The sequence below is a fragment of the Theobroma cacao genome, chromosome 2 (genome assembly GCF_053813885.1).
Source record: "Theobroma cacao isolate CCN51 chromosome 2, ASM5381388v1, whole genome shotgun sequence".
Classification (NCBI taxonomy): Eukaryota; Viridiplantae; Streptophyta; class Magnoliopsida; order Malvales; family Malvaceae; genus Theobroma; species Theobroma cacao.
In genome coordinates this window covers 33,453,145-33,525,233 of record NC_142640.1, presented here as the reverse complement: position 1 = coordinate 33,525,233, position 72,089 = coordinate 33,453,145, and the positions used below count along the sequence as shown (strand labels likewise).

Genomic DNA, 72,089 nt, shown 5'->3' with positions numbered 1-72,089 from the left:
AGAAATTTCTCAAGGGCTAAGCTAATGTTATTTATGTTTTTAAATCAATGAAAGGATAATTTAAGCTTAAAAGGGTATACTAAGAATAAGACAAAACTTTTACCACTTTAAAGGTTTTCCACCAATATGGTTGGAGTTGCCATGGTAAGGGATGGATGCATGAACTTGAGAGTACCACTTGTTATCCAACCTTAAAATCATGATCATTGAAAGGTGGTGAATTATACTCATTATAACACTACTTAGTTTTGAGATGTGGTGGTGGTGGCTCTCACTTAAAAGTTGGTGTTGGCTTACTTGTAGGTGGTAGAGTAGAATCACTTTTACCATTATCAACTAAGTCCACTCTCTAGCAATGAGTTGTGGAGGAAGGATATTTAGTTAAAGTCAAAATAGTAGATTCAACTACTATCTCACAAATTCTGAAAGTCATTCTGCCTTCCTTTACATTGAAGAGTGCGCTTGCAATAGCCAATAATGGATGTCCCAATATAATCAAAAACCTTTTGATCTTCCACCATCTCAAGTACAAGGAAGTCCACCGGAATGTATAATTTTCCCACTTTAATCAAGACATCCTCTATAATTCCAAAAGGTTGCCTTATTGTCTTGTCTATGAGTTACAATTTGACTGTAATGGGTCGAATCTCCTTCAATCCAAGTCTCATAGCAACAGACAAAGGAATAATTGAGACACCAACGCCCAAATCATACAAAGCTTTCAGAAAATTAACATTATTAATTGAAGAAAGAGTCAAGATACAAAGTCAAAAGTCAATTTTAAAGAAGCTTAAGTTGATCCAAAGGAAGAAAGAGTGAAAAAATTGAGGTATACAAAGCCATAGTCGACCCTAAAGTGGTTATAGTTGACCTTGATCCAAAAGCTCAAAAATTACGAAAAAAACACAAACATAGTCAACCCTAGCTATTTTGATGTATGAAAAAAGGAGAAATCAAGAGACATAGTCGACCTTGGCAAAGGCTTAGTCAACTGTAGCAACTCAAACTTACAAAAATTACACTCTCGAGAATTAGATCCGGTAGAGGAAGGTTATACTCGACTATGGAGCCCTAATTTGAGAATTTGATAAACATGGTCAACCCTAGGAGCATTATAATCGACCCTCAGCCTTCAGCAACAGTGAGATTTAATTCAAAGTTGTGTCTAATGGCTCCAAACTTCACATTAGTTATAAAAAATCGCTTTGAGTCATTTGGAAGCAAGAAAAGACTTGAGATAAAGTTTCAAACCCTAGAAAGACCACTAAAAGTTTATCCTCACTCCCTAGCTTCATTTTAGTCTTCCACCAAGCTTTGAAAAGTTCTACACTTGCTTCATTCAAGCTAAAATTTCTCTTCTCACAACACTCAAGCTTAAAATTCTAGCACCTAACCTTTGTATAGGTATTTTCTTGTTAAACTTTGTAATCCATTGTAAGGCTTCTAACTTAACCTTGAAAAACTATTTGTAGGTTTATGGTTAAGCCTGTGAAAAACCATAGTTGAAAGGTTTCACTTGATCTCATGAAAAAGCATTGTAAGGATTTCGCTTGATCTCATAAAAAGCATTGTAAGGATTTCATTTGATACCATGAAAAAGCTATTGTGAGTGTTTCGCTTGATCCCATAAAAAGCATATTTCTCTTAATGGATTAAAATTCCTTGGTGTTTCAAGGGAGTAAATAAAAGTACTAGAGAAAGTCGAACCACTATAAAAATCTTGTATCTTACTTTTAATTTTTCAGCTTTGTGTTTTATTGCTTGCTTTTGCCTTTTAGAAATATTTTAACTTGATTTGTTGCTTATGCTTTGCTTGCATTTAACTTAGGAAAAGATTTTACCTTGATTTGTTGTTCATGTTTTGCTTGCATTTAGCTTAGGAAAATATTTTACCTTGATTTATTCTTTATTGAAAATTTGCTTAGGAAAATCTCACACTTCGCTTTTAATACAAGAAGAAAATTTTTTTGGTTTTGCAATTGCAAACTCATGATTTTTAAATACCAATTCACCCCCTCCTTGGTATATTGCTTATTAAGACTTCTACACTAACTGTATAAGTACATTTAAGAGATTTTACAAAAAGCCAACATGGCTGGTGGAAAGAAATCCTCAACTTCTTTGTCCATTACAGTTTCTCTCAAACTTAATGATAGCTCAGTCTCAACCAATGCAAAGGAATTTAGGAAGTTAGTTGGATCATTTTAGTATCTTTTTCTAACTAGGCCAGACATTAACAATAAACTCTTCTAATTTATGCACAAGCCAACAACTTTGTAGTTTCAAGGTGTCAAAAGAGTTCTATGATACCTTAAAGGTACACTTTTCCATGGCTTATTCATTCATAATAAGTCTAACATGTGTCTTCATGCTTTTCCGAACACCCATTGTGAAATGCTCCATACTTTGATATGGTGATAAATAAAGTTGGTCGGATGTGAATTGAGGCATAATAAGGAACTTTGGAAACCAAAGAGACAAGATAAAATTTTTAGAATAAAATAATATTTTATTAATGAAATAATATTAAAATATTAATATTTAGCCGGATGTCAAAATTAGTCACGAAGAAGGATCATATGATTGATCCAAGTAAGGGAGAAGATGTCAAGCCTGACTCTATAAAATACTTGTCATGACATACATGTGATGGATAGCATGTTTGCATGCTAAGAGAGTCACGAAAAATTTACAAAAGTCGGTATTGTACCTAGAGGTACAACAAAGTTGATTTAAGCCTCGAACTAGATCAAATAGAGAATTTAAGGTGAAATTAAGAATTTTAAAGTCCTAGAATGGTTTAATATGGTGATTTGGAGTTCAAGGATCAATTTGGAGTCAAACCGAAAATTTCACTATCTAGGGGCAAAATGGTAATTTTGCGACTTGAAGATAAAATTGAAATATTGGAAGAAGTTTTTGATCAAGATTGATCACATTTGACACATTGGAGTATAATTTGAGGTTTATAAGTGAAAAAGTTGTAATTTCGGTATTTTTGGAGCATAGGGGCAAAATGGTAATTTTGTCACCCTAGGGGCAAAACAGTAATTTTCCACCACCAAGACACTTGTCCAACACATGGTCTTCCCTAATCCTCATTTTGACCTTTGACTAATCATGTGGTGGAGATAGAAGGTTTAAAATTTTTAAAGTTTTAAAAATGGGCCAATGGAAACATGCCACGTGTCAAGCAAGAATATTTTATTATTTTCCATTAAAATCAGCCCATATTTATCCCATTCTTCTTCTCCATATTCGGCCAAGACAAAAGGAAAGAAAGGAAAAACAAGAACAAAACCTAGGCGGGAAAATTGAAGAAAAAGTGTGGGATTTCAAGGGATTAAGCTAATAAAGGTAAAATTTCTTGATTTTGACTTGTGATTTACACTACCCATGCTTTCTTTTTCATTTTTCATGGTTAGATTTCATGTTTTCATGGTGAATTCATAGCTTGTTGGAATGGGTATGGAGAGAGAATGAAGTTGGATTGATTTGATTCTAAGTTATGTTAGTGTTTTTAGTTAGTTTAGCATATTTAGAAACAAAACAACAAGAAAAGAATTCATTTTCCCCCATCACCATCATTGGTCGAATTTTCTAGGGAGGATATTGTGGCTGAAATTGATGATATTTCATGATATTTGGGTGATATTTGATGTTTGGTGAGGCTAGAAATTAAATAGGAAATTTTGGTGTGAAAATCTGAAATTTTTACCTAATGTATAGACATGCGTGATTATTGACCTGGGACTGATAAATTGAATCTCATTCACAGTCACTGAGGTAATTTAGGTATAATTGGAGTTTAGAAAGTGAGAAGAATTGATTTGGAGTTAAATTGGAGATTTTAGCCAATTAGACCGAGTATAGTGTGACTTAGGTCAAATATCATATTTAAGTGATTAATCAAACATTTTGCATCCCATCGCATGCATTCATTTAGATTTAGAGAGCCTCAAATAGTTTATAATAAATTGACACAATTTATTCAAATTCATGTCACGTATGATGTATAGGTGGTGAGCCCTCTAACAAGGGTAGAGAGATTGTGCCCGAAGACTGAGAACAGGAGTATATCAAACTCCTAGTACTGTGAGTAACCTTACCATCATTTTTATTATCTAAAGTATGTTTTTAATCGGTTTTGGTGAAATTTTATGAAAATGAGTTTAAATGGTAAATCTTGAGTTTTACAAACAAAATGTGTCTACATGAAAAGTTTTCATAAATTGTCTCGAAATTGAATGATGATTTTGAAAAATAGAGTAATTGGAGACCACTTGTTATGAATTAAATTTATGATTTGAATCGAATGGCTTATGACAGTATTTGCGTGAATGGCTGAATTTGTATTTGTGTTGAAATGTATGAAATGTGTATTTAGCCTTGAAAGGCTGTGAATTACAATAATTGCCATATCATGTTATTGAATTTTATTGTATGGTGGGTTTAGCTTGCTGCAGTGGGCGGATTCTGGGGACCAGCCTATTAGAGGGGCACGAAATTCTAATATATATATGTACCTCGGTCGGAGAGGCGCGTAGGGTATCTCCTAAGATATGGACAGAGTTCACGTCATGCCAAACCACCTCGTGATGATGAACTCCACTAACGCCAAGGAATAGCTGTGTTTTTCAAACTAAAAAAATATGTTTTACAAATATACAAAATTTTAACAGCCTTGGTGGGCTCGAGTGTACGCCTCTGATCAAGGTGTCATCGAGTACTATTTGATGGCATGAGCCAAATGTTTATGGAAGTCATAAGCCTTAATGAAAAATTAAATGAAATACAACCGTTTGCATGGGTTGGGATAAATTTTCAAATTGTGAAATACTTAAAAAGGATGGGATATTTTAATTATCTCCTCTTACTCGGCTTTAGCTTATTTAAATGATGTTTGTTTACTCATTGAGAGTTTATAATCTCACCACCCTCCTTTCCACCCATTTCAACCTTAGAGTAGGCTGTAGATAGTTGATTCCATTGAGGGCTTCATCGGATTAGCGTCATCCACACTGTAGGTTCACAGTTTCTTTAATTCTGGTTATTGTGGGCCCACTCGATATTGTAAATTTAAATTAATTTAAATACTTTAGTTTATTGCGTTACAGTATGAATGAATTTATTTTGTTTTTACATTACAAAAAGTATTTACGCATAACTCCAAAATTACTGTTTATAAGAAAATAAAATATTTTATTGAATATTTTGTTTTATCTTCTTATTATATTCAAATAATTAAAATTTCATTTTAAATAAAGGTTTTAGATGCCTAAACTTATTTTTAATTGTGAATTATGCGATTGGTACTTGTTTACTACATTTTTAACTGGTTTCGAAATTTTCAATGGAAAAATGACCAAAATGCCCTTGTGAGACAAAAATTTTTAATTTATCTGTTTTAAGTTGGAAATAGCTCAAAATCCTTTAGAACATAATATTTGGCAGCGGTTACTCACCGGGGAAAAGAGAAACTGATAATAAGCCTTGCAGGGTTTCGGTTGGCATTCCTGGAGATGAGTGCCCATTGGGGCACCGTGACGATTGTCACGAGCTCAAGGGGAGTTTTGGGTCGTGACAATTCGGTTGGTATCAAAGCTTTTGGTTTTAAAGATCAGAGCTTTTGATTTTAAAGATTAGAGTTTTGGGGTTTAAAGCTGGTTTAAAGTTGTTTTAAAGCTGTTTTAAAATTTACAGTGTTAGTGTGGCCCCAAGTCCAGTTAAGTTAAGTTAAGTTATGTTAGATTGAATAGAACGCATACATCTACATATAGAAACCTACCTACTCTTGCGATGCGTAAAGAATTAAGTAATTACTACTTGGGCGTGTATAGGTTGTGAGGTGCACGGGTGACATACACACTATGTCTAAAAGAGGCACTAGACTCGATACCCTTCATAATGCTAGCGAGGGATCTCTAGATTCTACGGCTAGAAGCAAATGGCGCCCTGATCCAAGTGATTCAGAAGGTGGTCCGTCTCGAATTCCTAATAATAGAATTCCTCCGAACTTAGTGGAGCGGGATCGTAGTGAGGGGAGCTTTGAGAGTAACAAAAATTTTGTAAGTGAGAGTAGCTCCAATACTCTGAAAATTGAACAAGATTTCCTTTTGGAACAACCTGGAGAGCACCTTAAAGAATGGACGAGGGAATAAATTGCAAGGGGATATATTCATTCTAGGAAGAGCGTGACAGTTGTCCGACACTTTCCACTAGGCTGTGGGAGAAATGTAAGAGGATAACCAGAAAAGAATTAGGAGAAAGAAACAATTGCAAGTAAACCTCTTAGAAAGGTGTCAGGTGTACGACATTTTCCACCTGGATGTGGAAGAAATGTTGCACCAGTGAATGTTGAGGAAATTAGGAGAAGACAACAAGCTTGGATTGAAAAACAAAGAAAAAAATCTTAAGAGGAAGAAAACCCGAAAGAGGATCTTCGGGAGGACTCAAAGTAGAATTTTTCGATAAGATCAGATTAAGATAATGATCCTAATGACATGTAATATTTTTGTAGAATTTTTGTGCTACTTTAACTCTAAGTAGATGTAGTGTAAAGGAGATAATAATTATCTGTATAAAGAAGCAAAAACAGTTTGGCTTTTAAAGTATATGCCTAGAATGTAATATAAAGTAGCTATTTAAATGACGGGATGTGTCACGACCCGGAACTCCCATCGGGCCCGTGACAATCGTCGCGACATCCCGATTGGCACTCATTACCCCGAATGCCGATCGGAACCCCGCAAGGCTTAGCATCAGCTTTCACATTTCCCCGGTGAGTGACAGTTATTAAATCTTACATTTCAAGAAATCATAAGTCGTTTCCAAATCAAAATAATAAAATATTATTTTCTGGCTCACAGGGGCATTTTCGTCATTTTTCTTTGATAATATCGAAACTCGCTAAAAACATGGTGTAAACGCTAAATATGTTCATACATATTTTAAATTAGATAACTAAAGTATAAAATTACTTTTACAATGACAAGTGGGCCCCCAGCTAACCAACAAGATGCGAGTCTGTGAACCTATAATTTTGACAATGCAAGGCTAACTGAAGTCCTTGATGCAATCGACTATCTACCAGCTATCCCGAACCTGAAATGTGGGGAATTGAGGGTGGTGAGATTATAAAATCCCAGTGAGTAAACAGACACCATCTAAACTATCTCAAGGCGAGTAAATTGAGACAATTAAAAAATAATTAACTTCAACAAATTTTTCACATCACGAATATTCATTTCAACCAAATAATCAATATGGCTCGTGAATTACTCAAAACTTGGCTCATGCCAAATCCTGTACTCGGTGACACCTGGACTAGGGTAATCCAACTGAGCCCGCCAAGGCTGTTAAAAATTCATATTTCGCATAAATCATATTTTTATTTTGAAACATAGCCATTCCTTGGCATTGGCTGAGTCTCACTCTCACGCAGTGGTCCACATGAAGTGCACTCAAAAAGCCCACCTCAGGAGATACCCTACGCGCCTCTACGACCGAGGTGAAAATATAAAGGAGTTTACCGTGCCCCTCTAATAGGCTGGCCCACGGAACCGCCACCACTACAGTAGCTAATCTTTTATCTACCACTTGATTTATAAAATCTTTTTCTGCATGACATGGCAATTTATCGCAACCTACCCTTTCAAGGCTAAATACAAAGTACAAATAATTCTAACACCAAAATCAATTTAGCCATTCATGCTCATTTATTGTCATAAGCCATTCAATTTAAAACCATAAATTTACAACACAAGCAGGCAGTCTCCAATTACTCTATTTCAAAACCAGTATTCGATTTTCCAGAAAATTTATAAAATCATTTTATAAAATCACAATTTCTCTTAAAAGATAGCAATTTACCATTTAAACCCATTTTTCATAAAATCACACAATTGTATAAAACTACTCTAGATAATTAAGACGATAATAAGTTTATTCACAGTTTCTGAAAACTAAATTCGGGTACTCCAACTATTACTCCTCCGGTGCGATTTCTTTGCCCTTGCCAGAGGATTCGCCACCTTGACAAATTACACAATTAAAAGGTTTACTACTTTGGTACTAAACCAAAATAAACTAATTTATACTACTAATGCATGATATGAAGTGCGAAATGTCTAAATTTTGCCTAAACAAGATGTTAGCCTATTTCGGTCTTTTATCCGATAAATCGATATACGCGTCCGTTTAAACTCCAAATTAATTTTTTTCAATTTCTATACCTCAATTGCACCCAAATTGACTTAATATTCCTTAGTGTGGTGCAAATTATCAGTTTCGATAGCAATTACAAAAATACCCCTAGTGGGTAAAAATTCATATTTTTGCTCCAAAAATTCCCATTATTTTTCTAGGCTCATAATTCATCATTATTCATCATAATTCCTCAAATAAACATCAAGATCAGTAGCCAATATTCCCCCAGAAAATTCGGCATAATGGGTTTCAATGGGAGAAAATTATTTCTCTAGCTTATTTTTGTTATATTTCAATATAACCTAACTAAAATCACTTAATTCAATTAAAATCAACCAAAACTCAAGCTTAAAACTCATCCATGGAGGTTTGGCCAGCATGGGTGTCCATACCCACTTTCTAATTTTGCATGAAAATGAGAAAAAAATGCATGGGTAGTGAAAATCACAAGGAGAATCAATGAAATTTACCTTTTTAATGTTTGATTTCTTGATTTCTCTTGATTTTCCCCAAATTTTTTTCAGCTAGGGTTCTTATTTCTTTTCCCCCTTTTTCTCTCCTGGTTTGGACAGTTGAAGAAGATGAGAATTCTGGAATTTTGACATTTTTAAAGGCTAAAATAATATAATATTATTTTATTCATTTTTTTTGTTTTATTAATTCCTTAAATTCTAGCCATCCATTTGTTTCCAAATTTTCACCATACACTTGTCCCACATATCCATAGCTTAGATAAAATTCTCAGACTTATCCAAAGTCTTGGTGGAATAATTTTTGAAATTTACACTTTTGCTCCCGTAAAAGTAAAAAATTACATTTTTGCCCCAAAAACTGAAAAATTGCCCATAGACATATTTTTCATCCCTTATACTCATACCATTCTCCAATTTTTCAAATTTGATCTAAATTCTCTCAAAATCTCAAATTTTGTCCGTGGGTGGAAAAATTACGATTTTGCCCCTACACTCCAAAAATCACCAGAATTAAACTTTTTCACTGCCAAACCCTCAAATTATACTCCAATACTCAAATCATACTCCAATAAGTTAAATGGGGCCAAAAAAATCTTTTCTCAAAATTCTCATTTTGTCCTCATGTGGCAAATGACCATTTTACCCCTGGATAGTAAAAATTTCGGTTTGACTCCAAATTGATCCTTGAACTCTGAATTACCATTTTGAGTCATCCCTGAACTGTGAAACTCTTAATTTCACCTCAAATTCCTATTTGAGCTAGTTCGAGGCTTAATCGACTTAATGGTACCATTAGGGGCAATATCGTCTTTTAACGATTCCTCGAACTTCCTAAACATGCAAATATTCTATTGAGCATGTAAATGACGTCGTAATTATTTTATATAATAGTGTTTGACAGGATGGATATAGGAATTTTTCTTATGATAGAGATAAATTGGTAATATAATTATTGAGGAAGGTTATGGAAGGAAGCAATAAGGTTATAAATGACATTCAAAACGAATAATGTGATTAAGTTAATGATAGTAATTTAAGCATGAAGGGGATTATTTAGTGATGCCATGACACTATGAAGTAATAATTGGGCACAAATGTAACCCAATGAAGTTAAATTATGGAATATAGGGAATATAAAGTTTCGATTTAGTAAGGATTGCGAGAATAAAGTGAGGAAGAAGTTAAGCTGTTTTCGTAGATAATTATACCAAAAGTCAATAAGATTATTGGAGTATAAGACAAAGAAGATAATTGGATAGGGATGACAATAAATTTGAGAAAAATTGTAGATAGTAAGCAACTTATGTGTGGAGTGGTATATGTATCATGAATTCATTACATTGTATGGAAAGGATGTTTTGGGGTGAAATTTTATGAATGATGGTGAAAGTTAAAAGATGACATGAGTTAAAAGTATTAATTTGGCTTAGTGTGTATGACAAGAAAATAGAAGGTACCTATACTTATGGAACTCATGATATATGTCTAGAAAGGAAACCCACTAGTTGAGAATGATTGATGTGGTGACATTGAATGCAGACAAATAGCTTTGATGAGGAAATTTCTAATAGTCACAGCACCGCAGCACTGACTGTCCAGCACTGTAATGCTCTGAATACCTCACGCCCATGATGCACGAGTATGATGGGAGTGGCACAATAATGAGCATATAAAAATAAAAAATAAATAAATAAAATAAAATTTTCTTGAGATGGCTACCTTGAGATAAGATACTAAATGATAAAAGTGTGAATGAAGAATTACGAGAGTGGTATAGAAAAACCAGCTTATATAGAGTATCATTACGAGAATTTACTAATCTTGTTTTGACCTTGTTGAAAGGAAAGGATTAGTGACAACACAACTAAATCACGGGGTATGATAGAAACTTTTGGAGATAAGTTGAAGCATGCGTAGTTGAGCATGCATGTAGATATTTTGGTGAGCAAGTGCATGCCTTTATGGAAATGATATACTTGGAGTATGAAAGAGCAAATAAGTGATTAGGTGTTTCAAGAATATTTAAATACCTTGGAGGAAGAATTATAAATTATACGAGATGAGTATAAGATGTGTGATTTTGAAACTTGCTGAGGAGTCAAATGGCTAAGTCACGAGTTAAGTAATCATCTGTTGTGAGACATAAGTTTAAGATAGATATTCCCAAGGAAATACTCAAGAGAGGTTTTGCTCTGGATCTCGTTAAAGCAAGCACTAAGTTATGTGATTATAAAAAGGAAGCTGTGAGCTAAGAGTGATATTAGTATTAATATTGAAAAATACTTGAGGAGAATCTAGTTTTAAGTTTTACAATTTCAAGTACAATTTATAAATTGGTTAAGGAAGAATGATGTTATGTTCATATGAAAGAGTGGAACAAAGGATAATAGAAGTTAACCTTGACAATGAAGTCAGATAATGAAACTTTCCTAATATATTATGGAAATTGGAATTTGAAAATGCTTGAGGCATACATGATTCAAATGAGTTTGAGTCTTAAGTGACAAATCAATATTGTAATGCAAGAAAGATACAAGGTAATGTAGAGGTATGAAGGATAATCAAGGAAAAAGGATGACTCTTAGGAATTGTGGTATTGCATGAGATGCAATGATCAAGTTGAGATAAATCTTTGAGGCATCAATAGGATTATAAAGCATACACGCATAATAGATTATAATTCAATGGAGATGACATTGTGATGCAATGACATATAGTACAAGGAAACTTAAGCATATGGTTGAAAAAGATATGAATGATATGAAGCTGTACGCAAGTATAATAAGAAGGTTGACATGCACTATAAGAATTATTATATTGAAACTAGGATTGGGATGTGGATGAATAAAGGGGAATGTAGTCCAAGGCATGTGAACACATGGATCCCTAAACATAATGAGAGATGTTGACATCTAAAAATGCATGTACATATATATATATATATGAAATTGATAATTTTACTAACTAAAGTGAAGAATGGTTCTCAGTAATTGGGAGATTTTGAAATAATGTCCAGAGAGGTCAGTAAGCTAAAGTGTTAACGGGCATGCAATGAACAATTAAAGTTATCAGTGACTTTGAAGGTAAACCTTGGATTGTTTAAGTTCTTAATGGAACTATATTAAAGGAAGGGTATGGACCAGTATAAGATGAATGAATCAAGGTTGAGAAATTTTAGCATAGAGCAAACTAATAAAATGATGATTAAGTATACATAAGTAAGTATAATATGTGATCGAAATCGGTATAATTGAGATGAAGTTATGGTTCAAATTTAATAAGGGTGATAAAGGTATGTTTGGTGACTCGATATAAGAAATCATGATTGTGAAAGGTACTGCTGATCTGGCTTCAAAGGATGATAATTGCCATAAATAAAGCATTTAATTGAATTGAAGGTGAACGAGGTAAATAAATTGAATGTTCCTATAGAAGGAAAAGGGAATAGGATCATAAAAGGAGATTGATAACGCAACATCGACATGAATTCGAGGACGAATTCTAATTAAGTGGGGGAGATTGAAATGCTCCATAATTTGATATGGTGATAAATAAAGTTGGTCGGATGTGAATTGAGGCATAATAAGGAAATTTGGGAACCAAAGAGACAAGATAAAATTTTTAGAATAAAATAATATTTTATTAATGAAATAATATTAAAATATTAATATTTAGCCAGATGTTGAAATCAATCACGAAGAAGGATCATATGGTTGATCCAAGTAGGGGAGAAGATGTCAAGCCTGACTCTATAAAATACTTGTCATGACATACATGTGATGGATAGCATGTTTGCATGCTAGGAGAGTCCCAAAAAATTTACAAAAGTCGGTATTGTACCTAGAGGTACAACAAAGTTGATTTAAGCCTCGAACCAGATCAAATAGAGAATTTAAGGTGAAAATAAGAATTTTTACAGTCCTAGAATGGTTTAATATGGTGATTTGGAGTTCGAGGATCAATTTGGAGTCAAACCGAAAATTTCATGATTCGGGGGTAAAATGGTAATTTTGTCACCTAAGGATAAAATTGAAATATTGGAAGAAGTTTTTGATCAAGATTGATCACATTTGACTCATTGGAGTAAAATTTGAGGTTGATAAGTGAAAAAGTTATAATTTCGGTATTTTTAGAGCATAAGGGTAAAATGGTAATTTTGTCACCCCAAGGGCAAAACAGTAATTTTCCACCACCAGGACACTTGTCCAGCACATGGTCTTCCCTTATCCTCATTTTGACCTTTGACTAATCATGTGGCGGAGAGAAAAGGTTTAAAATTTTTAAAGTTTTAAAAATGGGCCAATGGAAACATGCCACGTGTCAAGCAAGAATATTTTATTATTTTCCATTAAAATCAGCCCATATTTATCCCATTCTTCTTCTCCATATTCGGCCAAGACAAAAGGAAAGAAAGGAAAAACAAGAACAAAACCTAGGTGAGAAAATTGAAAAAAAAGTGTGAGATTTCAAGGGATTAAGCTAATAAAGGTAAAATTTCTTAATTTTGACTTGTGATTTACACTACCCATGCTTTCTTTTTCATTTTCCATTGTTAGATTTCATGTTTTCATGGTGAATTCATGGCTGGTTGGAATGGGTATGGAGAGAGAATGAAGTTGGATTGATTTGATTCTAAGTTATGTTAGTGTTTTTAGTTAGTTTAGCATATTTAGAAACAAAACAACAAGAAAAGAATTCATTTTCCCCCATCACCATCATTGGCCAAATTTTCTAGGGAGGATATTGTGGCTGAAATTGATGATATTTCATGATATTTGGCTGATATTTGATGTTTGGTGAGGTTAGAAATTAAATGAAAAATTTTGGTGTGAAAATTCTAAATTTTTACCTAATGTATAGACATGCGTGATTATTGACTCGGGACTGATAAATTGAATCTCATTCACAGTCACTGAGGTAATTTAGGTATAATTGGAGTGTAGAAAGTGAGAAGAATTGATTTAGAGTTAAATTAGAGATTTTAGCCGATTAGACCAAGTATAGCGTGACTTAGGTCAAATATCACATTTAAGTGATTAATCAGACATTTTGCATCCCATCGCATGCATTCATTTAGATTTAGAGAGCCTCAAATAGTTTATGATAAATTGACACAATTTATTGAAATTCGTGTCATGTATGATGTATAGGTGGTGAGCCCTCTAACAAGGGTAGAGAGATTGTGCCCGAAGACTAAGAACAAGAGTATATCAAACTCCTAGTACTGTGAGTAACCTTACCATCATTTTTATTATCTAAAGTATGTTTTTAATCGATTTTGGTGAAATTTTATGAAAATGAGTTTAAATGGTAAATCTTGAGTTTTACAAACAAAATGTGTCTACATGAAAAGTTTTCATAAATTGTCTCGAAATTGAATGATGATTTTGAAAAATAGAGTAATTGGAGACCACTTGTTATGAATTAAATTTATGATTTGAATCGAATGGCTTATGATAGTATTTGCGTGAATGGCTGAATTGGTATTTGTGTTGAAATGTATGAAATGTGTATTTAGCCTTGAAAGGCTGTGAATTACAATAATTGCCATATCATGTTATTAAATTTTATTGTATGGTGGGTTTAGCTTGCTGCAGTGGGTGGATTCTGTGGACCAGCCTATTAGAGGGACACGGAATCCGGATATATATATGTACCTTGGTCGGAGAGGCGCGTAGGGTATCTCCTAAGGTATGGACAAAGTTCACGTCACGCCGAACCACCTCGTGATGATGAACTCCGCTAACACCAAGGAATGGCTGTGTTTTTCAAACTAAAAAAATATGTTTTACGAGTATACAAAATTTTAACAGCCTTGGTGGGCTCGAGTGTACGCCTCTGATCAAGGTGTCATCGAGTACTATTTGATGGCATGAGCCAAATGTTTATGAAAGTCATAAGCCTTAATGAGAAATTAAATGAAATACAACCGTTTGCATGGGTTGGGATAAATTTTCAAATTGTGAAATACTTAAAAAGGATGGGATATTTTAATTGTCTCCTTTTACTCGGCTTTAGCTTATGTAAATGATGTTTGTTTACTCACTTGGATTTTATAATCTCACCACCTTCCTTTCCACCTATTTCAAGCTCAGAGTAGGCTGTAGATAGCTTATTCCATAGAGGGCTTCTATTGGATTAGAATCCTCCACACTGTAGGTTCACAGTTTCTTTAATTCTAGTTATTGTGGGCCCACTCGATATTGTAAATTTAAATTAATTTAAATACTTTAGTTTATTGCGTTACAGTATGAATGAATTTATTTTGTTTTTACGTTACAAAAAGTATTTACGCATAACTCCGAAATTACTGTTTATAAGAAAATAAAATATTTTATTGAATATTTTGTTTTATCTTCTTATTATATTAAAATAATTAAAATTTTATTTTAAATAAAGGTTTTAGATGCCTAAACTTATTTTTAATTGTGAATTATGAGATTGGTACTTGTTTACTACATTTTTAACTGGTTTTGAAATTTTCAATGGAAAAATGAACAAAATGCCCCTATGAGACAAAAATTTTTAATTTATCTGTTTTAAGTTGAAAATAGCTCAAAATCCTTTAGAATATAATATCTGGCAATGATTACTCACCGAGGAAAAGAAAAACTAATATTAAGCCTTGCGGGGTTCCGGTTGGCATTCCTGGAGATGAGTGCCCATCGGGGCACTACGGCGGTTGTCACGGGCTCGAAGGGAGTTTCGGGTCGTGACGCATTGGGTAGGAAATGAAGATAATGGAACATCTACCTTTACCTTCTTCATTACTTTGGTGGCACATCTATGTCATGGTCTTCAAAGAAGCAAAAAACAATAGCAAGGTCCTTTACAGATGCAGAATACAAAGCAATTACCATAATTATTTTTTAATTAACTTGGATCCAATCACTTTTGCTAGAATTGCAAGTGCAAAATCCTCACACTATTAATAGTATTCTAGATAATCTTAATGCTAATTACACTTGTAAGAACCCTAATTTTCACACAAGGATGAAGCATCTTACACTTGATAATTTCTTTGTCTAAAATGGTCAACTTATTGTGCAACACATTTCCATTGAAACCAAATCGCAAATACACTAACTAAGCTTTTATCTAAATTCAGATTTTATCTCTTTCTATTCAAGATTGGTGTCACACTCTTTATTTTGCAGGGGCATATTAGATGAACCACTCCACCTACTTAAGAGATCAAAGTATCTTCTGATAAGATGAACATATAATGAAGATGATATTTCAACATCTCAAAATATCAACATATCTTATGATAAAATGAACATACAGTAAGATGATATTCCAATCCAGTCATACTTAAAGGGAAAAATATGAGAAAGGAAGAATTAGATAAAGCCAAAACACATTTAGATTAAGAAAGTCTTATCCTCAATTCAATCTTAGATAAAATAACTTGATAAGATGTTCATCTTATGTTAAGCTTAGAGAAGATAATTTGATAAGATTTTATCTTTATAACAATATCTCTAATCCTATACTTGTACTATAAATACATTAAACTGAATGCAAATGAGCAAGCTTTATTTTTATCTTCAATACTACTTTTTATTCATCTCTTTGTAGAATTAATTGCAACTTAAATGAGTTTTAAGTGTGATCTCATTTTTACGTTATAATTGAGAATTGAACTCAAAGTAAGAAAATTATACTAATTTTTTTTACTCAGGCATTATGTCATGATCCTAGTGGGGAGACTTGAATCCCACACTAGAAAGAATACAACGTCTTAATAGGGAACCATAAATCTCATATCGAAGAAAAGCTCTCAGTGATGAGCCAAAGGAAGATGTCATAGTCTCAAAGGGAAGCCATGAATCTTACATCGACTATGTACTAGAGTGAGATTGGATATTTAAATATTTACATCACCTTCAACCTATAAGATGCCTTTTATGAGACAAAATTGTGAACCTAGTAAGTAAAAAAAAAACAATACCTTATAGGTTGGTGTTGTTGTGGATCGTGATACATTGCATGGTTTAAATTTATATGTATTTTAGTATAAACATCTTTTACTTTACTTATGTTTATACTTGTTACGAACAGAAATATCACTCAAAAGTCATGTTTTAAATGATGGGTGATAACAAAATAAAAAATATCACTTCTATAAATCAACGAAAATTAAAAAAAAAAGTATTTAAATAGATCAATTGAGTTAAGTCGAGACATTACAATAGAATCAAATTATATTACATTATATTATATTATATTATATAAAAAATATCATTTCTATAAATTAACGAAAATAAAAAAAATAAGAAGTATTTAAATGGATTGATTGAGTTACGTCGAGACATTATGACAGAATCAAATTATATTACATTACATTATATTATGTTATATTATATACGATTTTGTAATAAAAGCTAATAAAAAGAGTCCATGAGGAAGGTAAGGCAAAAATTATAAACAACAAGCGGAAATAGTCCAAAAGAGAAACAAAACCAAATCTTTAGTCCCCTACGCACCTTGATCTTATATACAGCAATAAAAGTTGATAATTAATATATTTTTTGCAATTTGCATCACCAACCTACTTCAAAGATTAGGATTTGTTGCCATGAAAGCTTAAAAACAAAATTCTTTCTTTGAAAATTAATTAAAAAATTAAAATTGAAATGATTATGAAATGATTATCTTATAAAATATTTAGTCATGTATAGACAATTTTTTTGGGTTTTTCTCCTAACAAACGGTAATGTGAAATTGAAAGGTTACTGTATAAATTTATATATATATATATATATATATATAATATGGTTTGTGTGTGTATTAATTTAGATTGAGATATTAAGTAACTTTTTTAATTACATGATTTTTTTTTTGCATTGAGTTAGATCATTTATATGTACTCGGCAAACAGATACTGCAATTATATTAAAATAAATAATAGAGCCATGTGAAACTAAAATTCTGTGAACTGAACAGATCCACCCACCCCCCCCCCCCAAATTAAATAATAATTAATGTTGCTTGACCATTTAATAATGCACGTGAGAGCCATCTTTTTGCAGCCTCTCTTCCCCCACCAAAACCTGCCAATTATCATCCTTTTAAATATGTGAAACTGTCTTTTTGGCCGCACAGTGCCATGGGCTGTGACTGTGATCCTCCTCACTTCTCTTTTCTTGTAATAAACATATCTTGCTTGCTGCCTTGAATCTTGGAGACTGCAGACCAATAATTATATAAAAATTTAAATAAATTTTTACTTTTTTCGTTCAATTAGGTTTTTTGTTTTTATTTTAAATTAAATATGTTTTCATAATAAATAGTTGATTTCTTAATCAAATCATCACTTATTATTTTATACCACGTGGTGTTAACGTGGCACTTTGATATATCATATTAAATAGTAATATGACATACTTATATATCATAATGACATAATTATATAACATTTTTACTTTTTATATATGATAATGTCACATCAATGTCATATAAACTTAAAATGATATGTGATATTTTAACTAATGATAATTAGCCAACAATTAATTATAAGGATCTATGTGATTTAAAATAAAAATGCTTACTTAATTCAACATAATAGAAGAATAAGAACTTATTTAAATATTATTATTGCTTTTTAAAATATTATGTCTATCATTTTCCTTTTTCCTTGTCTCTTTTGAAACTATAAAAACATCCACACGCTTTTCATAATTATCTTTTGGCTCCAAAGCGAAAATAGGTTTTTCATAATCATCAAGTGCCTATAAGGTTGTTATAATGTTTGATTACTATTACGTTTATTACTTCATTTTTAGTTTCGAAATAGAAAAGCAAAAAGAACATTTACTTACAAAAACAACAAATAATTTTCTATTGTTAAATTATTAAACAATAAAATAGATAAATTATTTTTATATTAAATAATTATGTTTACATCTTTTGTACATTTTAATTTTGCTAGACTTGAATTACATCGTGTTTTGATTTGACAAAAAACACATGTCTTTTTCAACTTAATGTCAAGCATTTGAAATTGTCTTAATTACATTTTTAGTCCCCTAAGATTATAAAATTGTTTGAAAAGCCATGCATTCTCAATAAAACATCTTACAAGCTTCCAAACGTTGTATTTTCAACTAAGAAATCAAAAGCAAACATGCCTTGAAATGTTTACTTGAATATAAGCACAAGGCAATAAGAAAGTAGCTCGAGAGAAGCACCAAAAGACTAAACAAACCTCAAGACACAAGTCAAGAATTCATCCTAACGAAGCTCAAGTCAATTTGAAGGCTAAAACAGTGCAAAACTTAAAGATTATGAAGTTATAGTCGACCTTGAAGTGTCTATGATCGATCCTGTTCTAAAAAGATCAAGAAAATCAAGTTTTGAATAGACAAAGTCACCTTAGACTAAGTATAGTCAACCTTAATGGGTCAAAAGCATAAAGAAGTCAACTTTGCATAGCCATAGTTGACTATAGAGAAGGTATAGTCAACCGTGATAAGTTAAAGGTTAGAAAAAGTCAAGATCACATAACCATAGTCAACCCTAAGTGAGAGGTAGTTGACTATAGAAGGTCAAAATTGCAAAACACACACTCTTAGGAAGTGGATTGACTAGAAGAAGCTTCTACTTGACTATAGAAGCCCTAATTAAGAAATATGAAGAACATAGTCAACTTTAGGAGCATTGTAGTCGACCCTCAAGCTTTAACAACGGCCAAATTTGATTTAAACTTATGTTTAACAACTTTAAATCTTGCCCTAGTTATAATAGACGCATTTGAGTCATTTTGAAGTAGAAAAAACTTGAACCAAAGTAATAAACCCAAGAGAGACTACCCACAAGCTCATATTCACTCTCTAACATCTTTTTAGTCTTCCATCAACCTTTCAAAGTTGAATCTTTGCTTTACTCAAGCTGAAATTTCTTCTCTCAGTACACCTTAGCTAAAATCTCTAGCATTCAACCTTTGTGAAGCAAATCCTTACTATTATTCCTTTGTACACACATCTTGTAAAGGTTCTATATTAATCTTGAAAAGCTATCTTGTAAGGGTTATCATTTTCCATTTAAAAAGTAAGGATCCTTTTCAAAGTTGAATCCTTACTCTACTCAAGTTGCAATTTCTTCTCTCACTACACCTAAGCTAAAATCTCTAGCATCCAGCCTTTGTGAGGTAAATCCTTACTGTTATTCCTTTGTGCACACATTTTATAAAGGTTCTAACTTAACTTTGAAAAGTTATCTTGTAAGGGTTATCCCTTCCCATTTAAAAAGTAAAAATCTTTTGTGGATTGTGTGGATTATTGCTTGATCTCGTAAAAAGCTTTTGTAAGGGTTACTGCTTAATTTTGTGAAAAAGTAAGAATCCTTTTATGGATTGTGTAAGGGTTATCACTTCTTGATAAAAAGCAAGAATCCTTGATAGTGGATTGAAATTCCTTAGTTTCCAAGGGAGTGAATGTAGGCACCAAAAAAGTCGAACCACTATAAATTGTTTATGTCTCTTTTTAGTTTTCGCATTATTATTTATTGTTCATACTTGTCTTAGGAAATAAGATTTATATTGATTTATTATTTTTCTTTTAGGAAAATATCTTTCCTCTACTTTTCATAGCTAGCATTTATTTCAAGAAAAATATTTTATTTTGATTCATTATTTTTATGCTTAGTGATTTATTGTTGAATATTTGTTTTTGGTGTTAGAAAACATTTTTGGGTGAAAAATGTTTGATTTTGATAAATAGATTTTTTAAAGAAATTTTTATAAATATACTAATTCACCCTCCTCTTAATATATTGTTATTAAGACTTTTGCATTAACAAATTTAATCAAATATATACGATTTTTTTTTTATGATTGTCAGTTAAAATTCTACTATGCAAGTATACGTATCGAATAAATAGTATATAAGCAAGTAGAGTATCGATCCCACAGAGAATTAATCTAAAATTTTACTAAGTACTAAAATTAGAACAATTTAATCTTATCTAAACAATCAATATCAAATAATTAAATTAACTAACTAAAAATACTAAACCAAAATTTTAACTAAGAAAAATGAAAATAATAATAACTTGAGTAAATATCAAATCAAACAAGTCTAAGATTACAATATCCCTCACACTTCATTTAAATCTTACCTCTCTTTCTTAACTTATTTCAATGGATTGAATTGTTAACCTAAAGTTTTAGATTATTTATAAAAGTCTCTCGACTCATCTTATAAAAATATCTATTTTAATCAAAACACTATATCTCTATGTGAATTGAAATTAAAATAGACTCATTAAGTTCATACTTTAATCTGACTATATATGACCTATAGGTATATCCGTATCCTATACACAAATCAATTAATATGATCGTATGTTATCTTAATTTTAGTTTACACTAAACTCCCTTTCTCAAGTTTGTTTAGGTTTTTAAATCAATTTAATTGGTGGCCAAGCAATTAAAAGCATTAAAAACAAATTAGAATAAACAATTCAAATCCCATTAAAGATAAGTAAGAAAGAGATTAAAAATTTAAATTACATGTGAGTTTAATTGCAATCCTAGAAAAATAGTTTAGTTCATAATATCTAATAAAAACTTTATCTAAAGAAAATTAGTCATTAATCCAAGTCCAAGAAAATAAGAAGAACACAAAAGTCAAAAGAGAAAACTAATAGTTAAAGCTTCGTGATCTTGATTCTCTCTCCAATTCTCTTACTTTTTTGCTTTGTTTTTTGCTCTTTTTCTTTAGAGAAATTGCTTGTCGCCTCCTCCCAAAAACCTTTGAAAAGAGCCCCGTAACTAGCCTCCAAAAGCCCTAGCTTCCAAAATCTCGTAAGCTTGTTATTTTTGAAAAATACGGTGAGTGCCACTGCTCTCATTTTCCAAAGCCGCGACTCTCAAAGGTTTTGCTTAATTTTATTTTTTTGGTGCAGTACTTTTATTTTAACAAAGATTTTGACTATTTTTTGTTTGGAACTGGACAAAGTGATAAACATCAAAGTTGTAGCCCTACCTCTTAGCTTTCTAATGGTCTAAAACTCATGTGATTTGGACTTCTATAGTGGGAGATATACTTGAAAAACCAAAACATATGCGAACAAAGCAAAAGTCCATTATGTACCTTTCTTTACTAATTGAAATTATTTTTGATCTTACTCCTACAAAAACATAAAAATAAATATGATTAAAATAAAACTAACATTATTAACTTAAAATAAACATTTAAACATAAATTAAACTAAACTAATAATATAAATAAAAACACCTAAATGTGATCTTAAATCTAGTCTAATTTAAACTAATTAAATATTTAATCTCCCATTAAATATATATATTTGATGCACACATCAATGATAGATTTTGAACAAAAAAAGAGTGTTAAATAATCATAATCATAAAGGATGAATCCTCAATTTGAGTTGAGATTTGAGTCATATTTTGATTAAATCTTGGTTTTTTTTTTGTGTAGATATTTACAAATGAGTGGTCCACAATGGTGCACAAGTAGGTGACAAATATTAATGGTTTATGAAATGAAAGTTTCATGGCTATTGCTAAATCTTGAATTGAGGAGGGAAAAGGGACCATCAGATTTTATGACATACTTCACTTTGTCCATTTATTCAATTTCTTTGTCAGTCCATATCAGGTCAACAATAATCTATTATTCACAGGCTGAGTGGGTACAAACAGGATAAGCATTCCACTATTCATGTCTTGTAATACTATAGACCTACTACAAAATTACATCACTAATTTCTTTCCACCAATGCTAATTGAATACAACCTTTTAACAACTTAACTTTTAAATTAAATTAAAAGCGCCTTTTCTAATTAAACCCAAGATTCCATCACTAAAATTTTGTAACAAAATCATTTATCATTATTTCTTTTGTCCAATGTGTTCCTATAATCTTCTCAATTTTTTTTCTTATTAAAATCTGAATAAATAAAAAAATTAAAAATCTCCACTTTCTCTTCCTTTCTTTCGTAAAAAAAAAAAAAAGAAATTTTCAAAATTTTTATTTATTCTTATTTAATTGATGCACGTGTGACAAAATCAGCGAACATAAGCAAGTGGAGAACAACTGTTGAGAGGAAGATGGAACCGGGACAGGCTACCGCCAAACGTGGAGCTGTAAAGTCCTGAGTGGTGACCCCCTCAGTTTCCGCTGTCCAATTGGCGCGTCCCCTTCACGGTATACAAAATCGCGTGACAATTAATTTTGTTGACGAAATTTAGTACTACTACTACTTTTATTGTGGTTTTTCGGAGCATAAATTTGCTACACTGGTGCCGTATGCAAAATTTCTCCAGACAACCGAATGGGATAAGATAAAACAGCCCCTCCCCATCCCTAAAATCCAACCATACACGTGTCCACACCTCCTCTCCTTGCGAACGTGTTAACCCCTCGTTTCCTCTCATCAATTGCCAATCTTTAACAAACCGCCCACTCGCAGCCATCTGAACTGTCCACTCCCATTGTCCCCAAAATATCCACAATCGAATCAATATTTTGCATTTGGATACTCTACAACAATTTATCAAACAAAGGCTAAATCGGTCCTTACACAATTTTTTTAAAGAAATGCATATTTGTATTTCCTTATTTTGAAAAATCACGACGATAGGAAAACGGATAATAAAAAAACGGAAAAAGCAAAAAAAAAAAAAATTTTGTTTATTGTTTTCTTCTTCCTCCGCCCATCCATTTATTCGGTGCCTTTTTTAAGCCCATCTCTTCCTTTCAATCGCCTTTCTTTTGTTTATTTTTCTCAATTGCATTGACCATCTTGCCCTTCACCTGTCGAATTAGATCCCATTTCAAGTCTCTCCAATCTTTGTTCTTCGATCCGCATAGAGAATCGATTACTTCAAATTCTTAGTACAGAAGAGAAATCCAAGGAATTTTTTTTAGTTATGTTGGGGACAGGATTGGAATTTAGGAGAGTTCGTGGAGAAGATCGGTTTTACAATCCGGCCAAGGCTAGGAGAGCGAACCAGAATCAGCAAACCGATCAACTATGGAGAGCTCAAAGCGATGTTACGCCGACTCAATCAAAGGATAAACCGGTGGTGGCGCATATGAACCGGCATTCGGAAAAGGGGGTTGGTTCAACTGACCATCCTAAACCGATGTTGGTTTCCGCTTTTGAACCGGTTGTTTCTCCTTTGAGTAATTTAGAGCGGTTTTTGGACTCGATCATGCCTTCCGTTCCTGCTCTTTATCCCTCGAAGGTTTATTCAATCTCAAAAATGACGAGCTTTTCTCTCTTTTTTGTTTTGGATTTTTAATTGTTTTTGTATTTGTTTAGTTTAAATTATTTAGCGTTATAGATATATTTCTCTTAAAGCTTGTTGTGATATGAAGTAAAAGTAAAAAAATAAAAAAAACGTTTAAATTGAACTGCTTATCGAGTAATAAAAGTCCACTTTAAAAATGTACGTTTGGTGTAATTTAGGAACATTTTGGGAGATTTTGTATACGTTTTTGTGAAATGTGAATGATTTTTGAAACTGGGTGTGACAGACGACGATGAGAGGGTGGCGGAGGTGTGACGTGGAATTTCAGCCATATTTCGTGTTAGGTAATTTATGGGAGTCATTCAAAGAGTGGAGCGCATATGGAGCAGGAGTCCCACTAATTTTGAATGACTGTGATTCCGTTGTTCAGTATTATGTACCTTATTTATCCGGCATTCAAATATATGGCGATTCCATGAAGCTGTCTGCCAAGTCAAGGTAAATAATACATTGCTAGCATTCAACTTTATTCCATCTAGAGTTTAAACCTGTGGGTCTTTTAGTATTTACTTCTTCTTAACTTGTTAATTTTGTGTTTTTCATTCTCTTTTGTTAGCTATCTCAATATTGTTATTAATTTTAATTTTGGGTCTGATTTTTATGGTTCTCTGAATTTCATGTACTCCTTTTTTTGAATGGTTCTGTATGGTTGGATGATTATTATATTCCTAGCGAGCGGGCTTCCTGCTTGTTTTGAACTGAAATAATTCCTTTCCATTTTATTCAATTAAAATGTGGTTCTCTTCTTCAAGGGTAATCTAGTGTGAACTATAAGCAATGAGTTTATTATCGATATATAAAGGTCACTGAAATTAGATAGTAGTTTAATTGCTAGCGGACAGTTTTTGGTGAGAGTTTGGTTCTAATTCCCACATTGCCGCAAGTTTCCTGCAATGCATGACTTGGATTTAGTTCATCGCGTGGTTTTAGCCTTCATCTTCCAGTGGTGAGGATAATATATTTATAACTTCTCTTGTAGCATTTTCTAGAAAGGTTACAATAATTTCTTGGTGTGATGAGTCCCATCTCTGTCCTTCCTTTTGCGAAATCCTTTGTATTGTGTCCTAATTCCTATTTAATGCGAAAATGCTGTACACACTTTAACGATCTGAGTATTATGCTGACAATTTTGAAGCTAATTAATTAATGTGTTAAAGATAATTTATGAACTTAAATATTTGTTATGGGAATATCGACACAATGATTTTGTTTCTGATTTTTCAATAAAAAGTTGGCTCTATATAGAATTGAAATGGTAGTTATTTTTTTTTTGTGAAGCTCCACCCAGCTTAAGAGTTTTTGTAGACCTGTCAGCCACTGTCCCTCTCAACCACACATACTCACCTTTATTTTTTTGGCTTAGTAGTTTGTAAACAGTTTTTGTAGTTTGATACTTGCATCAGAGAAAAAAATAAAAGTATTTTGTGTGATATTCACTAATTATTGATTCCCTTTATGATAGGCAGCCAGGTGAGGACAGTGATAGTGATTTTAGGGACTCAAGCAGTGATGGTAGTAGTGATTGTGAACCTGAAAGAGGAGCAAATGTTTTGAGGGAAAAAAGAAATCATCACATGGCAAGTGAGATATCTCTTAGGATGGATAGATTATCCATGGGAGATCAGCAGATTGCACTTCAAGAAGACTTGTCTACTGATGAGGGTGAATCTGTCAATTCTCAGGGTTGTTTGATTTTTGAGTATCTTGAACGAGACCCTCCTTATAGCCGAGAACCTTTGGCTGACAAGGTCCGTTTGTGTTTCTCTCTCTCTCTTACAGCAGGAGTGGTTTAATGTCTGGATAAATACTTTTCTCATTTTTGGTCACTTCCTGACCTTAATCTTTGGCAACAGATTTCAGATCTGGCCTTCCGGTTCCCTGAACTGAAGACTCTAAGAAGCTGTGATTTACTATCTTCCAGCTGGATTTCTGTTGCATGGTATTATTATCATTTTTGCTTGGCCTAATATTTCTTTTCAAACTCGTCTTGGCATATGTGACTGAAATGTTATTATGAAATTGTTGTAGGTATCCAATTTACAGAATACCTACTGGACCTACCTTAAAAGATCTAGATGCTTGCTTTCTGACTTACCATTATCTTCATACACCCATAGAAGGTAACAAAGGATTTTCATTTTAATATTTATTTATTTTGAATTTGTGTGAACTAGGGAATGATGCTAGGCTTTCTTATCGAATGTTCTGTTCCGGCTTTCACTTATAATTGTGAATCTTTTAAATCTCTAACAATCTCTGTGAATTATTTTGTCAAATGGTGCTGCAGTGTCCTTGATATGTGTCTAACTACTTAAAATATGAAGAGTAGTTTCAAGTGCTTTAAGAGCAATATCTTCTTCTCTTCGTTGCTTTTCCTCAAAGGTTTCCCACTGTTTGACTACAAAGTAGTTACTGAAAATCTTACTCCTTTGTTTCAACAAAGGCCTATTTTTAGTTCACTTTTTTAATATATTGTTGATAGAATTGTCTTTTATAGGAATTTTTGTAGCTGAATGATTCCCAAAATACTGATCGCATAACATGGGGTTGTACAAACTTGTCTTTAATCAGTAATAGTGTGGGGTTGCATAAATTTTCAGTACCATCCATGTTTTGTCAAAGAAAACTTATCTGTTATTTCTAGTTGTTTTTATGTAACTTATTGTATTGGTTTCTTTTAGGTGGACAAAGTGCTCAGGCACCAGTTCTAACATATCCCAATGACATGGATGGTGTTCCGAAGATGTCTTTGCCTGTTTTTGGTCTTGCTTCATACAAGTTCAAGGGTTCCTTGTGGACACCTAATGGAGCAAGTAATCGTCACTTGGCAAACAACCTCTTTCAGGCTGCTGACAATTGGTTGAGACTTCTTCAGGTCAATCAGCCAGATTTCACATTTTTCTGCCGCAGGTGATATTCAGATATTTCTGTAACAGTAGTACTCCTGTCATTCCAGAAGTGAAGTGCAATAATTACTTGTCGAACATCACCTGCAAATTATAATCCCTCCGTTTTGGAGGTCAAGGCCAAAAGTTCAGTTTGGGGTGATTGTCTTTTGTAATAGTTTATAAAACTTGAGAAGAAAAAGTCTTAACACAGAATGCTTTGGAGTGGAAGTGAAGAAGTGAGCTTTTGCAATAAGGCTTTAGTGGAAATGAATGGAGAAAATTTAGAGTTAGAAGCTGTTGGAGAGCTGAGCTCAGCTAGTGTAAAGGTGGTTTCACTTGCTATCAGCATATGTTAGTTATATCTTGCTTGTTTTGTTTCATGTTTTTATTTATAACTATGGTTAAGTTATGGAAAACCAGGCCTTTTTTTCCTGTCCTGATGATCAAAATGTAGGATTTCGTGTTTTACTTAACATTTAAAGGGGATTTTGGTAGGGTGGTTGTATAAGTGCCGGCTTTGAGCTATCCCAGATATCTATTGTAATGCTAACGTTAATTAATTAATCATCAGAAAGAACAGCGTGTTTAGAGAATTGGTATTAATGAACCGATATGATTAGGTAATTGGTGTTTCTGGTTGTTTGGCTATAAACTATGCTCTGAATAGCTTTTGTTCTACTTTTTGTTTCCCCATTACTTGTAATGCAGATATTATGAGCATGCCTTGGAGCTTTGATCAATTTAGAAAGCATCCACTTTGCTTCTTAAACAGTTTTGCAATGCTTTCAATTTATGTCTTTATGACAGGATCATTTTTGTTGTCACTGTCATTGAACAAAGTTTCATGATCATGGAACATGGTGCTGAAGAATTACTAGAATGGAGTCTGAATGTTTCATATTTTTGTTTCCTTCCTGAATATTGATTTGGTTGGTTTTCAACCTTATTGATCATGAGTTACGTATTTTTCAGATTGGGAAAGTCCCGAAAGTCACATTCAATTGATGATCAGTTTTCTCAACACAAATCATTCGTTGTCTCCGTTGAACTTGGATAGTAATATATATATTTTTCCCCTTCTAACAAATGAACTAAAGCCATTTGCTGCATCTCATTTTCAAGGCTATGGTTGACAGTCTGTAGGGGTGTCATATGCAGCCGTATGGTATGCAATGGGAGGTGAAAATCAGTTGGGGGTCAAAAGTCCCAACTCCGAAATTTAATTTTATTTGTATCGAATGCAAATGGTGGTATTGAACATCTTGCTTTATCTAACCTGATTAAGTATAATTAAGATATATGTTGAGAAAAAAAAAATATAATTAAAGATATCTTGTAATTGAATTCCATATAGATTGTAAAATTATTACCCATCATGGATTTAAATAAGATTCAAGTTGTAGTTATAAAATATCTGCTATTTGAATCCGATTGTACATAATATTTTGAAGTTTAATTTCATATATTATCTTGGAAGTGCTGCCATCAAGAATTTTCTCAGAATTTACAATTTGGCTTTCCTGGTTTAGAAATCTTCATTGGGGAAGCAAGGAAACAAAAACGTCAAAACCCAAATAAAAATGCGACCACTAAAAAGAAAGAGAATTCCAGCAGGAAGGTGAGGAAAAGTTAAAAAAATCAGCTTTCCTCATCCTCTAGGTCTTGGAGCTTTCTGTCCAAGGCCTCTGAACATATTTGAGACATATTGTTGTAGAATGTCTCCAAATCAGATCGTTGCTCTATTGACATCTTCCCCATTATAGCCCTTGCAACCTCCTTTCTCTCCTCATTCATCTTCAATTTTTCTTTGTATGTTGAACCATTCCTTACTGTTGCACCCACTTGCTTCAGCCTGTTCTCCTCTGTAAACTCAATAGGGTGTTTGCCTACAGCTGCATCAACCAACCATTTCAGAATTTCAGTTTGAGTTGAACATATAAAACAAAATATTAAAAATGACCAAGAATTATCAGTTTGTGCTAACCTCCGGAAAATTGGCTCCGACTTCCAGTTCAGATTCTTGTCCTGAAATGATTCTGCTGCCTGAAGTATACATGCTGCTTGCAATAGAGAAACTTTGAACAATTATCTTTCTTTTCTTCTCCATTTCCTGGTTAAGCTGAAGAGTCTTTGGCACAGAAACTGAGCTGCTAAGTTTTTTCTCATAAGCAATCACTGCCTTCACGAACTCCTGCATAATCACAATCATGCAGATACAATTATATATACCCTTGTCCTTTCAGGTACTATTGGAAGTTTTAGTCAAAACCTAAGCTCTATCCAGATCATTATCAATGACTTGTGCTCAATTATAGTGGCATGAATACCCTTTGTGCAACATTTATACCGAAAACTGAACAAAAGAAAAATTGCAATCCAAGTGAGTCTATTAGTACCTGATATGCACATGCACATTGAGGATAATCAAAATCATCTGAATCTGGTTGCCGCATTCGCTCTAAAGAGTAAATTAACTCTTCACTATATATCATTTATTTGTTAATACATGTATTTATACAAGAGTTGAATTGAGATACAAGAGTTGGTTGAGATCAGCTAAGCATTTCTAAAGGGATTGGCTAACCTATCGGCTAAAGAATTTGAGAAGATATGTACATATCAATTTGAGAAGATAAAAGAGAGAATTAAGGAGATATGGGAAAGGATAAAGAAGGAGAGGATTAAGGATAAAGGAAATTGCAATTGTTATCTTCATTACTCCCCCTCAAGTTGGAGTGTGAAGAGTTGAAACACCCAACTTGCTAAGTAACTCATGAAAACGGTCACGCCCAAGTGCCTTAGTAAAAATATCTGCTAGTTGAAATTTTGAAGTGATAGGTCGAGGAATCAAAGTTTGAGACTGAATATGCTGGCGAACAAAATGACAATCAATTTCTATGTGTTTCGTACGTTCATGAAAAACTGGATTTGCAGCTATGTGGATGGCAGCTTGATTATCACAAAAAAGTGGTACTGGATTAGAACAAGGCACTTGTAGGTCTCGTAGTAATCGTATTAACCAAATGATTTTGCTAGAAGTAGTGGCCATTGCTCTATACTCTGCTTCTGCAGATGAACGTGAAACAACTGTCTGTTTCTTCGATTGCCATGAGATTGGTGATGACCCAAGAAATATAATGTAGCCAGTAGTAGATCGGCGGGTGGTAGGGCATCCTACCCAATCTGCGTCACAATATGCCCGAAGAGACAATGAATTATTGGAAGGTAATAAGAGTCCTTGACCTGGAGCATTCTTGAGATATCGAAGCACACGAAAAACTGCATTTAAGTGTGGTTGCCGAGGATTGTGCATAAATTGACTCAATAAGTGTACAACATAACTAATATCTGGCCTTGTGATAGTGAGATAAAGCAGGTGTCCAACAAGTCGTCGATAAAGCTCAGGGTTAGAACAAAAAGGCCCAGTGTCATACGCAAGCTTGTGTTGTTGGTCTATTGGAAAGGATAAAGGCTTGCTGCCCATTAAACCACATTCGGACAAAATATCCAATACGTACTTGTGTTGGCTTAAAACTATGCCAGAAGGAGAACGAGCAACTTCTATGCCAAGAAAATATTTCAATTTTCCAAGATCTTTGATGCGAAACTTCTTGTCCAAATAACGCTTTAGTTTGACAATACGGTCTGAATCATTCCCTGTGATTATCACATCATCTACATATATCAAAATAGCAATGAAAGCTGGCCCTCGATGAAACAAGAAAAGCGAATGATCTGCATCAGATTGATAAAAACCAATGGCTAACAAGGCTGTAGTGAATTTTTTATACCAATTTCTCGAGGTTTGTTTAAGTCCATATAAAGATTTTTGCAACTTACAAACACGTTGCTCCCCCTTTCGAGTGAATCCTTGTGGAATCTTCATATAAACTTCCTCGTTTAGGTCTCCATGGAGAAATGCATTGTTGACATCCAGTTGGTGTAATTCCCAATTCTGTACTGAAGCTACCGCAAGCAAGCATCTGACAGTCACTAGTTTAGCCACCGGTGCGAAAGTTTCATGAAAGTCTACCCCTTCTATCTGAGTATAACCTTTAGCAACCAGACGAGCCTTATATCGTTCCACACTTCCATCTAGGTTGTACTTAATTTTGTACACCCATTTAGAATCGATTGCTCGCTTCCCAGGTGGTAACTTACTCAAAACCCATGTTTTATTTTCTTCTAAGGCTGAGATTTCTTTTGCCATAGCATCCTGCCAATGAGCATATTTTATTGCCTGATGAAAATTAGTTGGCTCATCGGTTGAAAGGATGGCCGCCAAAAAAGCATTGTGATCACGTGAAAATCGAGAATAAGAGATGAATTGTGAAAGTGGATATACCGTAGAGTTGGCCTTGGGTGTGGGAGTGTGCGTTGAAGAGGACGATGTGAGAGAGGGAGGTAAGACAAAATCATAATCTGCTAGTTTTCGAGGAATCTGACGAGCTCTTTTTCCTGTCATCACTGAAGTATCTGCTGTAACAGTAGTACCAGTAGCAGTACTTGGTTGCTCTATTTGTTGCCCAAGTGACCCATTTGAATCAATGGTACACTCTTTATTGCTTAATGAATGACGTTGCCCAATCTCGTCCAACGTGCCCATATCATTTAATTCGCCAGATCTAGCCGTATCATATGACTCGCATGACTCAGTTTCAACGTGGCTCCCACTGTCTCCGTGTGACTCGATCATACTCGATCCTTGCACTAATTTATCATATGGGTCAGATAGGAACACATGAATGATTCATCAGAAGTGTGAACTTGGATATTAGGATTTGTTGAAGTCCAAGATGCCGGTATGTGTGTTGTTGGAGACCCATCAATTCCATTGCTTCCTTTGGTCAATGCACTTGGGAAAATATTCTCAAAAAATTGCACATCACGTGAAGTATAGATTTTCTTATCTTCAATATCGAATATTCGATACCCTTTTTGTCCATGAGGATAGCCTAAGAAAATACCTGGTTTGGAGCGAGGTGCAAATTTGTCGCTTGACTTGTTGGTGATGAGTCCATAACACAAGCATCCAAAAGTTCTGAGATGTTGGTAGGTTGGTGATCTTCCAAACAAGATTTCGTATGGGGTTTTGTTCTTCAAAACTGATAGTGGCATTCTGTTGATTAAGCATGCAGTTGTTAGGACACATTCACCCCAAAATTTTATGGGTCGATGTGCTTGGAAGCGTAGCGCTCGTGTAACTTCTAACAAACGTCTGTGCTTTCTTTCTACTCTCCCATTTTGTTGTGGTGTGTTTGTGCAGCTTGTTTGGCGCTCAATTCCATTCTCATTGTAGTAGGTAAGTAAATCATTGTGTTTGAATTCCATCCTATTGTCGGAACGCACAATTTTCACTTGTGTATTAAATTGAGTTCGTACCCATTGGTAAAAATGCAGTAAGTAATCACGTGTTTCTGACTTATACTTCATCAAATATACCCAGGTGGCTCGACTGTAATCATCAACAATGGTTAGAAAGTAAAAAGCCCCAAATAATGACGGAGTTTTATAATCTCCCCAAATGTCACAATGAATAAGTTAAAAAATTCGACTAGATTCATAAGTACTGGCAAAAAATGGCAAACGATGTTGTCGTGCTCTGCAACAAGCATCACAAAATTTATTTTCCTTAACATTAATAGATAAATCCCCAATAAAAGATAGGCGATTCATTGGCAAATGCCCCAGTCTCCGATGCCACATATCTGCATGCCTCATATTGCTTGCCATTAGTGCCTTGCCCTCTCTTATTGGTTCCAAGTAGTAGAGTCCATCACGCATCCTACCCACTCCAATCGGCCTCCTCGAAGGTAAGTCCTGTATAACACAAAATGTAGGCCAGAACGTGAGCACACAATTCAAATCCTTGGTTAATTTGCTAACAGATAACAAATTAAAATTAAAATTTGGAATGCCAAGGACTTGGTCCAAGACCAATTGTTTATTCAATTTAACATGGCCTAAAGCTTGTACGGGGACCATTTCTCCATTAGGTATTTGGATTGGAGGAAAATTGGGCTTGTGCTTGACATTAGTGAGAAGGCCCAAATCCTTTGTAATGTGGTTTGTGGCCCCACTGTCTATGACCCATGGATCATTGTGTCTTTCTTTCTTACCCGCATTCTGATTGGTGATATTGGCTGCCTATGATGCCAATTGAAGGTTTGGTGTATTGCCCACACCCAACGCAGCAAGCACTTGAAGAATTTGCTGCTGTTGTGCCTTTATTCCTGAAGTTGGGATCGAGGAATTACTGTCTCCAATTGTGGCTGCAAGAGCCGAACTGCTGCTACTCTGATCCACTCGTCTTCCTCCTCGGCTTCGACTCCGATCTGATGGCCGACGATTCCAATTTTCTAGGTAACCAATAATTTCAAAACATTGCTCTTTTGTATGCCTGGGCTTTCCGCAATGAGTGCAACGCACTGGTTCTGTTTTCTGCTCAAGACGTCGATTCTGGCTTCTCTTGTTGTTTGCAACAGCATGCCTCGACGTCATTGCTTGATCTCCGGTCACCTGTCCTGCCAGAAACGCAGCACCTTCAATAGTTGGGACTCGATTTGCTGCTACTTGTCTTTGTTTTTCCTCCTGCGTTGCTATGGAGTATGCTTTCCCCAAACTAGGCAATGGGTCAACGCTAAGTATCGGAGACCTCACGGTGCTGAAGGTGTCATCTAATCCCATGAGAAAATCAAATACTTTCTCTTGTTCTCGCATATCCTCCATTTTCTTTGCTGCTCCACACGTGCAACCACATGTACATACAGGAATAGGATTAGAAGCTTGTAATTCACCCCAAACAGTTTTGAGCTTACTGTAATAAGATGAAATTGATGATTTTTCTTGTTGCAATAGTGCAATCGCACGCCTCAATTCGTATATACGTGGAGCTATTCCTTGTGTGAATCTTTCCTGCAGATCTGCCCAAACCTCATGAGCTGTGTCTGCATGAACCGCACTACTTTGGATCTCCTTTGCAAGCGCATTTGTTAACCAGGAAAGCACAATGGCATTGCATTGGACCCATGAGTCGTAATCTTGGGAATTGACATTCGGTTTGACTATGGTCCCATCTACGAATCCTGTTTTGTTTTTGGATCGTAATGCATTTAGAAAGCTGCGCCTCCAGGTAAAATAATTTTCACCATTCTCGTTAAGAGGATGTGTGACAAAAGTTAAGCCAAGATGATATGATGAATGCAAAAAGTATGGGGACTTAGTATCAATTGCAATGTTGTGTGATGCGTTTGCAAATGATACCAAGGCCACATTAACTTGATTTGCTTCATTCTCTGCCATGACTTAAAAAAAAATTATGTACCAGGCTCTGATACCATAAAGAGTAAATTAACTCTTCACTATATATAATTTATTTGTTAATACATGTATTTATACAAGAGTTGAATTGAGATACAAGAGTTGGTTGAGATCGGCTAAGCATTTCTAAAGGGATTGGCTAACCTATCGGCTAAAGAATTTGAGAAGATATGTACATATCAATTTGAGAAGATAAAAGAGAGAATTAAGGAGATATGGGAAAGGATAAAGAAGGAGAGGATTAAGGATAAAGGAAATTGCAATTGTTATCTTCATTACTGGATGAAACTGAAGGCCCATGATAAATTTACCCTCTTCAGGATTATAGGCATCAGGGTCATAATACCCTTCCACCAAACCATCTGGAGCAAAAGCCAGTGGCACAAATCGCGGAGCTAATTTCTTTGTACCTTGGTGGTGATAACTATTCACCATGATTTCCATTTCAGTTTCATCCAAAGAATCTTGAAACCATTGATGCAGAGGAGTGTTTTTTACTACCTTCACCACATGCCTATGTCCATCATAATTATCGTAGTTTATATGATCTACTCTCTGCTCTCCTAAGTTTTTCTTTGACAGTTCTTTTTCTACATCGTGATATACTGTACCCCCACAGGCGACATTCAGGACTTGTGACCCTCTGCATATGCCCAAAAAGGGTATGTTCCTTTCGAGACAAAGCTTAGCAAGCCTTTAACTCTATTGCATCTTTCTCTCTGTCAGTGCAAGTATCACTTGCATGAAGTTGCCTAATCTCTTCAAGTTCCTCTGTTGAAAAATCAGAGAGTTGAGCATCATAAAGGGATGGATCAATATCCTCTCCTTCACAAAGACGAAGGCCGTGGATAGGCTCAAAGCTTTGCAGCAGCATGTGGACTCCGCTCACTCGTGGGGCAATCACAGGCACAGCTCCATAGCTTACAATGAGATCTAGATGATATTCTCCTGCTAAAAAAAGGGGAAAACACCGTACCAGTCAGTTAGCACGCACTAATGTCAATATAGGACACTAGGTCTATGCCTATTACAAGTACATTCTATTAGCCGTCGTCATAAAGCTATATTATTATACCCACAAATTTATATCTCTGCATGCAGGCAATTTCAAGTTGGAAATACAGCAACAAATTAATGAAATCAAGAGAGAAAGAAACGGAACGAACCCACAAAATCCACGAACTTGTACTTTCGAACAGTTGGGCGGGAGACAATTAGGACCCTCGGAAGAGACATGGACTCCGTAACCAGAAGGCGTGCCTTAAGTCTAGCAGGGGATAGAGAGGTAGAAAAGCTTGGAAAACAAAATTGTAATGATGCAAAGCTTAGGAGAATTATAACCTATATTTAGAATGGGAATTTGTGAAGGTTACGGTTTGATTGTATCTCAGATTTTGAGTAGCAGAAGAGCAGAGCAAATTCCTTGTTCTTTCCCAAATTTATGTTTGCCTTATTCAGTGTTTGCGTTATCTTAGGTTAAGTTCAGTCCTACTTTGATCAAATGCTGGATTAATTGGCTGCCATGTTTCTCCTCTACGTACAATGGATTTTACTTTATAAATCAGTCTACCTAATTCAATCAATATGATTAATTATGTTGAACACATTTTTCCTTTATTATTTGCAAGTTGAGAAGAAAATATTAAAAAAATTTAAAAAACTATTAAGAAATATGAATTATGAATTATGTTGAGCCGGTAGTCTTGCTTTTTGTTCTCTCAAAAATATTAAAAAAAAAAAAATTCTAACGACGAGGAAGCTGGTAAAAGAGCCCACTTTATTTAGGCAATCATCCAAGTAATGTAACCCACTTTATTTAGAGACCTTAAAAAACCCAAGTATGTATAATTAAAATCTTTCTCAGCAACAATATAATAAGACATTAACATTAACTCAAAACTTAAGAGGATAAATAGATAAGTTGAAAGGATTATATAGATGCTATAAGAGCATGTATTCTCCAAGACCAACTATGCTTTATAAATGAATCATTTGGGATAATGTTGTCCTACTTCTTATCATGCTCTCGTATCAATGTTTCTATGTTCTATGTTTGAATTATTGAATATTATACATTCAGCCATAGGAAGCATATTAGATATTAAATTGCATTAAATCAAAGTTTGTGCAGCACCCTATATGGAAATTTTGGGTTTGCAATCATGAATATGAATCTATTCGACTTTGATAAGAAGAAAAAAAAAATACCAACTTATTCAACTTTATTTTAAATCTATAACCCTCGTCCTAACAAAATGCAAGCCCTATGATTGTTCACTCCAAAATGTAACTGAATGGATGTAGAAATTAATAAAAGAGAAATTGATGAGAATTGGAACGATGTTATATTTTTGGAATCTCATATTAGAGAAATTTATGAATAAACAAAGAGCAACAGAGTTAAAGATCTAACCAATTAAGCGTAATTCCAACTTGACATGAGTGATTCGATTCAACAGAGTTCACCTTGACAAGAATGCACGAGTTACTCTCCTATTTGATCAACAAAAGAATAAGAAAAGCTTGACCGAGATGAAGTCAAATCTTCTTGATTCCTTTTGCAGTGGTTTGGATTACATTCATTTTTATATGTACTCAAAATTTTCAGGAATAACACGTAGTTAGCTCTAATTTAATTATGATTTTATCTATTTTTTTAACAATTTAATTTGGTTTAATTTCTACCATCACTTCAATTTATCAATCAATCGCAATTATAATTAAAAATTGATGACAACATAAGATAAAGCAAAGACAACTTTATTGCTTTTAGAGAATATTTACTTACCATTTAATTGAATCTATTGATTTGTTTAAAGTATAAAAGTGCTGGTCTGACTCTCTACGTACCAAGGTGGAGGGTTCTGAGAAGCAACAAAATTTAGGATCTTTAACCCTGGGGTTTTAAAATACTGCAAGTTATTCTTCCAAAAAGCACCAAATTATGCATTTTTAATTAAAAAAATACATTTAAAGCCTATCACCGGAGGATTTCTGACAAATGGAAGCAAACAAAAATAAGAATTTGGTAAGACAAGAATATTACACATCCGTCAGCGGTGAGAGGAGAGAAATATGCTGAAAAGCTGCGATAAGTTTTGTATGTTGAAAAATCACATAAATTAAGAACCTGGAAGCGGGGCCTTTGGTTCACCCGTAAAGCTGCAAATCAAACTTCAAAAACTTTCATCAGTTAATTATTACAATTACCATATAAACATCCTTATGAGATAAGAACCACAACTCTCAAGTACCAACAAGTTCCTAGTAGTCCAAGGACTAGAATTCAAGCTCCTCTTGGCTTAAAATATTAGAGTTCTTTCCTTTTATTCTTCTTGTGATATCGGCTGCTTTCAAGATCCATAAATTTGTTCTTTATAGGAGGCTTGTCTGTTGCATATCGAAGAATATGTAAGCTCAGTACACAAACCAGCATCAAATGGACGGTGCTTTGGGGACTAGATTACAAATTTTCAATTCAAAATTGATTACGTTGTCAAACTGGAACCATTAGATAAAATATAAACAAATGACCTAGAATTTCACCCCGCCACATTCAGAAAAGCTATTCTTCATGCTCAGTCTATAAATACTAAAGCTTCAGGTTCACATCTCCACGCCTCAAAAATCAATCAATTCTCTTTTCACTCTTCCTTTGATCATTTCCCAGATCACTAGTAATCATGGGTGTTTTCACTTACGAATCTGAGGTTGTTACGACAATCCCACCGGCCAAGATGTTTAAGGCTTGTATCCTTGATGGCGACAAGCTCATTCCCAAGATTGTTCCTCACGCTTTTAAGAGTGTTGAGTACATTGAAGGCAATGGTGAGCCTGGGAGCATCAAGAAAGTTACTTTTGGCGAAGGTTATTTAATATATATCCAACCAATGCCTAAAATAACATATTGAATTTGAAGTTAGAAGTGTTTCATTTGTCTCTAATAACGATACTCTATATTTTGCCTTTCCACACGCAGGAAGCCAATTCAATTACATGAAGCAGAAGGTAGAAGCACTAGACAAGGAAAATTTTGTGTATAGTTACAGTGTGAACGAAGGAGATGCTTTGATGAACATGCTTGAGAAAGTCACTTACGAGACCAAGTTAGAACCCTCACCGGCTGGGGGATCCGTATGTAAGACTACTAGTAAGTATTACACCATTGGTGACTTCGAGCTCAAGGAAGAGGGAATCAAGGCAGGCAAAGAAAAGGCCTTGGGAATGTTCAAGGCTGTTGAAGCCTACCTCCTGGCAAATCCTGATGCCTACTGAAAGTCCCAATATTGAGATAGCATCCACTTCAATGATCATACAAATGTGCTTGAGTGAGAGAGTTGCCTTTTCTTTACTTTTTTGGTTACTTTCTAGTTTTTCCAGTTGTTGGTCCATGTGACCTTCAGATTGCTAATAAGAGTTCATAGTTTGTCCTGAAATACGGGAAGCTTGAACTGTAAATGTCAACTGCAACACTAAATAAAGGATCATGGTCAAAATTTACTAATAATTGTTGTGTGGTCAAGCTATCTTATGTGAATGATGAGTGCATTATCTTCACCTTTCAAGATTTACAAATTATTGAACATAACAAAGTCAAGTTGCAGAAGCAATGTGAAACTGTATATTTCTGACACAAATTCCTTAACGCAACCTGTTTAAGCTTACATCCTGGCAAATTCTGATGCCGACTGAAAAATTGCAATATTATCACTTCAGGAAAGTCTTTCTCGTCTGCCCATGCTAGTACAAAATGGATATCCATTTGTTTTAAAGTTATTTTTGGTCTGTTCTATCATGGGCAACTCTGCCTTTTGTTAGCTAATAAAAGTTTCATGTTCTGTTCATCAGGCCTAGGTAAATTTGTAAAGTTATATCCAGCTGGAACTAGAATCAATGGAGTGCAATTGCTAAACAAAAAAACATTTGGATTAGTAATGCAACCAGCATTTTACTTGCACTAGTTTAAGTCTCCAAGACCTTGAGGAAGTTAGACTTGTAAATTCACATATTTTACCTCATTCTTGAAATATAGTGTTATCGAATTTGCACATTCAAGTACATGTATCGAACAAGTAATATAGTGATGAATTAGACTATCGTTCCTACGAAGATTTGTTTTTAAAGTTTTCGTAAGTACAAAAATTATAAAATAAATTAATCTTATTTAAGTAATCTGAAAATTAAAGAAAAACTAATTAAGAACAATTAAAAATCATCACTAAATAAACTAACAAAGTAAATAAGTTGAGAAAAGCAATATGTTAAAGACCTAGCATTATGGGTTCATTCAACATTTTATCTGATACCAGCTTTTCATGTTATTTATCCTTTTTGGGTAGTTTTACTAGCCTAGAATCCAAAGTTATGGACAAGTCTCTATTGAGTTACTTGTGCAAATACTTAATTTAATTAGTTCACTATATGTCTATAGGAATCAATTAAATTAAGTTCATTAAGTAAGCATCCTAATGTGGCTATGTATGGCAATTGACGTATGTCTACCCAAATCGCGAATCAGATAACCTAAGTGACATGAACATACATTATTCAAACCTTAGTCCAATCTAAAATCTTTTTGTCGAGTCTCAATTAGATTCACAAATCAGTTAATTGTTAGCTAGACAATCAAAAGCATTAAGAACATATTTAAATAAACAAAACTACACTCATTCATGATAAATAAAAGAGAAACTAATATTCAAACCACATGTTGAAATCCACCACAATCTTGGGAAAATAGTTTAGCTTATAATATCAAATAAAAACAACATCCAAAGAAATTTAGCTATGAATCTAAGTCAAAGACAATAAGAAAAACACAAAAGTAGAGAAAGAAACTAAGTGTTGAAGTTTTGCAATCTCAATTCTTTCTCAAATTCTCTTGTTTTCTTACTTTGTTCTTGGCTCCAAATCTCCAGAATAGTTGCTTGTTGCCTTCTCTTTAAAACCTCTAAAAAAGGTCCCTTAAATAGGCTCCAAGTGACTTAATTTTCAAAATCCCATCAAATTTTTATTTTTGAAAAATTGTCCAATGCTGCGGCCTTGATTTCTTGGAGCTGGGATGCTGAATTTTTTTCCTTGGAAGCACCGCAGTGCTACTCTTTCAGCGCTGCGGCACTGGGCTCTTGGAAAATGCATAGTGCACTTTTTTTCACTAGCGCTGCAGCCTTGTTTTCCTAGTGTTGTGACGGTTTATCAACTTCAAACATGATTTTCACCATGATCTGGTCCAAACTAGCAACATTAGTAAACAAAAAAAAAAAAATTTGTATCTCTGTCTCTTAAATTTCTAATGGCTCAAGAATCACGTTAATTAGACTTCTGAGTTGAAAGATATGCTCAAAATACCCGATCATGTCAGTCCATGCATACTGCTGCAGTGCTCTGAATTAGACAAATATTTGGATCATGATCCGATCAGAGCTAGGCAAAGTGGTAAACATAAAAGTTGTAACCCTTTCTCTTTAATTCTAGTGGTTCAAGAATCATTTTATTTGGAGTTTTGTAGAAAGCGATATGGTCAAAATACTGAAATATATACGGATGAAGTCATCAACATACTTGCATGGATTTTCATCAAATTTCCTACAAAAGTAATAAGAGAAATAAGCAATACTACTCTTAATGTAATTTAAAACAAAAAAATATAAATTAAACTCAAATAACTTAAATTACATACTTAACATGTAATCAAACTTAAACTAAAAAAACTCCTAAAATGCTAAAATCTGAACATAAAATCTCAAAAGTTTAGCTACTTAAGCTCCCAAAATGTGTCAAAATAACTCTATATAATAGAGTTACCATATAACAAAACAGTAACTGAAGCAAATCATCTTTAGATAGTCTAAGTCTTTTCTTTAGGTGTTTCTTTTCTCACTTATGATAATGAACTAGTAAACCAAGTTACCATCTTTCTTTGTCTTAATTATATTGAAATTCTGCAGCTTGTTTTGATGCCAAAAGGCCCCATGGGCACCATTTATAATGAAATGGTAAAATGGAATTGTTTCATGATCATTCCTTTCTTCCTTCTAGACATTTAAATAGATTAATATTATAGATGTGGTAAAAATTTGATTGTTTATTTGTTCATTCTGTGTGCAGAAAAAGTACTAGTAGTACTTGTAAAGCTTTTAATTAATTATCCAAGTAATTAATCAAATCTGAAGTTCCTTACTATGAATTTCTTTCTGCATACATATAATCATTTTCCAATAATTATCAAGCAAGTATGTAGCAAATCAGGTCGGTACCACATTTAAAATGATCAATTGGAGAATTACTATGATAATTATTCTTCTCATGCAGGGTGCTTTCTTTGACTAGTGCAAATTCTTTAAAAGGTAGTAATTGTTTCCTTGTCAAAATGGGATATTTTTTCTAATTAAAAATTGAAGAAATTACATTTTTAAGCTTCAAAGCTTAGTCTATAAATATCATCTTAGTTCTCACTTCTTCTTACGCATCAAACACTTAGTTAATCCTCCTCTTTCCTCTCTCTGTTTATCTTCCTTGATTTGAACATTTCCAAACTCCTAGTTTAGCTCCATTGGTGTGTTAGATTGTTTGTAATATAAAGAAGTCTTATTTAGATGTGATTATTAAATTAAAGTGACTATTTAAATTAATTGTCTATTTAGATTAAAACATGACTCTTAAATAAAGACAAGTATTTTCAAACACATATGTTGAAATATGTTGATTAATTATTCAGTATTTTCAACAAACACATCTCTTAAAACTTAACAAGACATGTCTGTTGAAACAAATTAGGTACAACCTTTCAGTGTCTATAAAAAGAACGCATATTCAACCAGATTTCATTCATTCAAAGCATTTTGCAATAGGCCTATTGTATCTTGGAGAGTCTTTGTCTACAAATCCCCGTAGTATGCAACAACTCTTAAAAGAAAGTGTGTTAAAGCACGCCTCAAGCTTCTTTTCTCCTATTTTTCTTATTTTGTTTTCTAACAATTTTTAAGAGTTGTTCTCAATAGAGTCTAATCCAAATTCAAGATTTCAAATTATGAATCAAGAATTCATCAAACTTGATCGATTTAATGGAACCAATTTCACTTACTAAAGAGATAAGATGGTGTTTTTGTTCATAGTCTTGAAGGTTTATTATGTTTTAGATTCGAGTCTTACTGCATTTCTAGAACCAACTAACGAAGACTTTGATGCACAAAAGGCGGAGAGGAAAAGTGTGAAGCTAATGAATTGATATGCCGTGGGCATATCCTAAATACTTTGATAGGTTGTTTATATGATCTTTACTCCAATCTGAAGACTCCAAAAGAAATTTGGTAGCCTTGGAGACTACTTACAAGAACAAAAAATGAGATATTGACAAATTTTTGTTCTTAAAATATTTTTAGTTTAAAATAAGTGACAATTTGCCTATCATTGATCAATTATATAATTTACAAGTTTTAGTTTCAAAACTAAAAGACTTTGAGGTTAAGGTTCCTGATGTGCTACAAATAGGTGCAATTCTTTCTAAACTGCATCAATCTTGGAATAATTATAGAAAAAAGGTTCTGCATTATATGGAGTCTTTATCAATAGAACAATTCATGACTTAGATGCAAATAAAATGTGAAACACATGCTCGTGATGCAATATTTCAACCTTCTGATTAGAAGGTGAATCTTGTGTGTCAAGCCCATCTCTATAATATACTTGCTATGTCATTCATGTACTTGATAGCATGTCTGCATACTTGGAAGCCTCGAAAAATTGTTAAAAGTCGATATCGTACTTAGTGGTACAATTAAGTTGATTAAAGCCTCGAACTAGTCCAAATAGAGATTTTAGGATGTATTTGAGAGTTATTGAACCTTAGAATGTCTTAATATGGTGATTTGGAGTTCGAAGATTGATTTAGAGTCCAATCGAGAATTTTTATAACGTAGGGGTAAAATGGTCATTTTGCCACCCGAGGCCAAAAATTGGAATGTTGGTTGAGATTTTTGACCAAGTTTGACTAGTTGGAACATAATTTGAATTGGAGGAGTGAAAAATTTCAATTCTGAGCATAAGGGCAAAACGATCATTTCACGTGTCCACGAGGACGTAATTGAAATTTTTGAAATTTTACACCACCATGACACTTGTCAAGCCCATGAATTTCATCTATTATCATTTTATACTTTGGATAATTATGGGATTATATGTGGTGGTAAGAGAATGCTTAATTGTTAAGTTTTAACCATGGACCAATCAAATGGCGACACGTGTCAAGTTTTAATTTTTTTATAATTTCCTTTATAAACCAACATAAACTCTCCCATTCACTCTCTCATTGCCGTCCAAGCCAAAGAATAAAGGGGGAAAGAATAGAAAAACCCTAAGGAGGAAAAATTCAAGAGAAATTCATTGGATTTCAGAAAAACGAAGCAATCGAAGGTAAGATTTCGCGATTTATTTTAAGATCTACCTTACCCATGCTTTTTTTTTTTCATTTTCTATGGTTGAAACTCAAGTTTTCATGATGGAAGCATGCTCGCCGAATCAAGGGGGGAAGGTTTTGATGATGGTTTTTGATAGATTTTAGGCTATCTAGGTGTTTTTAGTGTTTTGTGATATTCGGTATGAAAAACAAGTAAGAAAATAACATGTTCTTCATCAAACCCTAATTGGCCGAATTCTATAAGGAATATTTTGAAGATGAATTTTGTCATATTTCATGTTATCTAGCTTGTCTTTGATGACTCGTGATGTCGGATATTGAAAACGGTTATCGAAAAGTATAGCTCCTTTAGTAAACGACTTGAATGATAATGAGAAAATTATTGTAAATGAACTTAGAATTGATTTCTACTGAGGTATACGAACTTATTGGAGTACCGAAAGTGCAATGAATCTATTTGGAGTTGAATTGGATGTTTTGGCTAATTAAACAATGTGTAGTGCGAATTAGGTCGAATACCATTTCATTCCAACAACAATTGAACCTACATAGAACACCATCTTTAAGTAATTATTCGAACACTTCTCATTCAATTTCATGCATTCATAAAGACCCTGAAATGGTTTTATAATAGTTTGGCACAAATATATTGAATTACTTGTTATGTATTATGTATAGGTGGTGAGCCCTTTAGTAAGGGTAAGGATATCGTACCCGAAGACTAAGAGTAGGAGTACTCCCGTTTTAGTGAGTAATAGACTTTCATCTTAACTATTTATAGTTGTTTCTACTTGTTTTTATGTTTTAAAGAATAGTGAGTTTAAATTGTAAATTATTATGTTTTAAAATTGAAGTGTTGGTTAAACGAAATGAGATTTATAACTTGTTTTGAAATCGAATACTGGTTTTGAAAATTGAGTAAGTGGAGACTATATACTCGTGTTTGATATATGGTTTGAATTGATGGCTTATGACAATGTGATGGCATGAATGGCTGGATTTGTGTTTGTGTGGAATATATGAATTGTTTTGTTTTACCTTGATAGGCTGGGTAATATCATATTAGCCATGTCATGCTGCTGAAATTTTTATTGATTTGGTGGGGTAAGTGATTAGCTTACTGTAGTGGGTGAGTTTCCGTGGACCAGCCTATTAGAGGGGCACGGTAAACCCCGTTATATTTTACCTTAGTATGAAAGGCGCGGAGGGTATCTTCTAAGGTAGTTTAGAGTTCACTTCACGCCGAACCATCACGTGAGGGTGAAACTCAGCCAACGCTAAGGAACGACTATGTTTTTAAATGTAAAAACATGTTTTATGTGTATATGTTAATTTAACAGCCTTGGCGGACTCGGTTGGATGCCCGATGTAAGGTGTCATCGAGTACGAGTTTTGGCACGAGCCAAGTTTTAAAAGAGTCATAAGCCTTACTGATTATTTTTGATGAAATGTAATTGTTTTATATGGTTGAAATGAGTTTTAATGTTATGAATCATATTATGAAGAGATGTTTTAATTGTCTCAATTTACTCGGCTTTAGATGTTATAGATGAACTTTGCTTACTCATTGGGTTTATAAAAACTCACCTCATTTTTTTCACCCATTTCAGGTTCAGAACAGTCTGTAAACAGTTTGTCACGATCCAGTACTCCTCTCGAGCCCGTGATAACTGCCACGGTGTCTCGATAGACACTCATTACTCGGAATGTCAACCCGAAACCCCGCAAGGCTTTAATATCAGTTTCTCATTTCCCTTGTGAGCAACCATTGTCAAATATTGTGTTCTAAAAGATTTTAAGCTGTTTCCAACTTAAAACAAATAAAATATTAATTTTCGTTTCATAGGGGTATTTTGGTCATTTTTTTTAAAATTTCGAAACCAGCCAATAATGTAGTATATAAGTGCAGAACACATATTTCAAAATCAAAAATAAATTTAGATGTCTAAAACATTCGTTTAAAATGAAATTATGCTTATTTGGATATAATAAGAAAATAAAATAAATATTAAGTAAAATATTCTATTTTCTTATTAAACAATATTTTCAGAGTTATACGTAGATAATTTGTGTAGCGTAAAAGCAAAGTAAATTCATACATATTGTAATACAGTAAACCAGAGTATTTAATTTAATTTATAATGACCAGTGAGCCCCCGAATAACCAAAAGTAAAGAGGACTGTAAACCTACAATTTGAAGGAATGCAAATCTAAGGGTAGTCCTCAATGAACTCAGCTATCTACAGCCTAATATGAACCTGAAATGGGTGGAAATGAGAGTAGTGAGATTTTATAATCCCAGTGAGTAAACAGACATCATCTGAAATATCTAAAGTCGAGTAAAATGAGACAATTAAAATATTTAATCTCAATATGTATTTCATAACATAAATATTCATTTCATTTAAATATTCAACATGGCTTATGAGTATCTTAAAATTTTGGCTCCTGCCAAAATCATTGTCACGACCTGAAACTCCCCATCGAGCCCGTGACAATCGCCGCGAGGCCTCGACAAATATTCTTCACCCCAAATGTCGATTGAAACCTCGTAAGGCTCTCGTATCAGCTTTCGCACTTCCCTGGTGAGCAATAGTTATCAAATATCAAAATTCGAAGGATTACAAATCATTTCAAAATCAGAACATAACATTTTTGTTTTCTGGCTCACAAGGGCATTTTTGTCATTTCATTTTTTTTATTTTTTTTTCAAAATCTCAAAACTTGCTAAAAAAGTAGTAGGTAAGCAGAAAATATATATGTCACGATCCGGAACTCCCATCGAGCCAGTGACAACCGCCGCGACGTCCCGATAAGCACTCATTACCCCGAATGCCGATCGAAACCCCGCAAGGCTTAGCATCAACTTCCGCATCTCTCCGGTGAGCGACAATTAGATAAATCTCGCATTTCAAGAAAACATAAGTTGGTTCCAACTCAAAACAATAAAATATTATTTTCTAGCTCACAGGGGCATTTTCGTCAATTTTTTTTTTTTAAAATTTTGAAATCCGAAAAATGTAATATGTAAGTGGAAACACATATTTCATGATTTAAATTAAATTTTGAAGTCTACAACATTCATTTAAAGTAAAATTATAGCTATTTGAATATAATAAAAACATTAAATAAAATATTCTATTTTCTTAAAACACAATATTTTCAAAGTCTTCCTAAAATAACTTTTGTAGCGTAAAAGTAAAATAAATTTAGTTATATAGTAATAAAGATAATTAAAGTATGAAATTTCATTTACAGTGACACGTGGGCCCCTAACTAACCAAGAAAGTGTGGAGCTACGAAGCCTTACTTCCTATGATGCAACTTCGAGATTAATTCTCGTCTTAATCAACTATCAACAAACTGTCCTGAGCCTGAAAAATGGATAGGAAGAGGGGTGAGATTAAATAATCCCAGTGAGTAAACAATTACCATCAAAAGCATCTAAAGCCGAGTAGATGGAGACAATATAAAAACGTTATATCTCAATAATGTTCATAACACAAAATTCGTTTCAATCTATACCAAATAATTTCTTTTCATCAAAATTTCCCCGACTTATGAATTTTTTTTTTAAACTTGGCCCCTGCCAATATCATTCTCGCGGGTACCTTCGTCAAGGTATCCCACTGAGACCGCCAAGGCTGTTCAATGACCCATACCCATAAACATGTTTTCACATCTGACACACAGCCGTTCCTTGGCGTTGGCTGAGTCTCACTCTCACGTGGTGGCCCGAACGTGAGGTGCACTCAAATCATACCTCAGGAGATACTTCACCCAACATCTCCCCCTGAAGGTAAGTATATAATTGAGTTACCGTGCCCCTCTCATAGGCAGTCCACGGAAACCCCCACCACTGCAGTGACCGTTTAATATACCACCAGACCAATAAAAATTCCAGTAACATAATGTGGCGAATAAAATATAATCCAGTCTATCGAGACCAATCCAAAACAATTCATATATTTCATGCCAACCTAAAAAATTTAGCCATCATGCTACCATAGTGTCATAAGCCACAATTTCAATAACATATAAAATCATAAATTTCAACACAGTCTCCATATACTCAATTTTCCCCAAACAATATTAGTTTTCAAAACCAGTAAAAATCTCATTTTTTTATTAAAAAACATTTTAATTGAAAAATATAATATTTTATAATTTAAATTCACCATTCAATAAAAGCATCAAACAAGTATAATAACTCTAGATATTTAAGACGATAAATTGTCCACTCACAGTTCTAGGAGTCGATGTACTCCTAATCCCAGTCTTCAAGCATAATTTTGGTACTTTTACCAGTGTAATTTGCTCACCACCTATCCACAATGTACAATACATAATTCACCACATCAATGCTTGACCATTATAAAATCAATTCAGGCTCGGTATATATGCATGATATGACATGCAACTTATCCGACTACCGCTTAAATGCGGTGCTGACCTAATTCGGTCTATTACCCGATTAAATTACTAACGCGTCCAATTTAATCTCAAATTAATTTTTTTCAGTTTCTATACCTCAATTGCACCCAAATTGACTTAATGTCCCTCGGTGTGGTGCAAATTATCAGTCCTGATAGCAAATTACGAAAATACCCCTAATGGGTAAAAATTCATATTTTTGCTCCAAAAATTTCCATTATTTTTCTAGACTCATAATTCATCATTATTCATCATAATTCCTCAAATAAACATCAAGATCATCAGCCAATATTCCCCTAGAAAATTCAGCCAATAATGGTAATGGAGGAAAATAAATTCTTTTCTTGTTGTTTTGTTTCTAAATATGCTAAACTAACACTAAACACTAACATAGCTCAAAATCAAATTTATCTAACAACTTTCTCTCTCTAAACCCATATGACCAGAATTCAAATCATCCTCAAATCACATGATTCAACCATGAAAAATGATGAAAAATGCATGGGAAAGGTAAAGCACAAGACAAATTTAAGAAATGTTACCTTTTTTCACTTGATTTTTGAATTTCCACCTATTTTCCCTTTAAATTTCTTAGCTAGGGTTTTATTTTCTCCTTTCTCTCTCTTGTTTCCTGCTTGGCCGAATGTTGAAGAAGAAGAATGGGTGGGCTGATTTTTTTATGCTTTTTTTATTGTTTAATGAAATAATATTATTTTATTCATATTTTAAATATTTTATTAATTCATTTTTTTTCTAGCCATCCATTTGTCCTACTTTTTCCACCATGCATTCCCTTTGACTTATCCAAGTCTTAAGTGAAATTTCCAGATTTTTCCAAAGTTTTGGTGAAGTAATTTTTGATATTTACACTTTTGCCCCCGTAAAAATCAAAAATTACATTTTTGCCCCAAAAACTGAAAAATTGTCCATAGACATATTTTTTATCCCTTATACTCATATCATTCCCCAATTTGTCAAATGTGATCTAAATTCTCTCAAAATCTCAAATTTTATCCGCAGATGGAAAAATTACAATTTTACCCTTATATAGTGAAAATTTCAATTTGACTCCGAATTGATCCTCGAACTCCTAATTACCATTTTGAGTCATCCCTGAACTGTGAAACTCTTAATTTCACCTTAAAATTCCTATTTGAACTAGTTCGAGGCTTAATCGACTTAATGATACCATTAGAGGCAATATCGTCTTTTAACGATTTCTCGAACTTCCTAAATATACAAACATTCTATCGAGCATGTGAATGATATTATAATTATTTTACAAAGCAGGGTTTGACAATATATTTAATGATTTAAAAACAAATTAAGTATCTAAAACGTTCATTTGAAATGAAAATTTGACCATTTGAATATAATAAAAATATTCAATAAAATAACTATTTTCTTGTAAAATAATTTTCATAAAGCTATTGGTATATAATTCTTATAGCGTAAAAGTTAATTATATTCATATATACTATAAAACAAATAACCAAAGCATAAAATTTCTTTTACAGTGACACGTGGGCCCACATCTAACCAAAATGCATCGGAAGTTGGAAACCTACAACTTTTACCGATTCGAGTCCAAATGAAGGTCCTTGTCAAAGTCAGCTAACTATGGAATTCTCCGAGCCTGAAATGTGAGGAAATGAGGGTGGTGAGATTATAAAATCTCAGTGAGTAAACAGATACCATCTAAGCTATCTAAAGTCGAGTAAATGGAGACAATTAAAATAAGTCATCATACTGTAATTTCATTACCTTTCAACTCATTTCAACCAAATAAAATCAATCCATAAAAATCGAGAAATCAACTTGGCTTATGAATTTCTTAAAACTTTGGCTCGTGCCAAAACTCATTCTCGGTGATACCTTGCGCAGGGCATCCAACCGAGTCCGCCAAGGCTGTTAAAATTTCGTATACACTTAAAATATATTTTTAGTTTGAGAAAATACAGTCGTTCCTTGGCGTTGGCTGAGTTCCCCTTCACGTGGTGGTTTAGCGTGAAGTGAACCCTAAGCTTTACCCCAGGAGATACCCTACGCGCCTCTCCGTTTGGGGTAAGAATATATTGGAGTTTATCATGCCCCTCTAATAGGCTGGTCCACGGAACCCCCTCTACAGTGAATAATTAATATATAATCCACCAATCAATAAAATTCATTCTAGCATGACATGACAATTTATCGCAACCTAGCCTATCAAGGCTGAATACACAGTATAAATAATTCTAACACCAAAATTAGTTTAGCCATTCATGCTCATTTATTGTCATAAGCCATTCAATTCAAAACCATAAATTTGCAACACAAGCAGACAGTCTCCAATTACTCTATTTCAAAGCCAGTATTCAATTTTTCAGAAAATTTATAAAATCATTTTATAAAATCACAATTTCTCTTAAAACATAGCAACTTACCATTTAAACCCATTTTCCATAAAATCACACAATTTTATAAAACTACTCTAGATAATTAAGACGATAATAAGTTTACTCACTGTTCTAGGAGTCGATGTACTCCTAATCCTAGTCTCCAAGCATAATTTTTGTACTATTACCAGTGTACTTTGCTCACCACCTATCCACAATATACAATACATAATTCATCACATCAATGCTTGACCATTATAAAATCAATTCAGGCTCGGTATATATGCATGATATGATATACAGCTTATCTGACTATCACTTAAATGTGGTGCTGACCTAATTCGGCCTATTATCTCTAATTTAACTCCGAATCAATTTTTCTAACTTTCTACACTCCAATTATACTTAAATTACCTTAGTGACTGTGAATGAGATTCAATTTATCAGTCTCGGTAAAAAATTACGAAAATACCCATAGTGGGTAAAAATTTGTATTTTTGCTCCGAAAATTCCCATTATTTTTCTAGGCTCATAATTCATCATTTCTTAACCAATTCTCCTAGAATGAAAATCAAATTCATCCTCACTCAACACATGGTAAATTCGGCCATTAATGGTTTTGGGAGAAAATAAATTCTTTTCTTGTTGTTTTGTTTCTAAATATACTAAACTAACTTAAAACACTAGCATAACTTAAAATCAAATTAATCTAACAACTTTCTCTCTCCTAACCCATTTTTCAGAATTGAATTCATCATAATAACTCAATATTCAACCATGAAAATCAAGAACAAAAGCATGGGTAAGCTAGGTATCAAGGAGAACTAAAGAAATTCTAACTTACCTAGCTTGTTTCCTTAATTTCTTCACTTTTTCTTTGAATTTCCACCTAGGTTTTCTTGTTTTTCCCTTTGTTCTTCCTCTCTTTCACTCTCTTCCTTGCTTGGCTGGCCATATGAAGAAAATGGGCTGATTTTATGCCTTTTTATAAAGAAACAATAAAATAATAAAGGTATGACACATGGCATTTTTTTATTGGTCTATTTTAAAAATTTTAAAATTTTAATCCTTTTTATCTCCACCACACAATTAGTCAATGGTCAAAATGAGGATAATGGAAGACCATGTGCTGGAAAAATATCCTGGTGGTGGAAAATTACAATTTTGCCCCTGGGGCGGTAAAATGATCATTTTACCCCTATACTCCAAATTATACCGAAATTAAAATTTTTCACTTCTAAATCTCAAATTTTACTCCAATAAGGCAAATTATACTCCAATAAGTCAAATGGGGCAAAAGAATCTTTTCTAAAATTCCCATTTTATCCCCAAGTGGCAAATGACCATTTTACCCTTGGATAGCAAAAATTTCGGTTTGACTCCAAATTGATCATCGAACTCCGAATCACCATATTAAACCATTCTGGGACTTTAAAATTCTTAATTTTATCATGAATTCTCTATTTGATCTAGTTCGAGGCTTAAATCAACTTTGTTGTACGTCTAGGTACAATACCGACTTTTGTAAATTTTTCGAGACTCTCTTAGCATGCAAACATGCTATCCATCACATGTATGTCATGACAAATATTTTTATAGAGTCGGGCTTATCATCTTCTCCCCCACTTGGATCAACCATATGATCCTTCTTCATGACTGATTTCGACATCAGGCTAAATATTAATATTTTAATATTATTTCATTAATAAAATATTATTTTATTCTAAAAATTTTATCTTGTCTCCTTGGTACCCAAAATACCTTATTATGCCTCACTTAACTTCCAAATCGCCTTTTATCTCACAAATTCTCCTCCGATAAAATTATTATTATTTTATTGTTATTTTCTCACTTGCGAAATATTTTATCCTAAACTACTCCTTTCGTCTTTTATCACTTTTAAACATTTTAATTGACCTCAATTTGCATTCGATCAACTTTATTTATCACCATATCAAAGTATGGGGTATTTCAATCTCCCCCACTTAAATAGAATTCGTTCTTGAATTCCCGTCGATGTTGCGTTATCAATCTCCTTGTATGATCGTACTCCTTGTTTCTTCTATGGGGACATTCAATTTATTTACCTCGTTCACCTTCAGTTCAATTAAATGCTTTATTTATGGCAATTATCATCCTTTGGAACCGGATCAGTAATACGTTTCACAACCATGATCTCTTATATCGAGACACTAAGCATGCCTTTATCACCATTATTAAATTTGAACCATAACTTCATCTCAATTATATCGATTTTGATCACATATCATACTTACTTATGTATACCTATTCATCATTTTATTAATTTGCTCCGTACCAAATTTCTCAACCTTAATTCATTCATCTTATACTGGTCCATACCCTTCCTTTAATAGAGTTCCATTAAGAACTTACACAATCTAAGGTTTATCTTCAAAGTCACTCATAACTTTAATCGTTCATTGCATGTCCGTTAACACTTTAGCTCACTGACCTCCTCTAGAATTATTTCAAAATCTCTCAATTACTAAGAACAATTTTTCACTTTAGTTAGTAAAATTATCAATTTCATATATACATATATACATGCATTTTCAAATGTCAACATCTCTCTTTATATATAGGAATCCATGTGTTCACATGCCTTGGACTACATTCCTCCTTCATTCATCCGTATCCCAATCCTAGTTTCAATATAATAATTCTTATAGTGCATGTCAACCTTCTTATTATACTTGTGTATAACTTCATATCATTCATATCATTTCCAACCATATGTTTGAGTTTCCTTATACTATATATCATTCATCACAATGTCATCTCCATTGAATTATAAACTATTATGCGTGTATGCTTTATAATCCTATTGATGCCTTAAAGATTTATCTTATCTTGATCATTGCATCTCATGCAATACCACAATTCCTAAGAGTCATCCTTTTGTCCTTAATCATCTTTCATGCCTCTATATTACCTTGTATCTTTCTTGCATTACGATATTGATTTGTCACTTAAGTTCCAATTTCCATAATATATTAGGAAAGTTTCATTATCTGACTTCATTTTCAGGGTCAACTTCTATCATCCTTTGTTCCACTCCTTCATATGAACATAACATCATTCTTCCTTAACCAATTTATAAATTGTACTTGAAATTGTAAAACTTAAAACTAGATTCTCCTTAAGTATTTTTCAATATTAATACTAATATCACTCTCAGCTTACAACTTCCTTTTTATAATCACATAACTTAGTGCTTGCTTTAACGAGATCCAGAGTAAAACTTCTCTTAAGTATTTCCTTGGGAATATCTATCTTAAACTTATGTCTCACAGCATGTGATCCCTTAACTTGTGATTTAGCTATTAGGCTTCTCAGCAAGTTTTAAAAATTTTACGTTTCATAGTTGCTGTGTATGTTTAGAATCTCTTCTCAAAGATGTTTATGTATTCCTAAAACACTTACTCTTAAAGATATATAAATACGTACTCATCCATTCAATCCCTAACTCATCTTCATAGGTTTCTAGGGTGCCACACAATTAGCCTCATGTTGTTACTAACCCTTGTCATTTTACTGAATCAAAACAGATATTACAAATTCTCGTAATGATTTTTTATATAAACTGATTTTCTATACCAGTCTCGTAATTCTTTCTTCACACTTTCATTACTTGGTATCTCATCTCAATATAGTTATCTCAAGAATCTTTCAATTTTTCTTTATTTATATGCCCATATACACGGCAATAAAGAGGTTTTTCAATTCATTTGGGTAAACATTCTCCAGAATATTTAAGACTCCCAGATAACAAAATACAATGACCAATAACTAAAATTCAATTTATAAGCTCATTATCGTGTCACTCCCATCTTACTCATGTATCATAGGTGCGGGTATTCGGAGCAGTATAACGTTGAACAGTCAATGCTAAAGTACTGTAGCTATTAGAAATTTTCTCATCAAAGCTATTTGTCTGCATTCAAAGTCACCACATCAATCATTCTCAACCAGTGGTTTCCCTTCTTGATATATATCATGAGTTCCATAAGTATAGGTACCTTTTATTTTCTTGTCCTACACACTAAGCCAGATTAATGCTTTCATCTCATGTCATCTTTTGACTTTTATCAACATTCATAAAATTTCACCTCAAAACATCCTTTCCATATAGTGTAATAAATTCATGATACATATACCACTCCACACATAAGTTGCTTACTATCTACAACTTTCCTCAAATTTATTGTCATCCATATCCAATTATCTTCTTTGTCTTATACTCCAATAATCTTATTGACTTTCGGTATAATTAACTACGAAAACAGCCCAGCTTTCTCCTCACTTTATTCTCGCAATCCTTACTGAATCAAAATTTTATATTCCCAATATTTCATAATTTAACTTCATTGGGTTATATTTGGCCCAACTATTGCCTCATAGTGTCATGGCATCACTGAGTAATCCCCTTCATGCTTAAATTACAATCATCAACTTAACCACGTTACCCATTTCGAATGTCATTTATAACCTTATTGGTTCCTTCTATAACCTTCCTCAATAATTATATTACCAATTTATCTCTATTATACTAAAAGATTCCCATACATATCTAATTATTTAAATAGCTATTTTACATTTTGTTCGAGTCATACAAATAAAAGCCACTCCTAACTCCTTTATACAGGTAACTACCACATTTTCCCTTAAACGACACTTGCCTAGATTTATGATAATACAACTTCAACTAAAGTATTAAACATCTTTAGGTTCCTCATTGTCTTGATCCGGGCACATCAATGGATCCTCTTCCTCCTGAGATTTTCTCCTTTGTTCTTCAATCCAGGCTTGTTGCATTCTCCTACGTTCCTCATCACTTATCGGTGCAGCATTTCTTCCACAACCAGGAGAAAAATGTCGTACAACGTTCACCCTCTTACAGGGTTTACTTACCACTGTTACTTTCTCCTTATTCTTTTCTGGTTGTTCCATTACATTTCTCCCACAACCTGGTGAAAGTGTCAGACTACTGTTGTCACGACTCGGAACTCCCATCGGGCCAGTGACAACCGCCGCGACGTCTAGATAGGCACTCATTACCCCGAATGCCGATTGGAACCCCGCAAGGCTTAGCATCAACTTCCGCATCTCTCCGGTGAGCGACAGTTATTAAATCTTGCATTTCAAGAAATCATAAGTCATTTCCGAATCAAAACAATAAAATATTATTTTTTAGCTCACAGGGGCATTTTTGTCATTTTTTTTCGAAAATATCGAAACCCGCCAAAAACATGGTGTAAAAGCTAAATATGTTCATACATATTTTAAATCAAATAACTAAAGTATAAAATTACTTTTACAATGACACGTGGGCCCCCAACTAACCAATAAGATGCGAGTATGTGAATCTATAATTTTGACAATGCAAGGCTAACTGAAGTCCTGATGCAATCAGCTATCTACCGGCTATCCCGAACCTGAAATGTGGGGAATTGAGGGTGGTGAGATTATAAAATCCCAGTGAGTAAACAAACATCATCTAAACTATCTAAATACGAGTAAATGGAGACAATTAAAAAATAATTAACTTTAGCAAATTTTTCACATCACGAATATTCATTTCAACCAAATAATCAATATGGCTCGTGAATTACTCAAAACTTGGCTCATGCCAAATCCTATACTCGGTGACACCTGGACCAGGGGTATCCAACCGAGTCCGCCAAGGCTATTAAAAATTCATATTTCGTATAAATCATATTTTTATTTTGAAACATAGCCGTTCCTTGACGTTGGCTGAGTCTCACTTTCACACAGTGGTCCACGTGAAGTGCACTCAAAAAGCCCATCTCAGGAGATACCCTACGCGCCTCTACGACCGAGGTGAGAATATAAAGGAGTTTACCGTGCCCTTCTAATAGGTTGGCCCACGGAACCCCCCACCACTGCAGTAGCTAATCTTTTATCTACCACCTGATTTATAAAATCTTTTTCTGCATGACATGGCAATTTATCGCAACCTAGTCTCTTAAGGCTAAATACATAGTACAAATAATTCTAACACCAAAATCAGTTTAGCCATTCAATTTAAAACCATAAATTTACAACACAAGCAGACAGTCTCCAATTACTCTATTTTTAAAACCAGCATTCAATTTTCCAAAAAATTTATAAAATCATTTTATAAAATCATAATTTCTCTTAAAACATAGAAATTTACCATTTAAACCCATTTTCCATAAAATCACACAATTGTATAAAACTACTTTAGATAATTAAGACGATAATAAGTTTACTCACAGTTTCCGAAAACTAAATTCGGGTACTCCAATTATTACTCCTCGGGTGCGATTTCTTTGCCCTTGCTATAGGATTCGCCACCTTGACAAATTGCACAATTAAGAGGTTTACTACTTTGGTACTAAACCAAAATAAACTAATTTATACTACTAATGCATGATATGAAGTGCAAAATGTCTAAATTTTGCATAAACGCGATGTTAGCCTATTTCGGTCTTTTACCCGATAAATCGATATACGTGTCCGTTTAAACTCCAAATTAATTTTTTTCAATTTTTATACCTCAATTGCACCCAAATTGACTTAATGTCCCTCAGTGTGGTGGAAATTATCAATCCTGATAGCAAATTACGAAAATACCCCTAGTGGGTAAAAATTCATATTTTTGCTCCGAAAATTCCCATTATTTGTCTAGGCTCATAATTCATCATAATTCCTCAAATAAACATCAAGATCAGCAGCCAATATTCCCCTAGAAAATTTGGCATAATGGGTTTCAATGGGAGAAAATTATTTCTCTATCTTATTTTTGCTATATTTCAATATAACCTAACTAAAATCACTTAATTCAATTAAAATCAACCAAAACTCAAGTTCAAAACTCATCCATGGAGGTTTGGCCAGCATGGGTGTCCATACCCACTTTCTAATTTTGCATGAAAATGAGAAAAAAATGCATGGGTAGTGAAAATCACAAGGAAAATCAATGAAATTTACCTTTTTAATGCTTGATTTCTTGATTTCTCTTGATTTTCCCCAAATTTTTTCAGCTAGGGTTCTTATTTCTTTTCCCCCTTTTTCTCTCCTGGTTTGGACAGCTGAAGAGGATGAGAATTCTGGAATTTTTACATTTTTAAAAGCTAAAATAATATAATATTATTTTATTCATTTTTTTTGTTTTATTAATTCATTAAATTCTAGCCATCCATTTATTTCCAAATTTTCACCATACACTTGTCCCACATATCCATAGCTTAGATAAAATTCTCAGACTTATCCAAAGTCTTGGTGGAGTAATTTTTGAAATTTACACTTTTGCCCCCGTAAAAGTCAAAAATTACATTTTTACCCCAAAAACTGAAAAATTGCCCATAGACATATTTTTCATCCCTTATACTCATACCATTCTCCAATTTGTCAAATTTGATCTAAATTCTCTCAAAATCTCAAATTTTGTTCGTGGGTGGAAAAATTACTATTTTGCCCATACACTCCAAAAATCACTGGACTTAAACTTTTTCACTGCCAAACCCTCAAATTATACTCCAATACTCATATCATACTCCAATAAGTTAAATGGGGCCAAAAAAAAATCTTTTCTCAAAATTTTGATTTTGTCCCCAAGTAGCAAATGACCATTTTGCCCATAGATAGTGAAAATTTTGGTTTGACTCCAAATTGATCCTCGAACTCCGAATTACCATTTTGAGTCATCCCTGAGCTGTGAAACTCTTAATTTCACCTCAAAATTCCTATTTGAACTAGTTCGAGGCTTAATCGACTTAATGGTACCATTAGGGGCAATATCGTCTTTTAACGATTCCTCGAACTTCCTAAACATGCAAACATTCTATTGAACATGTATATGACGTCGTAATTATTTTATAGAACAGGGTTTGACAATACTACCCCCCTTAAAATAAAATTTTGTCCTCAAAATTTCACTTATCAAACACAAAGAAAAGGTGGGGTATTTTCTTCCATTATTTCCATGTACTTCCTATTTATCTCACAGGTATGAAATATCAATCTTCTTAATCATATTAATCCATCTCGTACGGCTTAACCATGCTATAGATCACATTTCCTTGATATTATCTCCTTGACTATTTCTCAAAGTCTTTTATGTTCACATAGTTCAATTTCTGATAAAATTTCTTATCACGGTACTACCTACATCACTCATCATATATTAAGTTTGAATCTTAATTTACTAAAAATCATTCTTCATTTTAGTTGATCACAATATCAACCCCACATATGTGTATATGCCTTATAATCCCATTTATGCTTCCAAGATCTACCTTGATTTGATCATTGAATACGATGCAATATCATAATTTCTCAGAGTCATCCTTTTGTCCTTAATCATCTTCCATGCCTCTATATTACCTTGTATCTTTCTTGCATTACGATATTGATTTGTCTCTTAAGACTCAAACTCATTTGAATCATGTATACCTCAAGCATTTTCGAATTCTAATTTCCATAATGTATTGGGAAATTTCATTATCTAACTTCATTTTCAAGGTTAACTTCTATCATCCTTTGTTCTACTCTTTCATATAAATATAACATCATTCTTCCTTAACCAATTTACAAATTGTACCTGAAATTGTAAGACTTGAAACTAGATTATCCTCAAGTATTTTTCAATATTAATATGAATATCACTTTCAGCTTACAGCTTCCTTTTTATAATCACATAACTTAGTGCTTGCTTTCACGAAATCCGTAGCAAAACTCTTCTTGAGTATTTCATTGGGAATATCTATCTTAGACTTATGTCTCACAGCATACGATCACTTAACTTGTGACTTAGCTGTTAGGCTCCTCAACAAGTTTTAAAATCACACATCTTATACTCATCTCGTATAATGTATAATTCTTCCTCAAAGGTATTTAAATATTCTTGAAACACCAAATCACTTATTTGCTCTTTCATACTCCAAGTATATCATTTCCATAAAGGTATACCCAACTACTCATATTTCAATTTATCTCCAAGAGTTTCTAGCATGTCACCTAGTTTACTTGTGTTGTTACTAATCCTTTCCTTTCAACAAAGTTAAGACAAGATCAGTATATTCTCATAACAATATTCTATATCAACTCATTTGCTATATCATTATTGAAATCTTTATTTACATTTTTCCTCACTTGGTATTGACATCTCTTATCAGTATCTCATATATTCATCTAACCTTTAGCTCGCTTCCTCATTAGTCTTTAACAAGACTTAATCTTTTATTTTCCTTATTTCTTAAGATTTGACTTCAGTCATCATATTATTCATCTTAACACTCCCCATGTTAATTTAGTTTTATGTAACCATCTCAAAAACTCTCTAACTTTTCTTTCTCTTACATGCCAATATACAAGGCAATAAAGAAACTTTACAATTTCACTCATCATCTTTATCTTAATACCTCCCCAATGCACTTAAGATTCCAAACAACAAAGCTTAGCATGAAAACCAATGACTATTCCTCAACTCGTAAGTTTCATCTTCATGCCACTCTCAATTTGCTCATGCTTGCTAGCCATTAGGGGTTCTTAACGCGACAACGTTTGATAGTCAATACTGTGGTGTTGCAACTATTTGAATTTTCTTTATCCCAGCAATTCTTCTACCTTTAAAGCTACTACCTCAATTATTCACAATCGTGTGGTTTCCCTCTGAGTCTATACCACAATTAGCAATAATAACTTTCTATCAAAAGTACGCGATCAGAATATTGATTTAATGTCTTTATTTTGCCACTAACATTCATATATCTTTACCATAACATTTAGTACGAGTTTGCTTAAGCAAAGATCTCCAAATTTATTCATAGCTACATGTATCTCATATTGCACATCACTTATCATCAGTCAATAAATCCCACTTTAGAATACTTTTTTCATATTGTATAGTAACTTCACCATATAGTATCACGACACTCTGTTCCTCCATTCTACTATCATGTATACTCCACAAAATTTAATTAGAAGATTCACGTACCTTAACTAATGCTAATTCCATTTAATCATATCTTAAATACTCCAAACTTGTAAATTACAACTCCAAGTGTATGTCCATATATTGATAATCCTTATATATTTCATGAAAACTACTACTTACAAACTAGCTTTCTATCATATGCACACTATTAGAACATTAACTTCAACATGTTTAATTCTCCTTTGGTGATATGTTAAGATCATTCCTGGATACATTTTCATATTAACATTGATATGCCTTTACCATAGCATTTAGTGCAAATTTGATAAAGAAATTGTCTCCAAATAACCCTTAAATACATAATTATCAAATTGTATACCACTAAACATCAAGATCTTGACTTTATTCATCAATAATCAATCACATTTATTAAGTGAATAATTTACTTAGTTATTACACCTTGCCTTTGCAATCATAAGATCAAAGTTGTCCTAAACTTAGAATGCAGAAGTTCTCTCTCTTAGAGTATATCCAAACATCAACATTTTCTAAATTCCTTGCTCTGGGGAGATCACCTTTAAGACTGATCATTCGTATTATAGGCCACACTTTAAACCGAATAAACTTTTAAATTGATCTTTCAAGTAATTTGTATATCAATCTCAATTATAGAACTTCATATGACATTTAGACTAGATTCGACATTTCCAAGTCATTTAACCTCAAGCTGTCAATTCCACATCTAGTCCTTTAATCCCTTGGCTCCTCCTTACTATGCATAACAAAGTTCAAGCTCATCCTTAGAGCAGATTTGTTTACTAACTTCTTACTTCATGACCACACATCAATTATAATAATCATTAGTACTCACTCTCGAGTTAGTTCACGTGCTTATATCCATTAACTATAATAGATCCAATCAATTTTTAAAATCTCACAATCGCTTAATTGAAATCAACACCACTTTTATATGGGCATAACACGCTTAATTAACATAGTGTTCTTATCTTCATGCATATATGTATGAATTTACTCTTACCTCAATGCTTAATTTGTACACTCCACCAAATGAATAAACTATCACGGCCTATTTGTCCAATTCTAAATTTTTCCATCCATAATCGAAGGGATATATCATTTCATTAATCTTTCATTAGGAGCATTCGTTTTAAGATCTCTCTAACACTGGCTCGTGGCACTGGTGGCATCTTAAACCTGAACAACGGCCCTACTTATGACATTTGCATGACATTAACAAGGAAGTGAATAACTAGGAACAAGAGTTCCTATAGCTCCCATAAGATCTATAAGAAAAGCCAAAACAAGTCTAAACAACTCCAAACTCTATATGCAGATGCACGTATTCTATTCTACCTAACCTGACTTAACTTAACTAACTTAACTTAACTTAACTTGGGCCACGCAGTGTCAGTGTGGATTTCTTAAAACAACTTTAAAACCAAAAACTTTAAAATCCAAAGCTTTAAAATCAAAATCTCTGATCTTTAAACCATGCTCTGATACCACTTTAATTGTCATGACTCGGAACTCCCATCGGGCCCGTGACAACCGTCGCGACGTCCAGATAGGCGCTTATTACCCTGAATTCCGATCGGAATCTCGCAAGGCTTACCATCAGCTTCCGCATCTCCCCGGTGAGCAACAGTTATTAAATCTTGCATTTCAAGAAATCATAAGTCGTTTCCAAATCAAAATAATAAAATATTATTTTCTGGCTCATAGGGGCATTTTTGTCATTTTTCTTTGAAAATATCGAAATCCGTCAAAAACATGGTGTAAAAGCTAAATATGTTCATACATATTTTAAATCAAATAACTAAAGTATAAAAATACTTTTACAATGACACGTGGGCCCTCAACTAACCAACAAGATGCGAGTTTGTGAACCTATAATTTTGACAATGCAAGGCTAACTGAAGTCCTTGATGCAATCGGCTATCTACCGGCTATCCCGAACCTGAAATGTGGGGAATTGAGGGTGGTGAGATTATAAAATCCCAGTGAGTAAACAAACACCATCTAAACTATCTAAAGGCGCGTAAATGGAGACAATTAAAAAATAATTAACTTCAGCAAATTTTTCACATCACGAATATTCATTTCAACCAAATAATTAATATGGCTCGTGAATTACTCAAAACTTGGCTCATGCCAAATCTTGTACTCGGTGACACCTGGACCAGAGGTATCCAACCGAGTCCGTCAAGGTTGTTAAAAATTCATATTTCATATAAATCATATTTTTATTTTGAAACATAGCCATTCCTTGACATTGGCTGAGTCTCACTCTCACGCGGTGGTCCAAGTGAAGTGCACTCAAAAAGCCCACCTCAAGAGATACCCTACGCGCCTCTACGACCGAGGTGAGAATATAAAGGAGTTTATCGTGCCCTCTAATAGGCTAGCCCACGGAACCCCCCACCACTGCAATAGCTAATCTTTTATCTACCACCTGATTTATAAAATCTTTTTCTGCATGACATGGCAATTTATCGCAACCTAGCCTCTCAAGGCTAAATACATAGTACAAATAATTCTAACACCAAAATCAGTTTAGCCATTCATGCTCATTTATTGTCATAAGCCATTCAATTTAAAACCATAAATTTACAACACAAGCAGGCAGTCTCCAATTACTCTATTTTTAAAACCAGCATTCGATTTTTCAAAAAATTTATAAAATCATTTTATAAAATCACAATTTCTCTTAAAACATAGCAATTTACCATTTAAACCCATTTTCCATAAAATCACACAATTGTATAAAACTACTTTAGATAATTAAGACGATAATAAGTTTACTCACAGTTTCCGAAAACTAAATTCGGGTACTCCAACTATTACTTCTCGGGTGTGATTTCTTTGCCCTTGCTATAGGATTCGTCACCTTGACAAATTGCACAATTAAGAGGTTTACTACTTTGGTACTAAACCAAAATAAACTAATTTATACTACTAATGCATGATATGGAGTGCAAAATGTCTAAATTTTGCATAAACGCGATGTTAGCCTATTTCGGTCTTTTACCCGATAAATCGATATACGTGTCTGTTTAAACTATAAATTAATTTTTTTCAGTTTCTATACCTCAATTGCACCCAAATTGACTTAATGTCCCTCTGTGTGGTGCAAATTATCAATCCCGATAGCAAATTACGAAAATAACCCTAGTGGGTAAAAATTCATATTTTTGCTCCGAAAATTCTCATTATTTTTCTAGGCTCATAATTCATCATTATTCATCATAATTCCTCAAATAAACATCAAGATCAGCAGCCAATATTCCCCTAGAAAATTTGGCATAATGGGTTTCAATGGGAGAAAATTATTTCTCTATCTTATTTTTGCTATATTTCAATATAACCTAACTAAAATCACTTAATTCAATTAAAATCAACCAAAACTCAAGTTCAAAACTCATCCATGGAGGTTTGGCCAGCATGGGTGTCCATACCCACTTTCTAATTTTGCATGGAAATGAGAAAAAAATGCATGGGTAGTGAAAATCACAAGGAAAATTAATGAAATTTACCTTTTTAATGCTTGATTTCTTGATTTCACTTGATTTTTTCCAAATTTTTTCAGCTAGGGTTCTTATTTCTTTTCCCCCTTTTTCTCTCCTGGTTTGGACAGCTGAAGAGGATGAGAATTCTGGAATTTTGACATTTTTAAAGGCTAAAATAATATAATATTATTTTATTCATTTTTTTTATTTTATTAATTCCTTAAATTCTAGCCATCCATTTATTTCTAAATTTTCACCATACACTTGTCCCACATATCCATAGCTTAGATAAAATTCTCAGACTTATCCAAAGTCTTGGTGGAGTAATTTTTGAAATTTACACTTTTACCCCCGAAAAAGTGAAAAATTACATTTTTGCCCCAAAAATTGAAAAATTGCCCATAGACATATTTTTCATCCCTTATACTCATACCATTCTCCAATTTGTCAAATTTGATCTAAATTCTCTCAAAATCTCAAAATTTTTTCGTGGGTGGAAAAATTACTATTTTTGCTCCTACACTCCAAAAATCACCGGAATTAAACTTTTTCACTGCCAAACCCTCAAATTATACTCTAATACTCAAATCATACTCCAAAAAGTTAAATGGGGCCAAAAAAAAATCTTTTCTCAAAATTCTGATTTTGTCCCCAAGTGGCAAATGACCATTTTGCCCCTAGATAGTGAAAATTTCGGTTTGACTCCAAATTGATCCTCGAACTTCAAATTACCATTTTGAGTCATCCCTGAACTGTGAAACTCTTAATTTCACCTCAAAATTCCTATTTGAACTAGTTTGAGGCTTAATCGACTTAATGGTACCATTAGGGGCAATATCGTCTTTTAACGATTCCTCGAACTTTCTAAACAGGCAAACATTCTATTGAACATGTAAATGACATCGTAATTATTTTATAGAACAGGGTTTGACAACTGTCACGCTCTTCCTAGAACGAATACCTCCTTCGGCTATCCTTAATTTCCCCATTTCTTTAGCATATTCCTTAAATTCTCTCAAAAGGGAACTTCTCATACTTACATTAATATTATTACTATCTGCACTTTTTGGACTACTTGGTTCGGGCTGCCATCGGCTCATAGCAGTAGAATCTAGCGATCCCTCGCTAATACTATGAGAGGCGTCGAGACTACCGTTTCTCTTGGACATGGTGTGTGTGTCACCAGCGCACCTCAAAACCTATACGCAACTAAGTAGTAATTACTTAATCATTCATGTATCCCAAAAGTAGGTAGGTTTCTATATGTAGATGCATGCATTCTATTCAATCTAACCTAACTTAACTTATCTTAACTTAATTGGACTTGGGGCCACACTGACACTGTAAATTTTAAAACAACTTTAAAAAAAAACCTTAAACACAAAAGCTCTGATCTTTAAAACCAAAAGTTCTAATTTTTGAAACCAAATGCTCTGATACCAATCTGAATTGTCACGACTCGAAACTCCCCATCGAGCCCGTGACAACCACCGCGAGGCCTCGACAAACATTCTTCACCCCGAATGTCGATCGAAACCTCGTAAGGCTCTCGTATCAGCTTTCGCACTTCCCCGGTGAACAATAGTTATCAAATATCAAAATTCGAAGGATTACAAATCATTTCAAAATCAGAACATAACATTTTGTTTTCTGGCTCACAGGGGCATTTTTGTCATTTCATTTTTTTTTAATTTTTTTTTCAAAATCTCAAAACTTGCTAAAAATGTAGTAGGTAAGCAAAAAATATATATTTAATGATTTAAAAACAAATTAAGTATCTAAAACATTCATTTGAAATGAAAATTTGACCATTTGAATATAATAAAAATATTCAATAAAATAACTATTTTCTTGTAAAATAATTTTCATAAAGTTATTGGTACATAATTCTTATAGCGTAAAAGTTAATTATATTCATATATACTATAAAGCAAATAACCAAAGCATAAAATTTCTTTTACAGTGACACGTGGGCTCACATCTAATCAAAATGCATCGAAAGTTGGAAACCTACAACTTTTACCGATTCGAGTCCAAATGAAGGTCCTTGTCAAAGTCAGCTAACTATGGAATTCCCGAGCCTGAAATGTGAGGAAATGAGGGTGGTGAGATTATAAAATCTCAGTGAGTAAACAGATACCATCTAAGCTGTAAAGCCCGACCTTATAAAATACTATTCATGACATACATGTGATGATAGCATGATTGCATGCTAGGAGAGTCCCGAAAAATTTACAAAAGTCGGTATTGTACCTAGAGGTACAATAAAGTTTATTTAATCCTCGAACTAGATCAAATAGGAATTTTAAGGTGAGATTAAGAGTTTCACAGTTCATGGATGACTTAAAATGGTAATTTGGAGTTTGAGGATCAATTTGGAGTCAAATCGGAATTTTCACTAACTAGGGGCAAAATGGTCATTTGCCACCTGGGGACAAAATGGGAATTTTAGAAAAGATTTTTTTGACCCCATTTGACTTATTAGAGTATAATTTGACTTATTGAAGTATGATTTGAGGTTTAGAAGTGAAAAATTTTAATTTCGGTATAATTTGGAGTATAGGGGTAAAATGGTAATTTTGCCACCTCAGGGGCAAAATTGTAATTTTCCACCACCAGGATATTTTTTCCAGCACATGGTCTTCCTTGTCTTCATCTTTGACCCTTGACTAAACATGTGGTGGAGATAAAATGTTTAAATTTTTAAAATTTTAAAAACGGGCCAATGACATGATGCCATGTGTCATGCCTTTATTAATTTATTATTTTCCTTTTTAAAAGGCACAAAATCAGCCCATCTTCCACCCCATGGCCGGCCAAACCAGCAAGAAGAGAGAGAAAACAGAAAACAAAATCCTAGAGAGAGAAAATCAAAGAAAAAGTGTGAATTTTCAAGGAAATTAAGTGAAAAAGGTGAGTTTTTTTCTATTAAGCTTGAGTTTTCTTATTTCCAAGCATTTCTCTTTATTTTCCATGATTAAATTACATGTTTTCATGATGAATTAAATTCTGGAAAAATGGGTTAGGAGAGAGAAAGTTGTTGGATTTATTTGATTTTAATTTATGTTAGTGTTTTTAGTTAGTTTAGCATATTTAGAAACAAAACAACAAGAAAAGAATTTATTTTCTCCCCCAACCATTAATGGCTGAATTTACCATGTAGTGAGTGAGGATGAGTTTGATTTTATTCTAGGAGAATTGGTTAAGGAATGATGAATTATGAGCCTAGAAAAATAATGGGAATTTTCGGAGCAAAAATACGAATTTTTACCCACTAGGGGTATTTTCGTAATTTACTGTTGGGACTGATAATTTGCACCACACTGAGGGACATTAAGTTAATTTGGGTGCAATTGAGGTATAGAAACTGAAAAGAATTAAATTGGAGTTTAAACGGACCCGTTAGGAATTTAATCGGGTGATAAGACGAATTAGGCCAATACCGGGTTTAAATAGTTATCAGTGCATTTTGCATTCCATATCATGCATTGGTAATCTAAATTAATTTAATTTTGATTTAGTACCAACTTGGTGAAACTCTCGATTTTGTATTGTGTCAAGGTGGTGAGTCCTCCGATAAAGGCAAGGAAATTGCATCCGAGGACCAGTAGACAGAGTGCTTCGAAAGTCTGCATTCTAGACATAGTGAGTAAACTTACTGTCATTTTAATTATCTAGGGTGGTTTTTAGATGCTTTCATGAATTCTATGGAAAAAGGAATTTAAAAAGATAAATTTTCATGTTTTATGAATAAATGAGTTTCAATGAAATTAAATTATAAATTGTTTTGAAATTAATAGTGATTTTGAAAAATAGAGTACACGGAGACTGTTAATTGTGGCAATTTGATTGTTTAAATTAACTGGCTTATGATAAATTGAGCATGATTGGCTAGTTGGCAATTGTATTGAAATGCGAATTGTTTGGTTACCTTGAAAAACTACGAATTACAAAATTGTCATATCATGTTATTGAGTTTTATTATATGGTGGATTATATATTAATTAATCACTGCAGTAGGGGGTTTCTGTGGACCAGCCTTTTAGAGGGGCACGGTAAACCCCATTATATTCTTACCTCGAACGGAGAGGCGCGTAGGGTATCTCCTGGGGTAAAGTTTAGGGTTCACTTCACGCTAAACCACCACGTGAGGGGGAACTCAGCCAACGCCAAGGAACAGCTATGTTTTCAAAACAAAAACATGATTTATGTGAAATGTGAATTTTAATAGCCTTGGCGGTCTCGGTAGGATGCCTCGGCCAAGGTGTCCCCGAGAATGGATTTATGGCACAAGCCTAGATTTTTATGAGATTCATAAGCCTCTTTACGTGTTTCGAACAAAATGTGTTCTAATGCTATAACCCAGTTTATGATGATTTACTTTATTGTCTCCATGTACTCAACTCTAGATGTTTAGGATGATGTTTGTTTACTCATTGAGATTTTATAATCTCACCACCCTCCTTTCCACCCATTTCAGGTTCAGTATAGACTGTAGATAGCTGATCTCATCGAGGACTACAGTGGGATCTGCATTTTCCAAACCGTAGGTTCAAAGTCCTCTTTACTTTTGTTTATTCGGGGGCACTCTTGTTATTGTAAATTAAATTAAATATTTTAGCTTACTGTATTTAAGTATGTATAAAATTATTTAGCTTTTACGTTATAAAAATTATTCACGTATAACTCTATAAATATTTCTTTTATTTTCTTATTATATTCAAATAACCATAATTTCGTTTTAAATGAAGATTTTAGACTTTTAAACTCATTTTGAATATGAATTGTGTGTTTTGTACTTGTATATTACGTTTTAGCCAGTTTTAAAATTTTTGAGAAAAATGACCAAAATACCCTTGTGAGACGAAAAATTAATATTTTATTTGTTTAAAGTTGGAAACAGCTTAAAATATTTTAGAACACGATATTTGACAATGGTTGCTCACAAGGGAACAGAGAAACTGATAGTAAAGCCTTGCGGGGTTTCGGGTTGACATTCCGGGCAATAAGTGTCTACCGGGACACCGCGGCGGTTGTCACGGGCTCGAGGGGAGTACCGGGTCGTGACATAAGCTATCTAAAGTCGAGTCAATGGAGACAACTAAAATAAGTCATCATGTTGTAATTTCATTACCTTTCAACTCATTTCAACCAAATAAAATCAATCAATATAAATCGAGAAATCAACTTGGCTTACGAATTTCTTAAAACTTTGGCTCGTGCCAAAACTCATACTTGGTGATACCTTGCGCAGGGCATCCAACCGAGTCTGCCAAGGCTGTTAAAATTTTGTATACACTTAAAATATATTTTTAGTTTGAGAAAATACAGCCGTTCCTTGGCGTTGGTTGAGTTCCCCTTCACGTGGTGATTTAGCGTGAAGTGAACCCTAAGCTTTACCTCTGGAGATACCCTACGCGCCTCTCCGTTCGGGGTAAGAATATATTGGAGTTTACCATGCCCCTCTAATAGGCTAGTCCACGGAACCCCCTCTGCAGTGAATAATTAATATATAATCCATTAATCAATAAAATTCATTCTAGCATGACATGACAATTTATCTCAACCTAGCCTATCCAGGCTGAATACACAGTATAAATAATTCTAACACCAAAATTAGTTTAGCCATTCATGCTCATTTATTATCATAAGCCATTCAATTCAAAACCATAAATTTACAACACAAGCAGGCAGTCTCCAATTACTCTATTTCAAAACCTGTATTCAATTTTTCAGAAAATTTATAAAATCATTTTATAAAATCACAATTTCTCTTAAAACATAGCAACTTACCATTTAAACCCATTTTCCATAAAATCACACAATTGTATAAAACTACTCTAGATAATTAAGACGATAATAAGATTACTCACTGTTCTAGGAGTCGATGTACTCCTAATCCCAATCTCCAAGTACAATTTCTGTACTTTTACCAGTGTACTTTGCTCACCACCTATCCACAATGTACAATACATAATTCATCATATCAATGCTTGACCATTATAAAATCAATTCAGGCTCGGTATATATGCATGATATGATATACAACTTATCCGACTATCACTTAAATGTGATGCTGACCTAATTCAACCTATTATCTCCAATTTAACTCCGAATCAATTTTTCTCACTTTCTACACTCCAATTATACTTAAATTACCTTAGTGACTGTGAATGAAATTCAATTTATCAGTCCCGATAGAAAATTACGAAAATACCCATAGTGGGTAAAAATTCGTATTTTTGCTCCGAAAATTCTCATTATTTTTCTAGGCTCACAATTCATCATTTCTTAACCAATTCTCCTAGAATGAAAATCAAATTCATCCTCACTCAACACATGGTAAATTCGGCCATTAATTGTTGTGGGAGAAAATAAATTCTTTTCTTGTTGTTTTGTTTCTAAATATACTAAACTAACTTAAAACACTAGCATAACTTAAAATCAAATTAATCAAACAACTTTCTCTCTCCTAACCCACTTTTCAGAATTGAATTCATCATAATAACTCAATATTCAACCATGAAAATCAAGAACAAAAGCATGGGTAAGCTAGGTATCAAGGAGAACTAAAGAAATTCTAACTTACCTAGCTTGTTTCCTTAATTTCTTCACTTTTTCTTTGAATTTCCACCTAGGTTTTCTTGTTTTTCCCTTTGTTCTTCCTCTCTTTCACTCTCTTCCTTGCTTGGCCGGCCATATGAAGAAAATGGGCTGATTTTATGCCTTTTTATAAAGAAACAATAAAATAATAAAGGTATGACACATGGCATTTTCTTATTGGTCCATTTTAAAAATTTTAAAATTTTAATCCTTTTTATCTCCACCACACAATCAGTCAATGGTCAAAATGAGGATAATGGAAGACCATGTGCTAGAAAAATGTCCTGGTGGTGGAAAATTACAATTTTGCCCCTGGGGCGGTAAAATGATCATTTTACCCCTATACTCCAAATTATACCGAAATTAAAATTTTTCACTTCTAAATCTCAAATTTTACTCCAATAAGTCAAATTATACTCCAATAAGTCAAATGGGGCAAAAGAATCTTTTCTAAAATTCCCATTTTATCCCCAAGTGGCAAATGACCATTTTGCCCTTGGATAGCAAAAATTTTGGTTTGCCTCCAAATTGATCCTCGAACTTCGAATCACCATATTAAACCATTATGAGACTTTAAAATTCTTAATTTCATCATGAATTCTCTATTTGATCTAGTTCGAGGCTTAAATCAACTTTGTTGTACGTTTAGGTACAATACCGACTTTTGTAAATTTTTCAAGACTCTCTTAGCATGCAAACATGCTATCCATCACATGTATGTAATGACAAATATTTTTATAGAGTCAGGCTTGTCATCTTCTCCCCCACTTGGATCAACCATATGATCCTTCTTCATGACTGATTTCGACATCAGGCTAAATATTAATATTTTAATATTATTTTATTAATAAATTATTATTTTATTTTAAAAATTTTATCTTGTCTCCTTGGTACCCAAAATACCTTATTATGCCTCACTTGACTTCCAAATCGCCTTTTATCTCACAAATTCTCCTCCGAGAAAATTATTATTATTTTATTATTATTTTCTCACTTGCGAAATATTTTATCCTAAACTACTCATTTCGTCTTTTATCACTTTTAAACATTTTAATTGACCTCAATTTGCATTCGATCAACTTTATTTATCACCATATCAAAGTATGGGGTATTTCAATCAATCTCGGGGATACCTTGGCAGAGGCATCTAACCGAGTCCGTCAAGGCTGTTAAAAAGTTTGTATACACGTAAACATATTTTTAGTTTGAAAAATACAGCCATTCCTTGGCGTTAGCGGAGTTCATCATCACGAGGTGGTTCAGCGTGACGTGAACTTTGTCCATACCTCGGGAGATACCCTACGCGCCTCTCCGACCGAGGTACATATATATATATATTCGGATTCCGTACCCTTCTAATAGGCTAGTCCACAGAATCCGCCTACTGTAGCAAGTTAAACCCACCATACAATAAAATTTTGACAGCATGACAGAGCTAATATTTTACTACCTAGCTTGCAAGGGTAAAATAAAACAATTCATACAATCATAAAACACAGCCCAGCCAGTCATGCCAACACAATAACAATATAATGTAAGCCATCAAATTCCAATCATAAATTTGCAACATACCGGTGGTCTCCAATTACTCTATTTTCAAAATCGTTATTCAATTTCA

The 72,089-nt window shown here is 33.5% G+C and overlaps 2 protein-coding genes, 2 long non-coding RNA genes and 1 pseudogene across 4 annotated transcripts; 3 read left to right on the top strand and 2 right to left on the bottom strand.

Annotated features, from left to right (window-relative positions):
• The first annotated feature begins 23,299 nt into the window (after positions 1-23,299).
• Positions 23,300-27,446, top strand: LOC18609173 (uncharacterized). The gene is made up of 6 exons (XM_018116332.2): positions 23,300-23,899; positions 24,192-24,403; positions 25,428-25,713; positions 25,819-25,904; positions 25,994-26,085; positions 26,647-27,446. Exons 1-6 carry the CDS (start codon positions 23,582-23,584, stop codon positions 26,877-26,879), a joined length of 1,227 nt encoding a protein of 408 aa, XP_017971821.2. The 5' UTR covers positions 23,300-23,581; the 3' UTR covers positions 26,880-27,446.
• A 1,045-nt stretch (positions 27,447-28,491) lies between these two features.
• Positions 28,492-35,409, bottom strand: LOC18609172 (putative glutamine amidotransferase GAT1_2.1; annotated as a pseudogene).
• A 2,395-nt stretch (positions 35,410-37,804) lies between these two features.
• Positions 37,805-38,657, top strand: LOC18609171 (major allergen Pru ar 1-like). Its single transcript, XM_018115179.2, has 2 exons — positions 37,805-38,040; positions 38,153-38,657. The coding sequence occupies exons 1-2, from the start codon at positions 37,857-37,859 to the stop codon at positions 38,446-38,448; spliced, it is 480 nt and encodes a 159-aa protein (XP_017970668.2). The 5' UTR covers positions 37,805-37,856; the 3' UTR covers positions 38,449-38,657.
• An 8,236-nt stretch (positions 38,658-46,893) lies between these two features.
• LOC148764178 (uncharacterized) lies at positions 46,894-48,649 on the bottom strand. The gene is made up of 3 exons (XR_016024451.1): positions 48,566-48,649; positions 47,835-47,914; positions 46,894-46,963 (listed from the first exon to the last, which is right to left on the bottom strand). It is a non-coding gene; the product is annotated as an uncharacterized LOC148764178 (long non-coding RNA).
• A 17,999-nt stretch (positions 48,650-66,648) lies between these two features.
• Positions 66,649-68,538, top strand: LOC148764177 (uncharacterized). Its single transcript, XR_016024420.1, has 3 exons — positions 66,649-66,781; positions 67,430-67,513; positions 68,349-68,538. It is a non-coding gene; the product is annotated as an uncharacterized LOC148764177 (long non-coding RNA).
• Positions 68,539-72,089: the final 3,551 nt, after the last annotated feature.

Excerpts from the sequence above, each read along its gene's own strand:
- LOC18609173 (XM_018116332.2), top strand. The coding sequence starts at position 23,582 with ATGTTGGGGACAGGATTGGAATTTAGGAGAGTTCGTGGAGAAGATCGG. Across the intron at positions 23,900-24,191 it reads CTGCTCTTTATCCCTCGAAG|ACGACGATGAGAGGGTGGCG; the intron begins GTTTATTCAATC and ends TGGGTGTGACAG. Across the intron at positions 26,086-26,646 it reads TCTTCATACACCCATAGAAG|GTGGACAAAGTGCTCAGGCA; the intron begins GTAACAAAGGAT and ends GGTTTCTTTTAG.
- LOC18609171 (XM_018115179.2), top strand. The coding sequence starts at position 37,857 with ATGGGTGTTTTCACTTACGAATCTGAGGTTGTTACGACAATCCCACCG. Across the intron at positions 38,041-38,152 it reads GAAAGTTACTTTTGGCGAAG|GAAGCCAATTCAATTACATG; the intron begins GTTATTTAATAT and ends TTCCACACGCAG.